The sequence below is a fragment of the Bufo bufo genome, chromosome 9, assembly GCF_905171765.1.
Source record: "Bufo bufo chromosome 9, aBufBuf1.1, whole genome shotgun sequence".
NCBI classification, from domain to species: domain Eukaryota; kingdom Metazoa; phylum Chordata; class Amphibia; order Anura; family Bufonidae; genus Bufo; species Bufo bufo.
Genome location: NC_053397.1, coordinates 229,076,833 through 229,146,915, shown reverse-complemented (window position 1 = coordinate 229,146,915; position 70,083 = coordinate 229,076,833). Strand labels below are relative to the sequence as shown.

Below are 70,083 nucleotides of genomic sequence, written 5' to 3'. Positions count from 1 at the left end.
TCCCAGCAGACCTACTCCTATCATCCCAGCGGCTGCCCCCTCCCAGCCGACCTACTCCTATCATCCCAGCGCCTTCCCCCTCCCAGCCGACCTACTCCTATCATCCCAGCTCCTGCCCCCTCCAGCCGACCTACTCCTATCATCCCAGCGCCTGCCCCCTCCCAGCAGACCTACTCCTATCATCCCAGCGCCTGCCCCCTCCCAGCCGACCTACTCCTATCATCCCAGCGCCTGCCCCCTCCCAGCCGACCTACTCCTATCATCCCAGCGCCTGCCCCTTCCCAGCCGACCTACTCCTATCATCCCAGCGGCTGCCCCCTCCCAGCCGACCTACTCCTATCATCCCAGCGCCTTCCCCCTCCCAGCCGACCTACTCCTATCATCCCAGGTCCTGCCCCCTCCCAGCAGACCTACTCCTATCATCCCAGCGCCTGCCCCCTCCCAGCAGACCTACTCCTATCATCCCAGCTCCTGCCCCCTCCCAGCAGACCTATTCCTATCATCCCAGCGCCTGCCCCCTCCCAGCAGACCTACCCTATCATCCCAGCTCCTGCCCCCTCCCAGCCGACCTACTCCTATCATCCCAGTACCCAGCAGACCTACTCCTATCATCCCAGCGCCTGCCCCCCTCCCAGCCGACCTACTCCTATCATCCCAGCGCCTGCCCCTCCCAGCCGACCTACTCCTATCATCCCAGCGCCTGCCCCTTCCCAGCCGACCTACTCCTATCATCCCAGCTCCTGCCCCCTCCCAGCCGACCTACTCCTATCATCCCAGCGCCTGCCCCCTCCCAGCAGACCTACTCCTATCATCCCAGCGCCTGCCCCCTCCCAGCAGACCTACCCCTATCATCCCAGCGCCTGCCCCCTCCCAGCAGACCTACTCCTATCATCCCAGCTCCTGCCCCCTCCCAGCAGACCTACTCCTATCATCCCAGTACCCAGCAGACCTACCCCTATCATCCCAGCGCCTGCCCCCTCCCAGCAGACCTACTCCTATCATCCCAGCGCCTGCCCCCTCCCAGCAGACCTACTCCTATCATCCCAGCTCCTGCCCCCTCCCAGCCGACCTACCCCTATCATCCCAGCGCCTGCCCCCTCCCAGCCGACCTACTCCTATCATCCCAGCGCCTGCCCCCTCCCAGCCGACCTACCCCTATCATCCCAGCGCCTGCCCCCTCCCAGCCGACCTACCCCTATCATCCCAGCGCCTGCCCCCTCCCAGCCGACCTACTCCTATCATCCCAGCGCCTTCCCCCTCCCAGCAGACCTACTCCTATCATCCTAGTACCCAGCAGACCTACTCCTATCATCCCAGGTCCTGCCCCCCTCCCAGCAGACCTACTCCTATCATCCCAGTACCCAGCAGACCTACTCCTATCATCCCAGCGCCTGCCCCCTCCCAGCAGACCTACTCCTATCATCCCAGCGCCTGCCCCCTCCCAGCCGACCTACTCCTATCATCCCAGCGCCTGCCCCCTCCCAGCAGACCTACTCCTATCATCCCAGTACCCAGCAGACCTACTCCTATCATCCCAGGTCCTGCCCCCTCCCAGCAGACCTACTCCTATCATCCCAGCGCCTGCCCCCTCCCAGCAGACCTACTCCTATCATCCCAGCGCCTGCCCCCTCCCAGCCGACCTACTCCTATCATCCCAGCGCCTGCCCCCTCCCAGCAGACCTACTCCTATCATCCCAGCGCCTGCCCCCTCCCAGCCGACCTACTCCTATCATCCCAGGTCCTGCCCCCTCCCAGCAGACCTACTCCTATCATCCCAGTACCCAGCAGACCTACTCCTATCATCCCAGTACCCAGCAGACCTACCCCTATCATCCCAGCGCCTGCCCCCTCCCAGCCGACCTACCCCTATCATCCCAGCGCCTGCCCCCTCCCAGCCGACCTACTCCTATCATCCCAGTACCCAGCAGACCTACTCCTATCATCCCAGTACCCAGCAGACCTACTCCTATCATCCCAGCGCCTGCCCCCTCCCAGCAGACCTACTCCTATCATCCCAGCGCCTGCCCCCTCCCAGCCGACCTACTCCTATCATCCCAGGTCCTGCCCCCCTCCCAGCAGACCTACTCCTATCATCCCAGTACCCAGCAGACCTACTCCTATCATCCCAGGTCCTGCCCCCTCCCAGCAGACCTACTCCTATCATCCCAGCGCCTGCCCCCTCCCAGCAGACCTACCCCTATCATCCCAGCGCCTGCCCCCTCCCAGCCGACCTACCCCTATCATCCCAGCGCCTGCCCCCTCCCAGCCGACCTACTCCTATCATCCCAGTACCCAGCAGACCTACTCCTATCATCCCAGTACCCAGCAGACCTACTCCTATCATCCCAGCGCCTGCCCCCTCCCAGCAGACCTACTCCTATCATCCCAGCGCCTGCCCCCTCCCAGCAGACCTACTTCTATCATCCCAGCTCCTGCCCCCTCCCAGCAGACCTACCCCTATCATCCCAGTGCCTGCCCCCTCCCAGCCGACCTACTCCTATCATCCCAGCGCCTGCCCCCTCCCAGCCGACCTACTATCATCCCAGCGCCTGCCCCCTTCCAGCCGACCTACCTACTATCATCCCAGCGCCTGCCCCCTTCCAGCCGACCTACCCCTATCATCCCAGCGCCTGCCCCCTCCCAGCCGACCTACTATCATCCCAGCGCCTGCCCCCTCCCAGCCGACCTACCCAGTGTTACATCTTTTTATATTCTGCTCTCTTCCTGCTCTGTAGGTGGTTTGGGTCTGCGGTCGCTAGGGATTAAAAAAGCCGGAGTACGGAGAGCGCTCCATGATCCTGATGATGAGGGGGCACTGGTTTCTATAACGAACCCCCCAAGTCTGAGCGCCCATGATCAGCTGAAAATAGAGAAGTATGACATCACCGCTCTCCAGATATCAGTTATATCATACAGGAGATGACATCACCGCTCTCCAGATATCAGTTATATTATACAGGAGATGACATCACCGCTCTCCAGATATCAGTTATATCATACAGGAGGTGACATCACCTCTCTCCAGATATCAGTTATATTATACAGGAGGTGACATCACCGCTCTCCAGATATCAGTTATATTATACAGGAGGTGACATCACCGCTCTCCAGATATCAGTTATATTATACAGGAGGTGACATCACCGCTCTCCAGATATCAGTTATATTATACAGGAGGTGACATCAGCGCTCTCCCAGATATCAGTTATATTATACAGGAGGTGACATCACCGCTCTCCAGATATCAGTTATATTATACAGGAGGTGACATCACCGCCCTCCAGATATCAGTTATATTATACAGGAGGTGACATCACCGCTCTCCAGATATCAGTTATATTATACAGGAGGTGACATCACCGCCCTCCAGATATCAGTTATATTATACAGGAGGTGACATCACCGCTCTCCAGATATCAGTTATATTATACAGGAGGTGACATCAGCGCTCTCCAGATATCAGTTATATTATACAGGAGGTGACATCACCGCTCTCTAGATATCAGTTATATTATACAGGAGGTGACATCACCGCTCTCCGGATATCAGTTATATTATACAGGAGGTGACATCACCACCCTCCAGATATCAGTTATATTATACAGGAGGTGACATCACCGCTCTCCAGATATCAGTGATATTATACAGGAGGTGACATCACCGCTGTACAGATATCAGTTATATTATACAGGAGGTGACATCAGCGCTCTCCAGATATCAGTTATATTATACAGGAGGTGACATCACTGACATCAGTGGTCTTTTGTTTTTGTAGAGAGAAGCTTCCGGTTCATGTTGTGGTGGATCCGGTGCTGGGGAAGATCCTGCGGCCACATCAGAGGGAGGTAAGAGTCATAGTTCAGCACACGGTGTGGCGGCAGTTCTGTGATGTCACCGCTCTGTACTTTGTATCCATGTGACCTTATTATGCGTCATTGGTTTTTTCAGGGAGTAAAGTTCTTGTGGGAATGTGTGACCGGCCGGCGTCTTCCCGGGAGTCACGGCTGCATCATGGCGGATGAGATGGGGCTGGGGAAGACCCTGCAGTGTATTGCTCTGATGTGGACCCTTCTCAGACAGAGCCCGGACTGTAAGCCAGAAATCGACAAGTCGGTGGTGGTGTGCCCGTCCAGCCTGGTCAAGAACTGGTTTAACGAGGTGGGGAAATGGCTGCAGGGCAGGATTCAGCCTCTGGCCATCGATGGCGGCTCCAAGCACGAGATTGACCAGAAACTGAGTAAGAACTTCTTATTCTGGAACCGAATGTCATGTAACAGGTGTACGCGTACTGGCTGCACCCGAGGCACGGGTCCCATGACTATGGGGGGCACTCTAGATACACTGCTATCTTGGTGACACTGTCCTCACTTCTGTTTAGCTGGATTCATGCATCAGCGGGGGCTGCGGGTCCCGTCCCCGATCCTCATCATTTCCTATGAGACGTTCCGCCTACATGCTGATGTTCTTCACAAGGGAAGTGTTGGGCTGGTCATCTGTGATGAGGTGAGCTCCGGTTTCATTGTGATTAAAGGCACGTGTTCAGTAATGGGAGGGGGGGGGCGCCTGCGGTCTGTAGGCTGTGGGGGGGGGGGGGGGGGGGTGTCCTGCGGTCTGGTAGGCTGTGGGGGGAGAAGGCGCCTGCGGTCTGGTAGGCTGTGTGGGGGGAGAAGGCGCCTGCGGTCTGGTAGGCTGTGTGGGGGGAGAAGGCGCCTGCGGTCTGGTAGGCTGTGTGGGGGGAGAAGGCGCCTGCGGTCTGGTAGGCGGTGGGGGGGGGGTGCATCTGCGGTCTGGTAGGATGTGGGGGGGGGCGGGGCGCCTGCCGGTCTGGTAGGTGGTGGTGGGGGGGGGTGCTCTGGTTGGTGATGATCTCGTGGATCAGACAGTGACCATCAGCAATGTCCAGTCTTAGCTCGTCCTATACGCTTGTCACTGAGTCTATAAGTGAGGGGGGGGGTGGGCGCCTGCGGTCTGGTAGGCTGTGGGGGGGGGTGGGCGCCTGCGGTCTGGTAGGCTGTGGGGGGGGGGGGTGGGCGCCTGCGGTCTGGTAGGCTGTGGGTGGGGGGGGGGGGGGGGGGGGGGCGCCTGCGGTCTGGTAAGCTGTGGGGGGCGTCTGCGGTCTGGTAGGCTGTGTGGGGGGGTGGCGCCTGCGGTCTGGTAGGCTGTGGGGGAGAAGGCGCCTGCGGTCTGGCAGGCTGTGGTGGGGGGGGGGCGTCTGCGGTCTGGCAGGCTGTGGTGGGGGGGGGCGTCTGCGGTCTGGTAGGCTGTGGGGGGGGGGGGGGGGGGGGGGGCGTCTGCGGTCTGGTAGGCTGTGTGGGGGGGGGGGCGCCTGCGGTCTGGTAGGCTGTGTGGGGGGGGGCGGCGCCTGCGGTCTGGTAGGCTGTGTGGGGGGGGGCGGCGCCTGCGGTCTGGTAGGCTGTGTGGGGAGAAGGCGCCTGCGGTCTGGTAGGCTGTGTGGGGGGGGCGGCGCCTGCGGTCTGGTAGGCTGTGGGGGGAGAAGGCGCCTGCGGTCTGGTAGGCTGTGGTGGGGGGGGGGGCGCCTGCGGTCTTGTAGGCTGTGGTGGTGGGGGGGCGCCTGCGGTCTGGTAGGCTGTGGGGGGGGGGGCGCCTGCGGTCTGGTAGGCTGTGGGGGGGGGGGGGGCGCCTGCGGTCTGGTAGGCTGTGGCGGGGGGGGGGGGGGGGGCTGCGGTCTGGTAGGCTGTGGGGGGGGGGGGGGGCGCCAGCGGTCTGGTAGGCTGTGGGGGGGGCTCTGGTTGGTGATGATCTCGTGGATCAGACAGTGACCATCAGCAATGTCCAGTCTTAGCTCGTCCTATACGCTTGTCACTCTGCTGGATGTAGAAATGGGGACAGGGGAGAACCGGGGGCCCCCGTATTCCACCATATGGGCCTGTGGCAGCTCAGTCTTTTAGTATTTTGCACGCCCGCTGTCCCACGGCTGCCTGGACTGTCCCTGCAGCGATCAGGCGCTGAGTCTATAAGTGACTTCATTCCAGGGCCACAGACTGAAGAACTCTGAGAACCAGACCTACCAGGCGCTGAACCAGCTGAAGACCCCTCGACGTGTCCTCATCTCTGGGACCCCCATTCAGAACGACCTTCTGGTATACTCAGTTTGGTCCACTTTGTCAATGCCGGCATCCTGGGGTGAGTGACCCCGTCATGTCTACGTGAGACCACAGAGTCACAGGTTAAGGGCTGTTTCACACCAACGGTAAAACCGACCCGCGCGCAGCTGTTTCCGTATGGCCGCTCCTCTGCATATTTGCCGGGTTGTGCCGGATCTCCACCGGTCCCCATTATGGTCAGTGGGGCCGGACAGATTGCCAGCAGCGCTGGCAAAGAGGATCCGACGGACTGTTCCCGGCCCACAACGATCCTCGCCGATCTGTTTTACGGTGGATGGCGCGGATGCTTCATCTTCCGTCACTTTAATGTCTGGACTCTCGTCACCTCACAGGAACAGCCCAAGAGTTTAAGAAAAGGTTTGAAGTTCCCATCTTAAAGGGGAGAGATGCAGACGCCAGCCCTGCGGACCGCGAGAAAGGGGAGGAGAAGCTGAAGGAGCTCATCAGTGTGGTAAACCGGTGGGTGCTCCTATGGGGCCTACGAGGAGGGGACCTCACACCAGTCCGCGATGGACTGTGTCCTGTATGGTCCAGTCACTTGTTGGGTGGCCGTGTCCTCTGGTCAGGTTGATGTTTGCTCCATATTTCAGGTGTCTCATTAGAAGGACTTCCGACATCCTCTCCAAGTATCTTCCTGTGAAGATTGAACAGGTGGTTTGCTGCAGGTAAGTATTTTCACGTGGCGGCTGTGGTAGTTTTTGCAGGTAGGTTCCACTTTTAATATTCCACTGTTTCCCTGCAGACTGACTCCTCTGCAGTCTGAACTCTACAAACTGTTCTTGAAGCAAGCGAAACCTGTGGAGGAGCTGACGTCCGGCAAGATGAGCGTGTCCTCGCTGTCGTCCATCACCTCGCTGAAGAAGCTGTGTAACCGTGAGTAGTCCTGACTGAGACGGCAGGGAAGTGTCCCAGTCCACCATGTAACCTGATGGGTCATCTGTGCAGATCCCGCTTTGGTCTATGACAAGTGTGTGGAGGAAGAGGAAGGCTTCCAGGGGGCCCTCAGCCTCTTCCCCTCGGGGTACAGCACCAAGTCCGTGGAGCCTCAGTTATCAGGTGAGTGCAGCGCCATGTGCCTCATGTCGCCTCATACCGAGTGACTGAAGCCACTGCCGTTTCCAGGTAAAATGCTGGTGCTGGATTATATACTGGCCGTAACCCGGAGCACGAGCAGCGACAAAGTCGTCCTGGTCTCTAACTACACTCAGACGCTCGACTTGTTTGAGAAACTCTGCAGAGCAAGAAGGTAACAGACCCCGATTGTTCCTCTTGGTATGAGCCGCCCAATGTGTGGGCGATGCGTGTGCGAGCTTTCCCAGGCAGATCCAGCTGCAGATTGTCCACAGTAGAGACCTGCTGTCTGTGCAGGGACCATTCTCCTTAGTCCTTTCCTAATAGCATATGGCCTACGGTGCGGTGAGCGGGGCCCGTCCTGGGGTTAGTCTCCTGCATGGTGGGGTGGGCACAGTTCTCCTGTCCATGGCTGATACAGGGATTGTTTGCACCTCCATGATTCCTGCCGAGGCTGCTGTTGTCTCCGTCAGCGTGACTGTAGGTTTCTGGTTAATTCCGCGTTGTGTCGTCTTCTCCAACAGGTATTTATACGTCCGTCTCGATGGAACGATGTCCATTAAGAAGCGAGCAAAGATTGTAGAGAGATTTAACAGTCCCTCGGTACGTTGTGGAGAGAGTGGTGGGCTGTGGGCTTGTCCTGTGTGCAGCCCTCCTGCCGGTTTCATGTCCTGTCTGGTTTCCACCCCAGAGCCCCGAGTTTGTCTTCATGCTGAGCAGCAAAGCTGGAGGCTGTGGTCTCAATCTCATTGGAGCAAATAGGCTGGTGATGTTTGACCCCGACTGGAACCCTGCCAACGACGAGCAAGCCATGGCACGAGTGTGGAGGGACGGCCAGAGGAAGACTTGTTTCATCTACCGGCTGCTCTCGGTACGTCCCCATCACATGCGCTTCTGCAGGGCTGCCCTCGCACCGTCATTGATGGTTGTCCTCTCTCCAGACCGGCACTATCGAGGAGAAGATCTTCCAGCGTCAGGCACATAAGAAGGCTCTGAGCAGCTGTGTGGTGGACGAGGAGCAGGACGTGGAGAGACATTTCTCTGTTGGAGAACTGAAGGAGCTCTTCACCCTTAATGAGGACACTGCCAGCGACACTCATGAGAGGTAGGTGATTACCGCTGCTCCCACTAAGTCTCCCCAGATTTGCTGCTTCTCCTGATTTATTTTTTTCCTCTTTAGGTTCAGATGCCGTCGGTGTGTGAATGGACGGCAGGTGCGGCCTCCCCCGGACGGTACTGACTGCACCTCGGACTTGTCGCAGTGGAATCACTGTGCAGATAAGCGCGGGCTGCAGGACCCGGTGCTCGTGGCGGCCTGGGATGCTGCAGTCACATTCACATTTCACCAGCGGTCACATGAAGAGCAGCGTGGACTCTTATAGCAGTACTGTCTACTCTCTGGAGATGTGTGGGGGATGGAGCTGCCTCCGTTTCACACTTGGCTGTTGCTGGAACCTCAATGTGCTGGTCGCAGGGTTTGGTGGAACATTTGCATTGTGTACACAAATATAAATATTTTTTTTCTCCTTGAAGTGGATAAAATGGGTATAAAAGGCAGACGTCTCATCCATAGTATGCAGCAGGGCTCCGCTGGCCCTCACACCCTGGGGATGGTAGAGCCGATAGTGGCAGGAGCACCAGAATGATGACCACGAGGTTTAGGGTCTTTCCCGATGACCCCCATCTCGTTGGTTTTCTGTACAGTACAAGCCTCACTTCACATTCTGCTGCTTCTCCCATTTATTACATGGAGTGTTGGGGATACGATGGGAAAAGCTCAGTTCACAAATTGACCCCTTCCTTCGAGGGGAATTTACGAGTCCTGTGTCTTAAAAACAAGTAAGAATTTGCAGGTTTAGCCAAGTGAGGAGTCAAACAGGAAAGCCAAACCATCTCCCCCGAGGAGGAAGTTAGGGGAAAGATGGCTGTGAGAACAAGTGAAATCATCGAGGCCGGTGAGGTGTTTCATGAACCATGGCTGAAAGCAAGGGCCGGGGCCCCTGTGCTGCCCATGGTGGATACTCAATGGTGTCTCCTCTCAGCTATTCCGCAGTCTGGTCGGAGTTCCTCTGGAGATGTCTCTGTTGTGGATTGCTGCCGGAATGATCTGTTGCTTATTTGTATCAGAGAACGGACACGGACGCCCTGCTGAATCAGATCCTCTCCTTTATTCCACACCAGCAGACATCTTTATAACACTACAGATAATCACAGACACGTCCAGCCACCGCCAAGGGGTGGAAACGAACGTAGGATTTGGTTGGTTATTCATAAAAGGCCATATGTCTGCTAAATACTGATGACAGAGGTTCTGCAGCATCTTGTCTCAATATTCGTCAGCAGGAACCTAACGCTCTTGTCTGTCAGACTCTGATGAGGGGCCACCACCTTGGCCTTGTAGCGAGGACCTTCTGATCCACACACAGACTCCCTACGTCCTGCCCGCTGCATCACTAATTACACCTGCACAAGATGGATTCTCATCCCTCACAATGCCTGCTGTCGCTTTGGAATGTAGTGTCCTTGCTTGTGCTTGTATCATGGGGTCCACAGGCCGCTGGAATAAAAGTGGGTGCTGGTGGAGAGATTGGGGGTGTCCTGGAGGGTCTGCGTCTCATAAGTTGTGGAGGGGGTAGCGTACTCTGCCCCACTTTCACATGCTGTATCTAGCAGGATGCCGTAGCTTACCCTCCTGGATGGGAGATCTTGTCGTAAGGTAATTGTGTGTGGGTGGTCCTTGGATTATCACTGAAATCGTCTGGACCTCACTGCAGGGCTCATCCAGTACGATCTGACTCGGGGTGTCCGTATAATTCCCATATGTAATCTGCCCCCCAAGGTGTGGATAAATGGCGCGGCGTCCACCTCCTCAGTGCTGTATTCCCTCCTCTATAAGACTATGCTGAATACGACCTGACATACAAGTGGATGAGGAAACAATGGGGCAGATTTACTAATCCTATAGATGGCGGTGGTCTAGACCTACAACAGCTCCGGCTGGTGAGATCCTCCATTGTGTGGACAGGAGGAAGGAGGAGGAGACGAGAGAAGGGGCCAGGAGGAAGGAGGAGGAGACGAGAGAAGGGGCCAGGAGGAAGGAGGAGGAGACGAGAGAAGGGGCCAGGAGGAAGGAGGAGGAGACGAGAGAAGGGGCCAGGAGGAAGGAGGAGGAGACGAGAGAAGGGGCCAGGAGGAAGGAGGAGGAGACGAGAGAAGGGGCCAGGAGGAAGGAGGAGGAGACGAGAGAAGGGGCCAGGAGGAAGGAGGAGACGAGAGAAGGGGCCAGGAGGAAGGAGGAGACGAGAGAAGGGGCCAGGAGGAAGGAGGAGACGAGAGAAGGGGCCAGGAGGAAGGAGGAGACGAGAGAAGGGGCCAGGAGGAAGGAGGAGACGAGAGAAGGGGCCAGGAGGAAGGAGGAGACGAGAGAAGGGGCCAGGAGGAAGGAGGAGACGAGAGAAGGGGCCAGGAGGAAGGAGGAGACGAGAGAAGGGGCCAGGAGGAAGGAGGAGACGAGAGAAGGGGCCAGGAGGAAGGAGGAGACGAGAGAAGGGGCCAGGAGGAGACGAGAGAAGGGGCCAGGAGGAAGGAGGAGACGAGAGAAGGGGCCAGGAGGAAGGAGGAGACGAGAGAAGGGGCCAGGAGGAAGGAGGAGACGAGAGAAGGGGCCAGGAGGAAGGAGGAGACGAGAGAAGGGGCCAGGAGGAAAGAGGAGACGAGAGAAGGGGCCAGGAGGAAGGAGGAGACGAGAGAAGGGGCCAGGAGGAAGGAGGAGACGAGAGAAGGGGCAGGAGGAAGGAGGAGACGAGAGAAGGGGCCAGGAGGAAGGAGGAGACGAGAGAAGGGGCCAGGAGGAAGGAGGAGACGAGAGAAGGGGCCAGGAGGAAGGAGGAGACTAGAGAAGGGGCCAGGAGGAAGGAGACTAGAGAAGGGGCCAGGAGGAAGGAGACGAGAGAAGGGGCCAGGAGGAGGAGGAGGAGAAGACGAGAGAAGGGGCCAGGAGGAGAAGACGAGAGAAGGAGGAGGAGATGAGAGAAGGGGCCAGGAGGAAGGAGGAGAAGACGAGAGGAGAGGGCCAGGAGGAGAAGACAAGAGAGGGGGAAGGAGGAGAAGACGAGAGAAGGAGGAGGAGATGAGAGAAGGGGCCAGGTGGAAGGAGGAGAAGACGAGAGGAGAGGGCCAGGAGGAGAAGACAAGAGAGGGGGAAGGAGGAGAAGACAAGAGAAGGAAGAGATGAGAGAGAGGCAAGAGTGGAAGACTAACACTGCTGTGATTTGTTCTCACGTGATCGGGCACCACACAGATTGGGCCCCCATCTCTGCCCCGGGCGGTGTGTGGTCCTGAACCAGACAAAGGACCCATGACTGAGCCCCCTCACTTCCATTTTGCTACAAGCTACTTCTCCCAGCAGGTGGAGTGTTATAATTGCAGCAGGATCTGTAATCATCTTTATTAGTGGAGTCTGATTATTACCATGTAAGCAAATCAGGTACAGAAAATATGTAATTACAGTGCATAGAGTGGGGGAGGGGCAGGATCAGCGGCACGTGCTATGCTGTGATTACAGGGGTGTAGGCCAATGGACTCCAAACAATGAGTACTCGGATTCTGCAGACAGGTGTTACTCCCTCCACCGCCTCTTTGATGACTTACAGCCACATGGAGTAACACCTGAAAACATGCTCAGACGACACAAGCCTGGTTGTAGTCTGTTGCCATGGAGACAGGTTTGCATAGGAGCTGTAGACACTTTTGTTACTTGTCATCTCCGTTCCATTTGCTTTGGGCGGAGGCCTTGTTTTCTGTGACAGGGATTGCCTTGGCACATGCTGATCATTAAAGACTGAGTGAGAGGAACCCCGCTGCTGGAGGCACGGCTGAAGCCCTATCCGAGTGTCCATGATGTAGCTCGGGGCTCAGACCTCAGGTTCTGCTGTACATGCAAGTAAAAAGATGAGACAGAAGGCACAAATCTACAGCGAGCGAGCGAGCCCCCCCCCCCCCACAATATGGCTGCCTAGAACAGAAGCCATGGCTTCCAGCAGGAGGCAGTAGAGCCCCCCCATTATACTGGGTGGTAATTGTGAATACTCTGGGATGGCGCCACACACTGGATTGTACTAAGCTGTCAGCGCTCTCTAGTGGCCACTGCCTGAACTGCACCCTCTCCTCTGAGCGTTAGGTGCACATCGGGGGGTTTCTGCCTCAGCTTCTCATTCACCCCAATCCCCGGGGTGAGCAGCCTGACGTCACATGACACTGACATGGTCAGAGAAGGCCTGGCTGGAGTCCCAGCTATCACGGACCACCCGACAGACACCCTCCAGAGCCTGCAGGGCCTCCCTGGCGAGTACAGGGTCCCGGTCCAGTAGGTTCTGCGAGATGTCCAGCTGCCGCAGCGGGAGTTTCCCGAACCCCTCCAGCTTCTTAGTGAAGCGCAGCAGGCCGTCCGGCTTAATGCAGTTGGAGCTGAAAAGATGAAAAGTGCAGGTCAGTAAAGCTCTATTTCCTGTAGTCCTATGGCAGCACAGCCCCAAAGGGGTTAAAGCCCCCCAGGTACAACGAGGCGGGGTAATAAGCAGTCAGTAGGAAACAACCAGTTACCTCGGCCCCTAAGAACCTGAACCACCAGGGCCGGTGCATGTTTATAGAGCAATATTACAGGGAACCGGTCGTCAACTTTATACTGACCTCACTGAGGGCGGTATACAATAGTGACATCACTGAGGGCGGTATACAATAGTGACAGACATGCTGACATCACTGAAGGCGGTATACAATAGTGACATCACTGAGGGCGGTATACAATAGTGACAGACATGCTGACATCACTGAGGGCGGTATACAATAGTGACAGACATGCTGACATCACTGAGGGCGGTATACAATAGTGACAGACATGCTGACATCACTGAGGGCGGTATACAATAGTGACATCACTGAGGGCGGTATACAATAGTGACATCACTGAGGGCGGTATACAATAGTGACAGACATGCTGACATCACTGAGGGCGGTATACAATAGTGACATCACTGAGGGCGGTATACAATAGTGACAGACACGCTGACATCACTGAGGGCGGTATACAATAGTGACAGACACGGTGACATCACTGAGGGCGGTATACAATAGTGACAGACACGCTGACATCACTGAGGGCGGTATACAATAGTGACAGACATGGTGACATCACTGAGGGCGGTATACAATAGTGACAGACATGGTGACCTCACTGAGGGCGGTATACAATAGTGACAGACATGCTGACCTCACTGAGGGCGGTATACAATAGTGACAGACATGCTGACATCACTGAGGGCGGTATACAATAGTGACAGACATGGTGACATCACTGAGGGCGGTATACAATAGTGACAGACATGGTGACCTCACTGAGGGCGGTATACAATAGTGACAGACATGGTGACCTCACTGAGGGCGGTATACAATAGTGACAGACATGGTGACATCACTGAGGGCGGTATACAATAGTGACAGATATGGTGAGGGCGGTATACAATAGTGACAGACATGGTGACATCACTGAGGGCGGTATACAATAGTGACAGACATGCTGACATCACTGAGGGCAGTATACAATAGTGACAGACATGGTGACCTCACTGAGGGCGGTATACAATAGTGACAGACATGCTGACATCACTGAGGGCGGTATACAATAGTGACAGACATGGTGACATCACTGAGGGCAGTATACAATAGTGACAGACATGGTGACCTCACTGAGGGCGGTATACAATAGTGACAGACATGGTGACCTCACTGAGGGCGGTATACAATAGTGACAGACATGGTGACATCACTGAGGGCGGTATACAATAGTGACAGACATGGTGACATCACTGAGGGCGGTATACAATAGTGACAGACATGCTGACCTCACTGAGGGCGGTATACAATAGTGACAGACATGCTGACATCACTGAGGGCGGTATACAATAGTGACAGACATGGTGACCTCACTGAGGGCGGTATACAATAGTGACAGACATGCTGACATCACTGAGGGCGGTATACAATAGTGACAGACATGGTGACATCACTGAGGGCGGTATACAATAGTGACAGACATGGTGACATCACTGAGGGCGGTATACAATAGTGACAGACATGGTGACCTCACTGAGGGCGGTATACAATAGTGACAGACATGCTGACATCACTGAGGGCGGTATACAATAGTGACAGACATGGTGACATCACTGAGGGCGGTATACAATAGTGACAGACATGGTGACATCACTGAGGGCGGTATACAATAGTGACAGACATGCTGACATCACTGAGGGCGGTATACAATAGTGACAGACATGCTGACATCACTGAGGGCGGTATACAATAGTGACAGACATGCTGACATCACTGAGGGCGGTATACAATAGTGACAGACATGCTGACATCACTGAGGGCGGTATACAATAGTGACAGACATGGTGACATCACTGAGGGCGGTATACAATAGTGACAGACATGCTGACCTCACTGAGGGCGGTATACAATAGTGACAGACATGGTGACATCACTGAGGGCGGTATACAATAGTGACAGACATGGTGACATCACTGAGGGCGGTATACAATAGTGACAGACATGCTGACATCACTGAGGGCGGTATACAATAGTGACAGACATGCTGACATCACTGAGGGCGGTATACAATAGTGACAGACGTGGTGACATCACTGAGGGCGGTATACAATAGTGACAGACATGCTGACCTCACTGAGGGCGGTATACAATAGTGACAGACGTGCTGACATCACTGAGGGCGGTATACAATAGTGACAGACGTGCTGACATCACTGAGGGCGGTATACAATAGTGACAGACGTGGTGACATCACTGAGGGCGGTATACAATAGTGACAGACGTGGTGACATCACTGAGGGCGGTATACAATAGTGACAGACATGCTGACCTCACTGAGGGCGGTATACAATAGTGACAGACATGCTGACATCACTGAGGGCGGTATACAATAGTGACATCACTGAGGGCGGTATACAATAGTGACAGACATGGTGACCTCACTGAGGGCGGTATACAATAGTGACAGACATGCTGACCTCACTGAGGGCGGTATACAATAGTGACAGACATGCTGACATCACTGAGGGCGGTATACAATAGTGACAGACATGCTGACATCACTGAGGGCGGTATACAATAGTGACAGACATGCTGACATCACTGAGGGCGGTATACAATAGTGACAGACATGCTGAGGGCGGTATACAATAGTGACAGACACGCTGACATCACTGAGGGCGGTATACAATAGTGACAGACACGCTGACATCACTGAGGGCGGTATACAATAGTGACAGACGTGCTGACATCACTGAGGGCGGTATACAATAGTGACAGACGTGCTGACATCACTGAGGGCGGTATACAATAGTGACAGACGTGCTGACATCACTGAGGGCGGTATACAATAGTGACAGACACGCTGACATCACTGAGGGCGGTATACAATAGTGACAGACGTGCTGACATCACTGAGGGCGGTATACAATAGTGACAGACGTGCTGACATCACTGAGGGCAGTATACAATAGTGACAGACGTGCTGACCTCACTGAGGGCGGTATACAATAGTGACAGACATGGTGACCTCACTGAGGGCGGTATACAATAGTGACAGACGTGCTGACATCACTGAGGGCGGTATACAATAGTGACAGACGTGCTGACATCACTGAGGGCGGTATACAATAGTGACAGACGTGCTGACCTCACTGAGGGCGGTATACAATAGTGACAGACATGCTGACCTCACTGAGGGCGGTATACAATAGTGACAGACACACTGACATCACTGAGGGCGGTATACAATAGTGACAGACATGGTGACCTCACTGAGGGCGGTATACAATAGTGACAGACATGGTGAGGGCGGTATACAATAGTGACAGACATGCTGACCTCACTGAGGGCGGTATACAATAGTGACAGACGTGCTGACCTCACTGAGGGCGGTATACAATAGTGACAGACATGCTGACATCACTGAGGGCGGTATACAATAGTGACAGACATGCTGACCTCACTGAGGGTGGTATACAATAGTGACAGACATGCTGAGGGCGGTATACAATAGTGACAGACATGCTGAGGGCGGTATACAATAGTGACAGACATGCTGAGGGCGGTATACAATAGTGACAGACATGGTGACCTCACTGAGGGCGGTATACAATAGTGACAGACATGGTGACCTCACTGAGGGCGGTATACAATAGTGACAGAAGTGCTGACCTCACTGAGGGCGGTATACAATAGTGACAGACATGCTGACATCACTGAGGGCGGTATACAATAGTGACAGACATGCTGACATCACTGAGGGCGGTATACAATAGTGACAGACATGCTGAGGGCGGTATACAATAGTGACAGACATGCTGACCTCACTGAGGGCGGTATACAATAGTGACAGACATGCTGACCTCACTGAGGGCAGTATACAATAGTGACAGACATGCTGACCTCACTGAGGGCGGTATACAATAGTGACAGACGTGCTGACATCACTGAGGGCGGTATACAATAGTGACAGACATGCTGACCTCACTGAGGGCAGTATACAATAGTGACAGACATGCTGACCTCACTGAGGGCAGTATACAATAGTGACAGACATGGTGACCTCACTGAGGGCGGTATACAATAGTGACAGACATGCTGACATCACTGAGGGCGGTATACAATAGTGACAGACATGCCTCACTGAGGGCGGTATACAATAGTGACAGACACGGTGACATCACTGAGGGCGGTATACAATAGTGACAGACACGCTGACATCACTGAGGGCGGTATACAATAGTGACAGACATGCCTCGCTGAGGGCGGTATACAATAGTGACAGACATGCTGACCTCACTGAGGGCGGTATACAATAGTGACAGACGTGGTGACATCACTGAGGGCGGTATACAATAGTGACAGACATGCTGACATCACTGAGGGCGGTATACAATAGTGACAGACACGCTGACATCACTGAGGGCGGTATACAATAGTGACAGACATGCTGACATCACTGAGGGCGGTATACAATAGTGACAGACGTGCTGAGGGCGGTATACAATAGTGACATCACTGAGGGCGGTATACAATAGTGACAGACGTGCTGAGGGCGGTATACAATAGTGAGAGACGTGCTGAGGAGGGCGGTATACAATAGTGACAGACATGGTGATGTCATCGGTGTGTCACTCATCAGCTAATAGTAAGTGGTGGCCGAGAACCGCCATCAATCACTGCAGCCCGGGCCTGGAAGAGTCACATCTGCCTGAGAAGAGTCCTGGTCATTATAATCTCCCGCTGATGACAGATCTCTCCTAGAGAAAACTAGGTAGAAGCCGGTCAGTCATCAGCGGGAATAACCAGGACTCTTCTCAGGAGGCCGGGACTCTTATCCAGTCTGCACCGATTGTGATGTCGGTTCTCGGCAACCACTTACTTATATCTTATAAATGACCGACCGCTGAAATCCACTCACCTCTCTACTTTATACTGCAGTTACTATGGGCAGCATAAAGGCGAGGACAGGTTCCCTTTAAAGGGAGGGAAAGCCGCGCTGCCTGCAGACCGCAGGAAATGAAAGTTTCAGGTAAATCCGTTTTCCTGGACATCCTACTGCAGCACAGTCACAAATAAGACAACGTGGTGTCCAAGTGGTGGGACAGAAGACCCCATTCCAATATTCTATGGAAGATAGAGGCCTACATCATAAGAATGCCCGCCCTGGAATCCTTCCTCAATGGCGAAGACACTGACCATGTGGCAGCATTGCAAACTTGTGCCCAGTTCAGCCCAGGACATTGCAGCAGAGCAGGTAAGTGACTGGTGACACTTCCAATAGCCCCTGCTCCACCCAGGGAATGGCCCTTGATGCCGAAGAAACAGGGTCTCAGAGTTCCTGAAGATATCTGACCTTTCAATATATATTTTTATTTTATACACTAAAATTTTTCCCTTTGAGAGCTGATTTTCTCCTCCCTTCTTCAGAAGGTTCTTGTGTTGAGGCTCCTCCAGTCCTCACTGGAGCGCCCCCTCGACTGGTGGTAATTATCTCGACTGGTGGTTGAGGGTAAGGTTGGAGGTGAGCCAAGACCAGTCCGACCACCACGGATATTTCAGGTTGGAGGACGGTCCCTTCTTGGGTCACAATCTGTCTACATGTGAACCAGTCAGAGGAGTCCTTAGTGAGGACTTTTCTGAGGCCGGGGAATCAGGAATTTGCCACAAAGCAGATGCCTGAGTTTCAGCCTCCACTTCAGCCCTTGGTGATAGAACATCCAAGTGTTTCTCATCTGGGCTCTAGATCCATCCGTTCCAAGGAGTGGATATTGTCTTGGGGAAAATGTGGAATATGGCGCCTAGTATTACCTCTGATGAAGATAGGAGATGCAACACTTATGACATATGAAATGGACACTGGGGGTGAGGAAAGGCGACTTGTCCCCTTGATAAATTGCATCTCCTCTCTGAAGACAACTTTATCGTCAGCTGAAGAGAATTTGGGATGGAACCCGGAAGTTCAGCTCCTGAGTTGGGACTCGCTGTGCCTTCTTGTAATTGATCAGGAGCCATTATCTTGTACCAGATCCATCAGAAGACGCCTTTACCTGCCAAGTATGGGATGTAGTCACAGCTTGCATCCTCAGGGAGCCGGTCAGAAACACGGAAGGGCAGCCAAGGGACCTGCAGATGAAGAATGCGGGCGTCTGTGCACTGTGACCACCGGAATATCCTGTGGCTGGGAAGGTGCAGGTAGACATCTGTGCGATGTATCGTGGCCAGAGAAACGTGAAACACGTGACCAATCAAACAGGTCTCGGCTTGAATTTTCTGTTTCTGCCACTTCTTCAAAGGGTCCATTCACACGTCCGTAAGCGTTTTGCCGATCCGCAAAACACGGACACCGACACTGTGCGTTCAGCATTTTGCGGACTGCACATCGCTGGCACTTTACAGAAAATGCCTATTCTTGTCCACAATTGCGGACAAAAATAGGACATGTTCTATTTTTTTCGGTAACGGAATTGCAGACTCGGAAGAGCTCCAGTGAGGTGTAGACACTCTCTGTGGATACACCGGCCATCCAGCCTCCTCAGCCGGGCAGTAAGGAGGGGGCGCTGCAGTGAGGTGTAGACACTCTCCGCGGATGCACCGTCCATCCAGCCTCCTCAGCCGGGCACTAAGGAGGGGGCGCTCCAGTGAGGTGTAGACACTCTCCGCGGATGCACCGGCCATCCAGCCTCCTCAGCCGGGCAGTAAGGAGGGGGCGCTGCAGTGAGGTGTAGACACTCTCCGCGGATACACCGGCCATCCAGCCTCCTCAGCCGGGCAGTAAGGAGGGGGCGCTCCTGTGAGGTGTAGACACTCTCCGCGGATGCACCGGCCATCCAGCCTCCTCAGCCGGGCAGTAAGGAGGGGGCGCTCCTGTGAGGTGTAGACACTCTCCGCGGATGCACCGGCCATCCAGCCTCCTCAGCCGGGCAGTAAGGAGGGGGCGCTCCTGTGAGGTGTAGATACTCTCCGCGGATGCACCGGCCATCCAGCCTCCTCAGCCGGGCAGTAAGGAGGGGGCGCTCCAGTGAGGTGTAGACACTCCGCGGATGCACCGTCCATCCAGCCTCCTCAGCCGGGCAGTAAGGAGGGGGCGCTGCAGTGAGGTGTAGACACTCTCCGCGGATGCACTGTTCATCCAGCCTCATCAGCCGGGCAGTAAGGAGGGGGCGCTCCTGTGAGGTGTAGACACTCTCCGTGGATGCACCGTCCATCCAGCTTCCTCAGCCGGGCAGTAAGGAGCGGGCGCTCCTGTGAGGTGTAGACACTCTCCGCGGATGCACCGTCCATCCAGCCTCCTCAGCCGGGCAGTAAGGAGGGGGCGCTCCAGTGAGGTGTAGACACTCTCCGCGGATGCACCGGCCATCCAGCCTCCTCAGCCGGGCAGTAAGGAGGGGGCGCTCCAGTGAGGTGTAGACACTCTCCGCGGATGCACCGTCCATCCAGCCTCCTCAGCCGGGCAGTAAGGAGGGGGCGCTCCTGTGAGGTATAGACACTCTCTGTGGATACACCGGCCATCCAGCCTCCTCAGCCGGGCAGTAAGGAGGGGGCGCTCCTGTGAGGTGTAGACACTCTCCGCGGATGCACCGTCCATCCAGCCTCCTCAGCCGGGCAGTAAGGAGGGGGCGCTCCAGTGAGGTGTAGACACTCTCCGCGGATGCACCGTCCATCCAGCCTCCTCAGCCGGGCAGTAAGGAGGGGGCGCTCCTGTGAGGTGTAGACACTCTCCGCGGATGCACCGGCCATCCAGCCTCCTCAGCCGGGCAGTAAGGAGGGGGCGCTCCAGTGAGGTGTAGACACTCTCCGCGGATGCACCGTCCATCCAGCCTCCTCAGCCGGGCAGTAAGGAGGGGGCGCTCCTTTGAGGTGTAGATACTCTCCGCGGATACACCGGCCATCCAGCCTCCTCAGCCGGGCAGTAAGGAGGGGGCGCTCCAGTGAGGTGTAGACACTCTCCGCGGATGCACCGGCCATCCAGCCTCCTCAGCCGGGCAGTAAGGAGGGGGCGCTCCTGTGAGGTGTAGACACTCTCCGCGGATGCACCGGCCATCCAGCTTCCTCAGCCGGGCAGTAAGGAGGGGGCGCTCCTGTGAGGTGTAGACACTCTCTGTGGATACACCGGCCATCCAGCCTCCTCAGCCGGGCAGTAAGGAGGGGGCGCTGCAGTGAGGTGTAGACACTCTCTGTGGATACACCGGCCATCCAGCCTCCTCAGCCGGGCAGTAAGGAGGGGGCGCTGCAGTGAGGTGTAGACACTCTCCGCGGATGCACCGTTCATCCAGCCTCCTCAGCCGGGCAGTAAGGAGGGGGCGCTCCTGTGAGGTGTAGACACTCTCCGCGGATGCACCGTCCATCCAGCCGGGCAGTAAGGAGGGGGCGCTCCTGTGAGGTGTAGACACTCTCCGCGGATGCACTGTCCATCCAGCCTCCTCAGCCGGGCAGTAAGGAGGGGGCGCTGCAGTGAGGTGTAGACACTCTCCGCGGATGCACCGTTCATCTAGCCTCCTCAGCCGGGCAGTAAGGAGGGGGCGCTCCAGTGAGGTGTAGACACTCTCCGCGGTTGCACCGGCCATCCAGCCTCCTCAGCCGGGCAGTAAGGAGGGGGCGCTCCAGTGAGGTGTAGACACTCTCCGCGGATGCACCGTCCATCCAGCCTCCTCAGCCGGGTAGTAAGGAGGGGGCGCTGCAGTGAGGTGTAGACACTCTCCGCGGATGCACTGTCCATCCAGCCTCCTCAGCCGGGCAGTAAGGAGGGGGCGCTCCAGTGAGGTGTAGACACTCTCCGCGGATACACCGGCCATCCAGCCTCCTCAGCCGGGCAGTAAGGAGGGGGCGCTCCTGTGAGGTGTAGACACTCTCCGCGGATGCACTGTCCATCCAGCCTCCTCAGCCGGGCAGTAAGGAGGGGGCGCTCCAGTGAGGTGTAGACACTCTCCGCGGATACACCGGCCATCCAGCCTCCTCAGCCGGGCAGTAAGGAGGGGGCGCTCCTGTGAGGTATAGACACTCTCTGTGGATACACCGGCCATCCAGCCTCCTCAGCCGGGCAGTAAGGAGGGGGCGCTCCTGTGAGGTGTAGACACTCTCCGCGGATGCACAGTCCATCCAGCCTCCTCAGCCGGGCAGTAAGGAGGGGGCGCTCCAGTGAGGTGTAGACACTCTCCGCGGATGCACCGTTCATCCAGCCTCCTCAGCCGGGCAGTAAGGAGGGGGCGCTCCTGTGAGGTGTAGACACTCTCCGCGGATGCACCGTCCATCCAGCCTCCTCAGCCGGGCAGTAAGGAGGGGGCGCTGCAGTGAGGTGTAGACACTCTCCGCGGATGCACCGTCCATCCAGCCTCCTCAGCCGGGCAGTAAGGAGGGGGCGCTCCAGTGAGGTGTAGACACTCTCCGCGGATGCACCGGCCATCCAGCCTCCTCAGCCGGGCAGTAAGGAGGGGGCGCTCCTGTGAGGTGTAGACACTCTCCGTGGATACACCGGCCATCCAGCCTCCTCAGCCGGGCAGTAAGGAGGGGGCGCTCCTGTGAGGTGTAGACACTCTCCGCGGATGCACCGGCCATCCAGCCTCCTCAGCCGGGCAGTAAGGAGGGGGCGCTCCAGTGAGGTGTAGACACTCTCCGCGGATGCACCGGCCATCCAGCCTCCTCAGCCGGGCAGTAAGGAGGGGGCGCTCCTGTGAGGTGTAGACACTCTCCGCGGATGCACCGTCCATCCAGCCTCCTCAGCCGGGCAGTAAGGAGGGGGCGCTGCAGTGAGGTGTAGACACTCTCCGCGGATACACCGGCCATCCAGCCTCCTCAGCCGGGCAGTAAGGAGGGGGCGCTCCTGTGAGGTGTAGACACTCTCCGTGGATACACCGGCCATCCAGCCTCCTCAGCCGGGCAGTAAGGAGGGGGCGCTCCTGTGAGGTGTAGACACTCTCCGCGGATGCACCGTCCATCCAGCCTCCTCAGCCGGGCAGTAAGGAGGGGGCGCTGCAGTGAGGTGTAGACACTCTCCGCGGATACACCGGCCATCCAGCCTCCTCAGCCGGGCAGTAAGGAGGGGGCGCTCCTGTGAGGTGTAGACACTCTCTGTGGATACACCGGCCATCCAGCCTCCTCAGCCGGGCAGTAAGGAGGGGGCGCTCCTGTGAGGTGTAGACACTCTCCGTGGATACACCGTCCATCCAGCCTCCTCAGCCGGGCAGTAAGGAGGGGGCGCTCCTGTGAGGTGTAGACACTCTCCGCGGATGCACCGTCCATCCAGCCTCCTCAGCCGGGCAGTAAGGAGGGGGCGCTCCTGTGAGGTGTAGACACTCTCCGCGGATGCACCGTCCATCCAGCCTCCTCAGCCGGGCAGTAAGGAGGGGGCGCTCCAGTGAGGTGTAGACACTCTCCGCGGATGCACCGTCCATCCAGCCTCCTCAGCCGGGCAGTAAGGAGGGGGCGCTGCAGTGAGGTGTAGACACTCTCCGCGGATGCACCGTCCATCCAGCCTCCTCAGCCGGGCAGTAAGGAGGGGGCGCTCCTGTGAGGTGTAGACACTCTCCGCAGATGCACCGTCCATCCAGCCTCCTCAGCCGGGCAGTAAGGAGGGGGCGCTCCAGTGAGGTGTAGACACTCTCCGCGGATGCACCGTCCATCCAGCCTCCTCAGCCGGGCAGTAAGGAGGGGGCGCTCCTGTGAGGTGTAGACACTCTCCGCGGATGCTTCGTCCATCCAGCCTCCTCAGCCGGGCAGTAAGGAGGGGGCGCTCCAGTGAGGTGTAGATACTCTCCGCGGATGCACCGGCCATCCAGCCTCCTCAGCCGGGCAGTAAGGAGGGGGCGCTCCTGTGAGGTGTAGACACTCTCCGCGGATGCACCGTCCATCCAGCCTCCTCAGCCGGGCAGTGCACTCATGAGAGAGGTGGGAAGGGGGAAGGCACCATCTTGAATTGCCTTCAGACAGACCCATTGCAGTATTCCGCGGGACACCTGTGAGTAACTCCATGCATGCACAGTATTACGGACCTCGCTCTTACCGCAGGGAGGCGGTATACAGACAGGAAAAGGCTTGGACAGCGCAGGAGAAGTGTCCCCATCATGACCTAGAGAGAAATAACATCCAGCGGCTCCGCCTCTTAGGGGCCACGGTGACTGGTACCGCTCACTAACCTGTCTCTGACTAGTTGTACCTGGGGGGCTTTAACCCATTCCTGCCTGTACTGATGGGGGAAACGTCATACATGAAACATACGGCGCCCCAGGAGACATGGGCTGGTGTTAACTCATCTCCTCCAGAGGGCCAGTGTGCCCAGCCGAGGGGCCCCGTATACACGGGTCTACGTACAGGCGGAGGAGCGTTACCTGACATCCAAGTAGATGATTCCAGAGCGGGAGTCGGGGGAGTAGAGCTCAGCCAGTGCACACAGCCCATCATTACCTGAGGAAAAAACATTGCTTTGTAAGAACTGTGGCCCCAGAGCCAAGGGCCCATGTGTGACCTCAAACGTGCGCTCAATACAGAAGCCGTCTGATTCCGAAATCAAAAAGCTGAGCAACCCCCCTCCCTGGACATGTATGACTCAGCGCCATTACTGCGCCACTCACCCAGGCGGTTCCCGTTAAGCGTCAGGATCCTCACAGACGGGTTTCTTCTGACAGCGGCGACAAACTCTGCGACAAAATCAGCCGACGACGTCTCGAAGAGGCGGCAGAACGAGAACTTAATTTCTACAGAAGAGAAGAAAAGTGAAGCGGGGCAGACACCGGGGAGGTTATTGGGGGAGGGGGGGATGACACCAGGGAGGTTATTGGGGGGGGGGGGGGGGGGCAACACCAGGGAGGTTATTGGGAGACGACGACACCAGGGAGGTTATTGGGGACGGGACGATGACGACGCCAGGGAGGTTATTTGGGGGGGGGGAAAGACGACAGACACAACACCAGGAAGGTGATGGGGGGTGGGAGGGGGAGGAGACGACACCAGGCAGGTGATGGGGGGGGGGGGGTGACGATGACACCAGGCAGGTGATGGGGATGGGGAAGACGACACCAGGCAGGTGATGGGGGTGGGGAAGACGACACCAGGCAGGTTGGGATACGCTACCTTCAAGTCTGGAAAGACTAAGTAAGTGCAAAATCTCACGGGGAGCGTCCGACATCTTCATATCATGGAAACCCAGCCTCCGAAGTAGAACGTTACAGTCTAAAAAGTGACAGAAGACTCATTAGCCTCGGACAGGGAGTGCAGCTCTGGAGTATAATACAGGATGTAAGGTGGCACTGTGTAGTCAGTACAATGCTGCCGGTGCCGTCCCTCTTGCCATTTGTTTTGCAGACTGGACCTTCACCTGGCGACATTGCAATGTGGTTGAAGAAATCCAGCTCCACTTCGGTAAAGGAAAAATGTATTTTGCTTGCGGTGTCTACGTGTTTCGAGCTACTGAAGACAACTCGCGCCCTCACTCATGACACAATACGACATTAGAAAGTGGCAGTGTTTATAGAGGGACTGCGCCTGGTCTCACGGACTGCGGTCACATGACTGCAGACACGCCACGCCTGTGGAACACCATGAACAGAAAAAGCCGATACAGAAACGCACAACACGTGCACCGGCTGTGGGAAACAAGGTAAAGGAGAGAGTTTGAGGGACGGCTGTGAAGTGCAGGAACAATGACAGGACGGGTTTATTGTCTAGACGTAATCTTAAAGGATTCTCTATTTAATCGTTTTCTTTTGTAATCCCCTCCTCTTTTTGGGCAATAGGACCCTTTCTACACCCTGCACCACTAGATGCGATGTGTCCCCGCCTTGGCAGACAGCACAATGCGGCTGCCATGGAGGCGCACATTGGAAATGTGCCGCGTGTTCTGGTTTTTAGGGCTTTGGTGGTGCAGCCGACATATTGCAGTTTGCATTTTCTGCATGTGATTAAATAAACTGCAAAGGTCGTGTTGCAATTAAGGTTTGTTTCCATTTGAAGTTCCTGCCAGTTGAAGCGGAAACAAAGGTGTTGGATACGGACATGTGGGTGCAGCATCTGTAGCTTCCTTTGGTCGTGAGCCGGACGGGCCGCGGTTTCTTCCTGTCCGGATACAGGCTCGGACTGACCTAGTTAGCGATGGTGGGCGCTCTTCTGGCTGCACATTTAACCCCATCTGCAACAAGGGCCTCTGTACAATCAACAAAAAAATGAATAAAACTAACTTACATATGTATGAAGATCCAAAAAACTTTATTGTAAGTATATATAAACAGATAAACAATACATACAAATATAATAAAACAGGCAGCACAAGGCGGGACACACAGATGAGGAGCAGGTATCCCCGGAAGAAGCCAGATCTACTGGCGAAACGGCGTTGGGTCAGGAGTCGGCCGAGAGATCTCTGCACCAGTCAGGGTATGTTTATACTTTGTCCTTTTCATTCCAACCTCAATCTCTACAATCGCCTCCTCTGCACTTTGTTTGGGGCGTTGCTGCTGAGGTTTTGAGGTTTGCTCTTTCAGCTAGCATTCTCTTTTTCCCTGTTATTTCGTGCACTGATCTCCCGGCCTCTCCTCGGGTCCTGCTCCTCATCTGTGTGTCCCGCCTTGTGCTGCCTGTTTTATTATATATGTATGTATTGTTTATATATACTTACAATAAAGTTTTTTGGATCTTCATACATATGCAAGTTAGTTTTATTCATTTTTTTGGTGATTATCATGACTCCTTGGGGGTCCGATGTTTTTGATATTATTCTGTCCGGTGAATATTGGTTGACAAGAGCCTCTGTACAATGCAGCAGATCGGGGTGACCTCCAGGCTGTGTAACAGATTGCTTTTGTTGTCTTTATTACTTGTGGGTTTCACCTGGCGGCAGATCCAGGTGTGTGGTGGACCTGTACATCTACTACCTCTGTTATCTCGCTCAAGTACGCTCTATTCGGAGCCGCCGTCCCTCTTCTGGGATCTGCTATCACGTAAGCCGTGACCTGTAAAAGCTTCACTGATCCAGGAATGACAACCCCGACAACAGGCCGGGCCCTCATCACACAAGGTGCTGCGTCATATAGACAGGACACGAGGGAGCAGATGCGGCACCATTACCTGCAATCACCCGCAGAACGCGCCTCAGATCGTCCTGGTCTGAAAAGGTGGCATTGTCCAGAGAGAGCTCCACCAGGGAGGAGGACGCCTTCAGCACGGGCACCAGATGCTCCACCCGCACAGGGTCATGAGGAAAGCGGAGCTCCAGCTGCTGTAAGCCATTGTCTGCAGAGACCAGAAGAAGACGTAAGAATCAGGGACAACGGGGAGGAGCGAGCCCCGAGCACCAGACTCACCTGCGCACTGCGCGGCTCCAGCACCAGGACTCTCCCAGTCACTCTGACTCTCCAGGTCGTAGCTGAGGGACAACAGATGAAGGTTCGGGAGGTTCCTGAGCAACGTCTGCACCAGCTCCAGCATGGGGACGTAGGTGGTGATGTCACTCAGAGAGAAGACCCTGAGGCAGCAGCCAGGAGACCGCGACAGGGCAGACAACGCCTCCAAAACCAGAGCGATATTGGCCCCTAGATCTGAACAGAACACAGCATGACACAAGGGCCACATAGCGAAGTGTAGAGAACACGCCCCGCAAGCCATCACCCAATGTCCTCAGCTTCATGCGTGAAAAGTCATGAACTGTACTCAGAGCACCAGTCACCCCTGAACCCCAAAACTAGACATCACTTACAGTCAGGTCCATAAATACTGGGACATGGACACAATTCTAACATTTTTGCCTCTATACACCACCACAATGGATGTGAGATGAAACGGACAAGATGTGCTTTACCTGCAGACTGTCAGCTGTAATCTGAGGGGATTTACATCCAAATCAGGTGAACGGTGCAGGAATTACAGCAGTTAACAAGTGGGAGGCACAGATGTAAAGGGACCAGAAGTAATGGGACATAATAATAATCATAAATCAAACTGTCACTTTTTAATACTTGGTTACAAATCCTTTGCAGTCAATTACAGCCTGAAGTCTGGAACGCATAGACATCACCAGACGCTGGTCTCATCCCTGGTGATGCTCTGCCAGGCCTCTACTGCAACTGTCTTCAGTTCCTGCTTGTTCTTGGGGCATTTTCCCTTCAGTTTTGTCTTCAGACAGTGAAATGCAGCTCAATCGGATTCAGGTCCGGTGATTGACTCGGCCATTGCAGAACATTCCACTTCTTTCCCTTAGAAAACTCTTTGGTTTCTTTTGCAGTATGCTTTGGGTCATTGTCCATCTGCACTGTGAAGCGGAGTCCAAGCGGAGTTCTGAAGCATTGGGCTGAATATGAGCAGATAATATTGCCCGAAACCCTTCAGAATTCATCCTGCTGCTTCTGTCAGCAGTCACATCATCAATAAATACAAGAGAAGCAGTTCCATTGGCAGCCATACATGCCCACGCCATGACACTACCACCACCACCATGCTTCACTGATGAGGTGGTATGCTTAGGATCATGAGCAGCTCCTTTCCTTCTCCATACTCTTCTCTTCCCATCGCTCTGGTACAAGTTGATCTTGGTCTCATCTGTCCATAGGATGTTGTTCCAGAACTGTGGAGGCTTTTTTAGATGTCGTTTGGCAAACTCTAATCTGGCCTTCCTGTTTTTGAGGCTCACCAATGGTTTCCATCTTGAACCCTCTGTATTCACTCTGGTGAAGTCTTCTCCTGATTGTTGACTCTGGCACACATAGACCTACCTCCTGGAGAGTGTTCTTGGTCTGGCCAACTGTTGTGAAGGGTGTTTTCTTCACCAGGGAAAGAATTCCTCGCTCATCCACCACAGTTGTTTTCCGTGGTCTTCCGGGTCTTTTGGTGTTGCTGAGCTCACCGGTGCGTTCCTTCTTTATAAGAATGTTCCAGGCAGTTGTTTTGGCCGCGCCTAATGTTTTTGCTATCTCTCTGATGGGTTTGTTGTGTTTTTCAGCCTAATGATGGCTTCACTGATAGTGACCGCTCTTTGGATCTCATCTTGAGAGTTGACAGCAACAGATTCCAAATGCAGATATCAGACTGGAAATGACCTCTGGACCTTTTATCTGCTCATTGTAATTGGGATAATGAGGGAATAACACACACCGGCCATGGAACAGCTGAGAAGCCAATTGTCCCATTACTTCTGGACCCTTAACAAGTGGGAGGCACATATGTAACTGCTGTAATTCCTGCACCGTTCACCTGATTTGGATGTAAATCCCCTCAGATTACAGCTGACAGTCTGCAGGTAAAGCACATCTTGTCCGTTTCATTTCAGATCTATTGTGGTGGTGAATAGAGCCAAAAATGTTACAATTGTGTCCGTGTCCCAATATTTATGGACCTGACTGTACATCCTGTATTACACTCCAGAGCTGTACTCACTATTCTGCTGGTGCAGTCACTGTGTACATACATTACTGATCCGGAGTTACATCCTGTATTATACTCCAGAGCTGCACTCACTATTCTGCTGGTGCAGTCACTGTGCACATACATTACTTAGCCTGTACTGATCCTGAGTTACATCCTGTATTATACTCCAGAGCTGCACTCACTATTCTGCTGGTGCAGTCACTGTGTATATACATTACTTATCCTGTACTGATCCTCAGTTACATCCTGTATTATACTCCAGAGCTGCACTCACTATTCTGCTGGTGCAGTCACTGTGTACATACATTACTTATCCTGTACTGATCCTGAGTTACATCCTGTATTATACTCCAGAGCTACACTCACTATTCTGCTGGTGCAGTCACTGTGTACAGACATTACTTATCCTGTACTGATCCTGAGTTACATCCTGTATTATACTCCAGAGCTGCACTCACTATTCTGCTGGTGCAATCACTGTGTACATACATTACTTATCCTGTACTGATCCTGAGTTACATCCTGTATTATACTCCAGAGCTGCACTCACTATTCTGCTGGTGCAGTCACTGTGTACATACATTACTTATCCTGTACTGATCCTGAGTTACATCCTGTATTATACTCCAGAGCTGCACTCACTATTCTGCTGGTGCAGTCACTGTGTACATACATTACTTATCCTGTACTGATCCTCAGTTACATCCTGTATTATACTCCAGAGCTGCACTCACTATTCTGCTGGTGCAGTCACTGTGTACATACATTACTTATCCTGTACTGATCCTGAGTTACATCCTGTATTATACCCCAGAGCTGCACTCACTATTCTGCTGGTGCAGTCACTGTGTACATACATTACTTATCCTGTACTGATCCTGAGTTACATCCTGTATTATACTCCAGAGCTGCACTCACTATTCTGCTGGTGCAGTCACTGTGTACATACATTACTTATCCTGTACAGATCCTGAGTTACATCCTGTATTATACTCCAGAGCTGCACTCACTATTCTGCTGGTGCAGTCACTGTGTACATACATTACTTATCCTGTACTGATCCTGAGTTACATCCTGTATTATACTCCAGAGCTGCACTCACTATTCTGCTGGTGCAGTCACTGTGTACATACATTACTTATCCTGTACTGATCCTGAGTTACATCCTGTATTATACTCCAGAGCTGCGCTCACTATTCTGCTGGTGCAGTCACTGTGTACATACATTACTTATCCTGTACGGATCCCGAGTTACATCCTGTATTATACTCCAGAGCTGCACTCACTATTCTGCTGGTGCAGTCACTGTGTACATACATTACTTATCCTGTACTGATCCTGAGTTACATCCTGTATTATACTCCAGAGCTGCACTCACTATTCTGCTGGTGCAGTCACTGTGTACATACATTACTTATCCTGTACTGATCCTGAGTTACATCCTGTATTATACTCCAGAGCTACACTCACTATTCTGCTGGTGCAGTCACTGTGTACAGACATTACTTATCCTGTACTGATCCTGAGTTACATCCTGTATTATACTCCAGAGCTGCACTCACTATTCTGCTGGTGCAATCACTGTGTACATACATTACTTATCCTGTACTGATCCTGAGTTACATCCTGTATTATACTCCAGAGCTGCACTCACTATTCTGCTGGTGCAGTCACTGTGTACATACATTACTTATCCTGTACTGATCCTGAGTTACATCCTGTATTATACCCCAGAGCTGCACTCACTATTCTGCTGGTGCAGTCACTGTGTACATACATTACTTATCCTGTACTGATCCTGAGTTACATCCTGTATTATACTCCAGAGCTGCACTCACTATTCTGCTGGTGCAGTCACTGTGTACATACATTACTAATCCTGTACTGATCCTGAGTTACATCCTGTATTATACTCCAGAGCTGCACTCACTATTCTTCTGGTGCAATCACTGTGTACATACATTACTTATCCTGTACTGATCCTGAGTTACATCCTGTATTATACTCCAGAGCTGCACTCACTATTCTGCTGGTGCAGTCACTGTGTACATACATTACTTATCCTGTACTGATCCTGCGTTACATCCTGTGTTATACTCCAGAGCTGCACTCACTATTCTGCTGGTGCAGTCACTGTGTACATACATTACTTATCCTGTACTGATCCTGAGTTACATCCTGTATTATACTCCAGAGCTGCACTCACTATTCTGCTGGTGCAGTCACTGTGTACATACATTACTTATCCTGTACTGATCCTGAGTTACATCCTGTATTATACTCCAGAGCTGCACTCACTATTCTGCTGGTGCAGTCACTGTGTACATACATTACTTATCCTGTACTGATCCTGAGTTACATCCTGTATTATACTCCAGAGCTGCACTCACTATTCTGCTGGAGTCATTGGGTAGAAGTTCAGTGCTCTCGTCACATTCCACCTCCATAAGCCTCTCTGGTCTCCCAGTCATAGGCATGAATATGGATCTGGTTCCTCCTATGCTCCTCTGGGAAGGTCCCTCTTTTGCTCTTCCTGGAAAACCTTCTAGGAGGGTCAGTTGCTCCTCAGAGCTCTGTCACCTTACATGGACCCCCCCATGGTCAGCAGAGGGTCAGTTGCTCCTCAGAGCTCTGTCACCTTACATGGACCCCCCCATGGTCAGCAGAGGGTCAGTTGCTCCTCAGCGCTCTGTCACCTTACATGGACCCCCCCATGGTCAGCAGAGGGTCAGTTGCTCCTCAGAGCTCTGTCACCTTACATGGACCCCCCCCCATGGTCAGCAGAGGGTCAGTTGCTCCTTAGGGCTGTCACCTTACATGGACCTCCCCATGGTCAGCAGAGGGTCAGTTGCTCCTCAGAGCTCTGTCACCTTACATGGACCTCCCCATGGTCAGCAGAGGGTCAGTTGCTCCTCAGAGCTCTGTCACCTTACATGGACCCCCCCATGGTCAGCAGAGGGTCAGTTGCTCCTCAGCGCTCTGTCACCTTACATGGACCCCCCCATGGTTAGCAGAGGGTCAGTTGCTCCTCAGAGCTCTGTCACCTTACATGGACTCCCCATAGTCAGCAGAGGTTCAGTTGCTCCTCAGAGCTGTCACCTTGGTCCCCCCCATGGTCAGCAGAGGGTCAGTTGCTCCTCAGCGCTCTGTCACCTTACATGGACTCCCCATAGTCAGCAGAGGTTCAGTTGCTCCTCAGAGATGTCACCTTACATGGACCCCCCCCCCTTGGTCAGCAGAGGGTCAGTTGCTCCTCAGCGCTGTCACCTTGGACCCCCCCATGGTCAGCAGAGGGTCAGTTGCTCCTCAGCGCTCTGTCACCTTACATGGACCCTCCCATGGTCAGCAGAGGGTCAGTTGCTCCTCAGAGCCGTCACCTTACATGGACTCCCCATAGTCAGCAGAGGGTCAGTTGCTCCTCAGCGCTCTGTCACCTTACATGGACCCTCCCATGGTCAGCAGAGGGTCAGTTGCTCCTCAGAGCCGTCACCTTACATGGACCCCCCCCATGGTCAGCACAGGGTCAGTTGCTCCTCAGCGCTCTGTCACCTTACATGGACCCTCCCATGGTCAGCAGAGGGTCAGTTGCTCCTCAGAGCTCTGTCACCTTACATGGACCCCCCCCCCCCCATGGTCAGCACAGGGTCAGTTGCTCCTCAGCGCTCTGTCACCTTACATGGACCCCTCCCATGGTCAGCAGAGGGTCAGTTGCTCCTCAGAGCTGTCACCTTGGTCCCCCCCATGGTCAGCAGAGGGTCAGTTGCTCCTCAGCGCTCTGTCACCTTACATGGACCCTCCCATGGTCAGCAGAGGGTCAGTTGCTCCTCAGAGCTGTCACCTTGGACCCCCCCCCCCATGGTCAGCAGAGGGTCAGTTGCTCTTCAGCGCTCTGTCACCTTACATGGACCCCCCCATGGTCAGCAGAGGGTCAGTTGCTCCTCAGCGCTGTCACCTTGGACCCCCCCATGGTCAGCAGAGGGTCAGTTGCTCCTCAGAGCTGTCACCTTGGACCCCCCCATGGTCAGCAGAGGGTCAGTTGCTCCTCAGAGCTGTCACCTTGGACCCCCCCCCCCATGGTCAGCAGAGGGTCAGTTGCTCATCAGCGCTCTGTCACCTTACATGGACCCCCCCATGGTCAGCACACACTACACCAGTGCTGGTCTACACAATGATGAAGCAGAGCTCAGGGTGCATTACTCACCGTTGTACGCCATAGTCAGCCGTTCCAGGGACGTCCACGAGCGCAGCAGGCGGCACAGAGAGCGACAGGAGGGTAAAGTAAGGGGGATGTTATGTAGGTTGAGTGCTTTGACACTCTTGAAAAGCACGGCCCCAGATAACGGTGACGCCCCCACACTTCTCACCCCTTCCACACAGGAGGCCTCGGGGGCGCTCTCTTCCACTGCTGAAACACTAAAAATGAAGTCATACAAGTCACTGGGCTCAGAGGAGTGGCCCCCGCCCGGGCCCCCACATGAGGTAGATGAGGCAGGGACATTCTGGCTGATATTAAGGGGCTGCAGGCTTAACATGGCGCCGCTCCGCTCCTCGCTGCTGCCGGGGGCGCTGTCAGCCGGGAGGCAGGAGCTGCAGGGGCAGTCTGGGGCAGGCTGCCAGTAGCCGGCGCTCATTGTCAGGATCAGGTCCAGCAGCTGGTTGTCAGGACAGGGCCAGGACAGCACCGACACCTTGTTGACGTGGCCGTGGTGGATGAGGTGGTGCAGCAGCAGGCGCAGGCACTTCTGGGTGTCGGGGTCAGACGAGCGCAGGTGCAGGAACTTCAGCGCCTCCGCAGACTGGGCCAGGCTCTGCAGCAGGGCGGGGGTCAGCTCCGTCACCTCCTGCTGCTTGTTACAGATGGTCAGCTCCGAGACATGGCGCGCGCTGTGCACCAGCGGGGAGAAGCGGCGGTCGTGCAGCCGCCGGTCAGAGGACACGTCAAGGATCCCGCGAAGGACATTGTGGAAAAACGCTTCAAGGAACTTCTTCCTCCAGCACATCACTGTCTGGAATCAAAGATGGAGGGTGTGAATACTAACGCAGCGCCAGGACGGGTGCACGCCCCCGCTCAGCGCACTCACCACCAGTCGGGACGGTTTACTCTTCATGATGTCCTTCCACAACTTACACCAGACGGACTGTGTGGAGAGCCCTGGAGGGAGAAGAGCAGGGGGAGGAGCCATGAGGTGGGCGGGACCACAGGTCAAGAGGCGGATAGCTAGGTGGGCGGGACCAGAGGTCATGATGAGGATAGCTAGGTGGGCGGGACCAGAGGTCATGATGAGGATAGCTAGGTGGGCGGGACTAGAGGTCATGAGGAAGAAAGCTAGGTGGGCGGGACCAGAGGTCAAGAGGCAGATAGCTAGGTGGGCGGGACCAGAGGTCATGATGAGGATAGCTAGGTGGGCGGGACTAGAGGTCATGAGGAAGAAAGCTAGGTGGGCGGGACCACAGGTCAAGAGGCAGATAGCTAGGTGGGCGGGACCAGAGGTCATGATGAGGATAGCTAGGTGGGCGGGACTAGAGGTCAAGAGGCAGATAGCTAGGTGGGCGGGACCAGAGGTCATGATGAGGATAGCTAGGTGGGCGGGACTAGAGGTCATGAGGAAGAAAGCTAGGTGGGCAGGACCAGAGGTCATGATGAGGATAGCTAGGTGGGCGGGACCACAGGTCAAGAGAAGGATAGCTAGGTGGGCGGGACCAGAGGTCAAGAGGCAGATAGCTAGGTGGGCGGGACCACAGGTCAAGAGGCGGATAGCTAGGTGGGCGGGACCAGAGGTCATGAGGAAGATAGCTAGGTGGGCGGGACCAGAGGTCATGAGGAAGATAGCTAGGTGGGCGGGACCAGAGGTCATGAGGAAGATAGCTAGGTGGGCGGGACCAGAGGTCATGAGGAAGATAGCTAGGTGGGCGGGACCAGAGGTCATGATGAGGATAGCTAGGTGGGCGGGACCAGAGGTCATGATGAGGATAGCTAGGTGGGCGGGACCAAAGGTCAAGAGGCGGATAGCTAGGTGGGTGGGACCAGAGGTCATAAGGAAGATAGCTAGGTGGGTGGGACCAGAGGACATGAGAGATAGCTAGGTGGGCGGGACCAGAGGTCATGAGAAAGATAGATAGGTGGGCGGAACCAAAGGTCAAAAGGCGGATAGCTAGGTGGGCGGGACCAGAGGTCATGAGGAGGATAGATAGGTGGGCGGAACCAAAGGTCAAAAGGCGGATAGCTAGGTGGGCGGGACCAGAGGTCATGATGAGGATAGCTAGGTGGGCGGGACCAAAGGTCAAGAGGCGGATAGCTAGGTGGGCGGGACCAGAGGTCATGAGGAAGATAGCTAGGTGGGTGGGACCAGAGGTCATGAGAAAGATAGCTAGGTGGGCGGGACCAGAGGTCATGAGAAAGATAGATAGGTGGGCGGAACCAAAGGTCAAAAGGCGGATAGCTAGGTGGGCGGGACCAGAGGTCATGAGGAGGATAGATAGGTGGGCGGAACCAAAGGTCAAGAGGTGGATAACTAGGTGGGCGGGACCAGAGGTCATGAGGAAGAAAGCTAGGTGGGCGGGACCAAAGGTCAAGAGGCGGATAGCTAGGTGGGCAGGACCAGAGGTCATGAGGAAGATAGCTAGGTGGGTGGGACCAGAGGTCAAGAGGCGGATAGCTAGGTGGGCGGGACCAAAGGTCAAGAGGCGGATAGCTAGGTGGGCGGGACCAAAGGTCAAGAGGCGGATAGCTAGGTGGGCAGGACCAAAGGTCAAGAGGCGGATAGCTAGGTGGGTGGGACCAGAGGTCATGAGGAAGATGGCTAGGTGGCGGGACCAGAGGTCATGAGGAGGATAGATAGGTGGGCGGAACCAAAGGTCAAGAGGTGGATAACTAGGTGGGTGGGACCAGAGGTCATGATGAGGATAGCTAGGTGGGTGGAACCAAAGGTCAAGAGGCGGATAGCTAGGTGGGCGGGACCAGAGGTCATGAGGAAGAAAGCTAGGTGGGCGGGACCAGAGGTCATGATGAGGATAGCTAGGTGGGTGGGACCAGAGGTCATGATGAGGATAGCTAGGTGGGCGGGACCAAAGGTCAAGAGGTGGATAACTAGGTGGGCGGGACCAGAGGTCATGAGGAAGAAAGCTAGGTGGGCGGGACCAAAGGTCAAGAGGCGGATAGCTAGGTGGGCGGGACCAAAGGTCAAGAGGCGGATAGCTAGGTGGGCGGGACCAGAGGTCATGAGGAAGATGGCTAGGTGGCGGGACCAGAGGTCATGAGGAAGATAGCTTGGTGGGTGGGACCAGAGGTCATGATGAGGATAGCTAGGTGGGTGGAACCAAAGGTCAAGAGGCGGATAGCTAGGTGGGCGGGACCAGAGGTCATGAGGAAGAAAGCTAGGTGGGCGGGACCAGAGGTCATGATGAGGATAGCTAGGTGGGTGGGACCAGAGGTCATGATGAGGATAGCTAGGTGGGCGGGACCAGAGGTCATGATGAGGATAGCTAGGTGGGCGGGGCCAGAGGTCATGATGAGGATAGCTAGGTGGGCGGGAACAGAGGTCATGAGGAAGAAAGCTAGGTGGGCGGGACCAGAGGTCATGAGGAAGAAAGCTAGGTGGGCGGGACCAGAGGTCATGATGAGGATAGCTAGGTGGGCGGGACCAGAGGTCAAGAGGCGGATAGCTAGGTGGGCCGGACCAGAGGTCATGATAAGGATAGCTAGGTGGGCGGGACCAGAGGTCATGATGAGGATAGCTAGGTGGGCGGGACCAAAGGTCAAGAGGCGGATAGCTAGGTGGGTGGGACCAGAGGTCATGAGGAAGATAGCTAGGTGGGTGGGACCAGAGGTCAAGAGGCGGATAGCTAGGTGGGCGGGACCAGAGGTCATGATGAGGATAGCTAGGTGGGCGGGACCAAAGGTCAAGAGGCGGATAGCTAGGTGGGTGGGACCAGAGGTCATAAGGAAGATAGCTAGGTGGGTGGGACCAGAGGTCATGAGAAAGATAGCTAGGTGGGCGGGACCAGAGGTCATGAGAAAGATAGATAGGTGGGCGGAACCAAAGGTCAAAAGGCGGATAGCTAGGTGGGCGGGACCAGAGGTCATGAGGAGGATAGATAGGTGGGCGGAACCAAAGGTCAAAAGGCGGATAGCTAGGTGGGCGGGACCAGAGGTCATGATGAGGATAGCTAGGTGGGCGGGACCAAAGGTCAAGAGGTGGATAACTAGGTGGGCGGGACCAGAGGTCATGAGGAAGAAAGCTAGGTGGGCGGGACCAGAGGTCATGATGAGGATAGCTAGGTGGGTGGAACCAGAGGTCATGATGAGGATAGCTAGGTGGGCGGGACCAAAGGTCAAGAGGTGGATAACTAGGTGGGCGGGACCAGAGGTCATGAGGAAGAAAGCTAGGTGGGCGGGACCAAAGGTCAAGAGGCGGATAGCTAGGTGGGCGGGACCAAAGGTCAAGAGGCGGATAGCTAGGTGGGCGGGACCAGAGGTCATGAGGAAGATAGCTAGGTGGGTGGGACCAGGGGTCAAGAGGCGGATAGCTAGGTGGGCGGGACCAAAGGTCAAGAGGCGGATAGCTAGGTGGGTGGGACCAGAGGTCATGAGGAAGATGGCTAGGTGGCGGGACCAGAGGTCAAGAGGCGGATAGCTAGGTGGGCGGGACCAGAGGTCATGATGAGGATAGCTAGGTGGGCGGGACCAGAGGTCATGATGAGGATAGCTAGGTGGGTGGGAACAGAGGTCATGAGGAAGAAAGCTAGGTGGGCGGGACCAGAGGTCATGAGGAAGAAAGCTAGGTGGGCGGGACCAGAGGTCATGATGAGGATAGCTAGGTGGGCGGGACCAGAGGTCAAGAGGCGGATAGCTAGGTGGGCAGGACCAGAGGTCATGATGAAGATAGCTAGGTGGGCCGGACCAGAGGTCATGATGAGGATAGCTAGGTGGGCGGGACCAGAGGTCATGATGAGGATAGCCAAGTGGGCCGGACCAGAGGTCATGAGGAAGACCGCTAGGTGGGCGGGACTGGAGGTCATGATGAGGATAGCTAGGTGGGCGGGAACAGAGGTCATGAGGAGCATAGCTAGGTGGGCGGGACCAGAGGTCATGATGAGGATAGCTAGGTGGGCGGGACCAGAGGTCATGATGAGGATAGCTAGGTGGGCGGGACCAGAGGTCATAATGAAATGGAAAGGTGGGCGGGACCAGGGGGTCATGATGATGATAGCTAAATGGGCGGGACCAGAGGGCTGTGGCCTGGAGGGGGGTGCACTGACCTTTCCGCACGGCTGCCGCCTCGATCCTCTCCAGGTAATAGATATTAAGCATCGGGAGGAGGCCCTGAAGGACGACAGACGGGAGCCCTGAAAAGACACGTCACATGACCACGACGCCCAAAGACACCCCCTGCCCTCATCACATGACCCCGGCCTCAACAGACACCCCCCTCCCCATCACATGACCCTGGCCCCCACAGACATCCCTGGGTCACATGACCCCGGCCCCCACAGACACCCTCCTCCCCGTCACATGACCCCGGCCCCCACAGACACCCTCCTCTCCGTCACATGACCCCGGCCCCCACAGACATCCCTGGGTCACATGACCCCGGCCCCCACAGACACCCTCCTCCCCGTCACATGACCCCGGCCCCCACAGACACCCTCCTCTCCGTCACATGACCCCGGCCCCCACAGACACCCTCCTCTCCGTCACATGACCCCGGCCCCCACAGACAACCCTGGGTCACATGACCCCGGCCCCCACAGACACCCTCCTCTCCATCACATGACCCCGGCCCCCACAGACACCCTCCTCTCCATCACATGACCTCGGCCCCCACAGACAACCCTGGGTCACTTGACCCCGGCCCCCACAGACACCCGGTCACATGACCCCGGCCCCCACAGACAACCCTGGGTCACTTGACCCCGGCCCCCACAGACACCCGGTCACATGACCCCGGCCCCCACAGACACCCGGTCACATGACCCCGGCCCCCACAGACACCCGGTCACATGACCCCGGCCCCCACAGACACCCGGTCACATGACCCCGGCCCCCACAGACACCCGGTCACATGACCCCGGCCCCCACAGACACCCGGTCACATGACCCCGGCCCCCACAGACACCCGGTCACATGACCCCGGCCCCCACAGACACCCGGTCACATGACCCCGGCCCCCACAGACACCCGGTCACATGACCCCGGCCCCCACAGACACCCGGTCACATGACCCCGGCCCCCACAGACACCCGGTCACATGACCCCGGCCCCCACAGACACCCGGTCACATGACCCCGGCCCCCACAGACACCCAGTCACATGACCCCGGCCCCCACAGACACCCAGTCACATGACCCCGGCCCCCACAGACACCCAGTCACATGACCCCGGCCCCCACAGACACCCAGTCACATGACCCCGGCCCCCACAGACACCCAGTCACATGACCCCGGCCCCCACAGACACCCAGTCACATGACCCCGGCCCCCACAGACACCTCCCCCTCCCCGTCACATGACCCCGGCCCCCACAGACACCTCCTCCCCCTCGTCACATGACCCCGGCCCCCACAGACACCTCCTCCCCCTAACATGACCCCGGCCCACACAGACACCCCCTTCCCCGTCACATGACCCCGGCCCCCACAGACACCTCCCCCTCCCCGTCACATGACCCCGGCCCCCACAGACACCTCCCCCTCCCCGTCACATGACCCCGGCCCCCACAGACACCTCCTCCCCCTCACATGACCCCGGCCCCCACAGACACCCCCCTCCCCGTCACATGACCCCGGCCCCCACAGACACCCCTCCCCCTCTCACCCCACACGTCTTCCTCCAGCCGCTCCATGTCTGCGGTCACCGCCTGGGCGGACAGCTGGAACAGGGTGGCCGGGCTCCCTCCCGCATCTTCCGGCGATCTCTCCATGGCCTAAGGTCCCCGCTCTGCGGCTCATATCACGTGGACCAAAACCTGGAGCCTCGGACAAGTCAGGAAGGAGCAAAGGGACTGCCCGTCACAGCGCCGCCATCTTACAGGGATGTTTGCATCACGTGACGTCGCAAGGAGGCGTGTCCTCCAGCTTGGGACCGTCACTCAGGCTCCCCCCCCTTACACCGGTGTCCTGGTGGTCTCCGGGAATATGGCGGCCACTGCCTCTGGCGATGAGCGGGAGCACTGCGCTGGGAGAGTAGGACTTCCGGGTCGGGGCGGAGCGGAGCTAAGTGACGAAGTTCCGGCCGCTGACCCCGCTTGTCCTTCTGTTAGCGGCTGCCGGTGACATCATGGTGCTGGAGATGGAGAAGGTGTTTGCTGGGGAACCCGAGGAGGTGAGGAGCCGCCCAGTGTGGCTGGACCGGAGGCGGGAGCGCGGCCCCGGGTAACGCTGTGTCCTTGTGTTTACAGGAGGAAGAAGAGGAGGAGGAAGAAGTGGAGCTGGTGGTGAGGACGAGCCCCCACTCATTGGCTACAGCTGCGGGGTCTCTGGGGCCCCTCGTGCGTCCCCCCCACTCTGAGGCTGAGCGCGACCCCTCGTGCGTCCCCCCCACATTGAGGCTGAGCGCGACCCCTCGTGCGTCCCCCCCACTCTGAGGCTGAGCGCGACCCCTCGTGCGTCCCCCCCACTCTGAGGCTGAGCGCGACCCCTCGTGCGTCCCCCCCACTCTGAGGCTGAGCGCGCCCCCTCGTGCGTCCCCCCCACTCTGAGGCTGAGCGCGACCCCTCGTGCGTCCCCCCCACTCTGAGGCTGAGCGCGACCCCTCGTGCGTCCCCCCCACTCTGAGGCTGAGCGCGACCCCTCGTGCGTCCCCCCCACTCGGAGGCTGAGCGCGACCCCTCGTGCGTCCCCCCCACTCGGAGGCTGAGCGCGACCCCTCGTGCGTCCCCCCCCCCCCCTCGGAGGCTGAGCGCGACCCCGTGTGCGTCCCCCCCACTCGGAGGCTGAGCGCGACCCCTCGTGCGTCCCCCCCACTCTGAGGCTGAGCGCGACCCCTCGTGCGTCCCCCCCACTCTGAGGCTGAGCGCGACCCCTCGTGCGTCCCCCCCACTCTGAGGCTGAGCGCGACCCCTCGTGCGCCCCCCCCCCCCCACTCTGAGGCTGAGCGCGACCCCTCGTGCGCCCCCCCCCCCCCCCCACTCTGAGGCTGAGCGCGACCCCTCGTGCGCCCCCCCCCCACTCTGAGGCTGAGCGCGACCCCTCGTGCGCCCCCCCCACTCTGAGGCTGAGCGCGACCCCTCGTGCGCCCCCCCCCCCACTCTGAGGCTGAGCGCGACCCCTCGTGCGCCCCCCCCCCCACTCTGAGGCTGAGCGCGACCCCTCGTGCGCCCCCCCCCCCACTCTGAGGCTGAGCGCGACCCCTCGTGCGCCCCCCCCCCCACTCTGAGGCTGAGCGCGCCCCCTCGTGCGCCCCCCCCCCCACTCTGAGGCTGAGCGCGACCCCTCGTGCATCCCCCCCACTCTGGGGCTGAGCGTGACTCCTCGTGCGTCTCATCCCCCCCACTCTGAGGCTGAGCGTGACCCCTCGTGCGTCCCCCACTCGGAGGCTGAGCGCGACCCCTCGTGCGCCCCCCCCCCCCCTCTGAGGCTGAGCGCGACCCCTCGTGCATCCCCCCCCACTCTGGGGCTGAGCGTGACTCCTCGTGCGTCGCATCCCCCCCACTCTGAGGCTGAGCGTGACCCCTCGTGCGTCCCCCCCACTCGGAGGCTGAGCGCGACCCCTCGTGCGTCCCCCCCACTCGGAGGCTGAGCGCGACCCCTCGTGCGTCCCCCCCACTCGGAGGCTGAGCGCGACCCCTCGTGCGTCCCCCCCACTCGGAGGCTGAGCGCGACCCCTCGTGCGTCCCCCCCACTCGGAGGCTGAGCGCGACCCCTCGTGCGTCCCCCCCACTCGGAGGCTGAGCGCGACCCCTCGTGCGTCCCCCCCACTCGGAGGCTGAGCGCGACCCCTCGTGCGTCCCCCCCACTCGGAGGCTGAGCGCGACCCCTCGTGCGTCCCCCCCACTCGGAGGCTGAGCGCGACCCCTCGTGCGTCCCCCCCCCCCACTCGGAGGCTGAGCGCAACGGGGGGGGGGGGGGGGTTCTTTTGCCGGTTGACATTTGATATGATGCCCCTTTTATGACAGTAGCACCGTGTAACCGTCTCTCTCTTCAGGACCCACTGACGGCGGTCAGAGAACACTGTGAGCAGGCCGAGAAGTGTGTGAAGGCGCGGGAGCAGCTGGAGATATGCGAGACCCGGGTCAACTCCAGATCACAAACTGAGGAACAGTGCACAGAGGAGCTGTTTGACTTCCTGCATGCCCGCGATCATTGTGTGAGTGTCTGGGCGGGGCCATCGCGATGGCGTCTGTCTGGGCGGGGCCATTGCTGATGATCTCATTGTTCTGTGCACAGGTCTCTCATAAACTCTTCAAGCACCTGAAGTAAAGGACGTTGGCTGCTGTCTGCTCCTCATGCTGCTGTCTGCACCCCCGGAATGTGCTGTTGCTGTGCTGCTCGTCCGATACCTGGAGTCCAGGCTCCCAGAGGTGACCATTGACTGATCCGGAGAGCCTGTCCTCTTTATCAATAAACATGATGTGAAAGTGTTCCTGGTCTGCGCTCTGTCATTCTCCCGCTCCACGCCCCGATACTGCGCGCCTTGAAGTCATCTCCTTCCACGAGGAACACCGCAGTCAGAAATGTCAGGACAGGGTCCTAATTACTGGGGTGCCATTGTCCTGTGGCCCCCGGACATGGAGTAGCCTCTGCTATCTAGCTGAGCTTCCCAAAGCGTCCACCTTTCACTTTCCAAAGGAGCACTGAAAGAAAAAGGCAGAACCTGATTGGTTCCATTCTGATAGATCTCCCCCATTGTGTCTGGAGAAAGACAGCCGATCCCCCAAAATAGAGCGTCCAATGGAGCTGCTAATGCTCTGAAGGGAATCGGGATGCAGTGCTGTGCAAAAGTCTTAGATGTGGAGAAATGTGCAGTAAGAAGCCTTCACTGGTAGAAGATCAGGGAACTGTGAGGGCCATGGTGAAACCTTCAGCAGATCAGGGGACTGTGAGGACCATGGTAAAACCTTCAGATCAGAGGACTGTGAGGGCCATGGTAAAACCTTCAGCAGATCTGAGGGCCATGGTAAAACCTTCAGCAGATCAGGTGACTGAGGGCCATGGTAAAACCTTCAGCAGATCAGAGGACTGTGAGGACCATGGTAAAACCTTCAGCAGATCAGGGGACTATGAGGGCCATGGTAAAACCTTCAGCAGATCAGAGGACTGTGAGGGCCATGGTAAAACCTTCAGCAGATCAGAGGACTGTGAGGGCCACGGTAAAACCTTCAGCAGATCAGGGGATTGTGAGGGCCATGGTAAAACCTTCAGCAGATCAGAGGACTATGGTAAAACCTTTAGCAGATCAGGGGATTGTGAGGGACATGGTAAAACCTTCAGCAGATCAGAGGACTGTGAGGGCCATGGTAAAACCTTCAGCAGATCAGAGGACTGTGAGGGCCACGGTAAAACCTTCAGTAGATCAGGGGGTCTCTCTGAGGGCCACGGTAAAACCTTCAGCAGATCAGAGGACTGTGAGGACCATGGTAAAACCTTCAGCAGATCAGAGGACTGTGAGGACCATGGTAAAACCTTCAGCAGATCAGGGGACTGAGGGCCATGGTAAAACCTTCAGCAGATCAGAGGACTATGGTAAAACCTTTAGCAGATCAGGGGATTGTGAGGGACATGGTAAAACCTTCAGCAGATCTGAGGGCCACGGTAAAACCTTCAGTAGATCAGGGGACTGTGAGGGCCACGGTAAAACCTTCAGTAGATCAGGGGGTCTCTCTGAGGGCCACGGTAAAACCTTCAGCAGATCAGAGGATTGTGAGGGCCATGGTGAAACCTTCAGCAGATCAGGGGGACTGTGAGGGTCATTGTGAAACCTTCAGCTTTAGCCTTGTGAGGTCGCCTATGGTGGATTTTGAGGTGTGTTTTAGGATCATTATACATTTGAAGAAGCCATCCTCTTCAGCTTTGGCTTTTTTACACTTGGCGTTATGGAATTTCATTGAATCCATTCTTCCGTCTACCTGTGAAATGTTCCCTGTGCCATTGGCTGCAGCAATGCTTCATGGTTGGAGAGGTGTTCTTCGGATGACTCTTCTATGAAGGCCACATTTGTGTAGGTTCAGAATTCGGTTATTCGGGCGTGCCTGAATTATGGGCTAGTATGTTCTACACAGTTTGTATGATCAATAGAGCAAACGTGGAGGCTCACCTTAGGGGGTTTAGCTAAAGATAAGCACAACCCTATTGTAAAAAAGCGTTGGTCGCCAGGTATGCTGCCGCAGGAACCGTTCCTTCAGGATGAGATGCCGAATGTCTCAAGGAGATGTAGTATTTAAAATGAGTCCCTGCTTGGGTGCAAGAACACCGGCATATACAGTTTGTGAAGTTTCAGGAAATCTTCTAGATTTCAAAGTAATTTGTGCATCAGGAGTAAAACGCGTTGTAGGGAATCTCAAGTCCCTTTCATCAGGTTAAAAATGTTTTAACCTGATGAAGAGGACTTGAGATTCCCTAAAACGCTCTGTTTTACTCCTGATGCACAAATTAGTATTACTTTTAAATCTAGAAGAATTCCTGAAACTTCACAAATTGTATACCGCCCTCAGTGATGTCACTATTGTATACCGCCCTCAGTGATGTCACTATTGTATACCGCCCTCAGTGATGTCACTATTGTATACCGCCCTCAGTGAGGTCACTATTGTATACCGCCCTCAGTGAGGTCACTATTGTATACCGCCCTCAGTGAGGTCACTATTGTATACCGCCCTCAGTGAGGTCACTATTGTATACCGCCCTCAGTGAGGTCACTATTGTATACCGCCCTCAGTGATGTCACTATTGTATACCGCCCTCAGTGATGTCACTATTGTATACCGCCCTCAGTGATGTCACTATTGTATACCGCCCTCAGTGATGTCACTATTGTATACCGCCCTCAGTGATGTCACTATTGTATACCGCCCTCAGTGATGTCACTATTGTATACCGCCCTCAGTGATGTCACTATTGTATACCGCCCTCAGTGAGGTCACTATTGTATACCGCCCTCAGTGATGTCACTATTGTATACCGCCCTCAGTGAGGTCTGAGTGCTCACATCTCCTGAGATCATTTCCTCTTCAGCTTGCTGCACTCTTCACGGTAACGGTCACTGTGTGTATATATATATATTTACACTACTCACAAAAAGGGAGGCTTGGTTATCGGATAAAATTTCTGGAAAATATAAGAGGCTCCAGAGATATAAGATCAGGAAAGTTGGGTGTTAAAGGGCACCTGTCACCGGGATTTTGGGTATAGAGCTGAGGACATAGGCTGTAGATGGCCGCCAGCACATCCGCAATACCCTGTCCCCATAGCTCTGTGTGCTTTTATTGTGTAAAAAAGCCGATTTGATCCATATGCAAATTACCCTGAGAGGAGTCCAGCGTGAAGGAGTCCAGCACCGCCCGCATCCTCAGAATCTCCCCCTTGCTCCCCGACATCAGAAAGCTAGAGCACCGTAATCTTGCGATTTGCGAGCTAGCGCATGCGCAGTTACTTCCGTGAGGCTGATGCCAGCACAGGAACACTATCCCAACACTGCACATGCGCTAGCTCGCGCATCGCAAGATTACGGTGCTCTAGCTTTGTGACGTCGGGGAGCAAGGAGGAGATTGGAGCATTGTCCTCCATGAAGATGACATTAGGCAGAGTAATGATGGTCTTCAGGTGGTCTGGGCTGTCACTGGACCAGTCACACAGTGTAGGGCCGTCCTGTACTGACTAGACACACTGGCCCACACTGTGACAGCAGTGGCTGATGCAGAGCGCTCTACATGACGTCTCCAACAGGCGGCCATCATTTCTGCTCAGCGTGACTCGCCTTTCATCAGTGAACAGCACTGAGGCCACTGCTCCCTCGTCCAGGGTAGATGCTCCCTGGTCCATACAAGACGCTGATGCCTGTGCCTGGTGGTACGGTCAGGTACCTTGCAGGTCGCCTATCACGCAGACCACGCTGATGTACACGGTTTCCAATGGTCTGACGTGACGCTTGGGTGCCTCTCCCCTCCCTCACATGTGCCTGGAGTTGTGTGGCATTCATCATCTGGATCCGCAGGGCAGTGTTAACAATGAAGTGGTCATCAGTGTGGGATGTGGCCAGAGGACGTCCACTTCTCTGCCTTTCTGTGACTCTTCCAGTCTCTGTCTCTCTGATACAACCTGCTGATGACACTCGGTGACACTCTAAGCTCAGGGGCCACTTCCATCTGAGAACATCCTGCTTGAAGCCTCGCAATTACAAGGTACTGTTCATCAATTGTTAGGTGTCGTCTTGGTCTCATGATGTCACAATGTGAGCAGCATGATGAGGAGGACTGTTTAATACCAATTCTAACTGAACCAAGAAATATATTGGGCGATTAATGAATCAAACACCTAGTGTGCAAAAAGTCCTGAAACACTGAGCAGCGGGACATTCAGAAGGTCAGAGGAGGCGACGGTAAGGTCTCCTGTAAAGGTCAGAGGAGGCGACGGTAAGGTCTCCTGTAAAGGTCAGAGGAGGCGACGGTAAGGTCTCCTGTAAAGGTCAGAGGAGGCGACGGTAAGGTCTCCTGTAAAGGTCAGAGGAGGCGACGGTAAGGTCTCCTGTAAAGGTCAGGGGAGGCGACGGTAAGGTCTCCTGTAAAGGTCAGGGGAGGCGACGGTAAGGTCTACGGTAAAGGTCAGAGGAGGCGACGGTAAGGTCTCCTGTAAAGGTCAGAGGAGGTGACTGTAAAGGTCAGAGGAGGCGACGGTAAGGTCTCCTGTAAAGGTCAGAGGAGGCGACGGTAAGGGCTCCTGTAAAGGTCAGAGGAGGCGACGGTAAAGTCTCCTGTAAAGGTCAAAGGAGGCGACGGTAAGGTCTCCTGTAAAGGTCAAAGGAGGCGACGGTAAGGGCTCCTGTAAAGGTCAGAGGAGGCGACGGTAAGGTCTCCTGTAAAGGTCAGAGGAGGCGACGGTAAGGTCTCCTGTAAAGGTCAGAGGAGGCGACGGTAAGGTCTCCTGTAAAGGTCAGAGAAGGACATCCACAGAACATGCCTGATACCCCTGGGGGCGGCTCCCTCCTGATTCATTATATTAGTGTAGAAAGTAAGATAAGCGCTTCTAGACCCCTCCCAAGGTACCTCTCTGCCCCCCTTCACAGACTCCCCCCCCCCCCCCACAGACTCCCCCTGTGTGTGTGTCCCCCCCCCCACAGACTCCCCCTGTGTTCCCCTCCACAGACTCCCCGTGTCCCCCTCCACAGACTCCCCCTGTCCCCCTCCACAGACTCCCCGTGTCCCCCTCCACAGACTCCCCCTGTGTGTGTCCCCCTCCACAGACTCCCCCTGTGTGTGTCCCCCTCCACAGACTCCCCCTGTGTGTGTCCCCCTCCACAGACTCCCCCTGTGTGTGTCCCCCTCCACAGACTCCCCCTGTGTGTGTCCCCCTCCACAGACTCCCCCTGTGTGTGTCCCCCTCCACAGACTCCCCCTGTGTGTGTGTCCCCCTCCACAGACTCCCCCTGTGTGTGTCCCCCTCCACAGACTCCCCCTGTGTGTGTCCCCCTCCACAGACTCCCCCTGTGTGTGTGTCCCCCTCCACAGACTCCCCCTGTGTGTGTCCCCCTCCACAGACTCCCCCTGTGTGTGTGTCCCCCTCCACAGACTCCCCCTGTGTGTGTCCCCCTCCACAGACTCCCCCTGTGTGTGTGTCCCCCCCCCCCACAGACTCCCCCTGTGTGTGTGTCCCCCTCCACAGACTCCCCCTGTGTGTGTGTCCCCCCCCCACAGACTCCCCCTGTGTTCCCCTCCACAGACTCCCCGTGTCCCCCTCCACAGACTCCCCCTGTGTGTGTCCCCCTCCACAGACTCCCCCTGTGTGTGTCCCCCTCCACAGACTCCCCCTGTGTGTGTCCCCCTCCACAGACTCCCCCTGTGTGTGTCCCCCTCCACAGACTCCCCCTGTGTGTGTCCCCCTCCACAGACTCCCCCTGTGTGTGTCCCCCTCCACAGACTCCCCCTGTGTGTGTCCCCCTCCACAGACTCCCCGTGTGTGTGTCCCCCTCCACAGACTCCCCCTGTGTGTGTCCCCCTCCACAGACTCCCCGTGTGTGTGTCCCCCTCCACAGACTCCCCCTGTGTGTGTCCCCCTCCACAGACTCCCCCTGTGTGTGTCCCCCTTCACAGACTCCCCCTGTGTGTGTCCCCCTCCACAGACTCCCCCTGTGTGTGTGTCCCCCTCCACAGGCTCGGAGACGCCTCATAGACAAGCGGAGGAGGCGGGGCTTTGTGTGTGCGGCTCAATTTCCGGGCGGAAGGATTTCTCGGCTGCACAGGAACATGGCGGCCTCCACGGGAGCAACACTTCTACAGCGGAGAACGCGTGCAGCAGTCCGGATATTCTGCCGATACCGCTACAAAAAGAAATGGGTGAGGCTCCGCCCCCAGCAGGTCCCATATATCCCATGGCCCTGAGTAATAAGCAGACCCCCATATATCCCATGACCCTGGGTAATAAGCAGACCCCCATATATCACATGACCCGGGGTAATAAGCAGACCCCCATACATCCCATGACCCGGGGTAATAAGCAGACTGCCATATATCCCATGACCCTGGGTAATAAGCAGACCCCATATATCCCATGACCCGGGGTAATAAGCAGACCGCCATATATCCCATGGCCCTGAGTAATAAGCAGACCCCATATATCCCATGACCCGGAGTAATAAGCAGACCCCATATATCCCATGGCCCTGAGTAATAAGCAGACCCCATATATCCCATGGCCCTGAGTAATAAGCAGACCTTCATATATCCCATGACCCTGGGTAATAAGCAGACCCCATATATCCCATGACCCGGGGTAATAAGCAGACCCCCATATATCACATGACCCGGGGTAATAAGCAGACCCCCATATATCCCATGACCCGGGGTAATAAGCAGACCCCATATATCCCATGACCCGGGGTAATAAGCAGACCCCCATATATCCCATGGCCCTGAGTAATAAGCAGACCCCATATATCCCATGGCCCTGAGTAATAAGCAGACCCCATATATCCCATGACCCGGAGTAATAAGCAGACCCCCATATATCCCATGACCCGGGGTAATAAGCAGACCCCATATATCCCATGACCCGGGGTAATAAGCAGACCCCCATATATCACATGACCCGGGGTAATAAGCAGACCCCCATATATCCCATGACCCGGGGTAATAAGCAGACCCCATATATCCCATGACCCGGGGTAATAAGCAGACCCCCATATATCCCATGGCCCTGAGTAATAAGCAGACCCCATATATCCCATGGCCCTGAGTAATAAGCAGACCCCATATATCCCATGACCCGGAGTAATAAGCAGACCCCCATATATCCCATGACCCGGGGTAATAAGCAGACCCCATATATCCCATGACCCGGGGTAATAAGCAGACCCCATATATCCCATGACCCGGGGTAATAAGCAGACCGCCATATATCCCATGGCCCTGAGTAATAAGCAGACCCCATATATCCCATGACCCGGAGTAATAAGCAGACCCCATATATCCCATGGCCCTGAGTAATAAGCAGACCTTCATATATCCCATGACCCTGGGTAATAAGCAGACCCCATATATCCCATGACCCGGGGTAATAAGCAGACCCCCATATATCACATGACCCGGGGTAATAAGCAGACCCCCATATATCCCATGACCCGGGGTAATAAGCAGACCCCATATATCCCATGACCCGGGGTAATAAGCAGACCCCCATATATCCCATGGCCCTGAGTAATAAGCAGACCCCATATATCCCATGGCCCTGAGTAATAAGCAGACCCCATATATCCCATGACCCGGAGTAATAAGCAGACCCCCATATATCCCATGACCCGGGGTAATAAGCAGACCCCATATATCCCATGACCCCGGGTAATAAGCAGACCCCATATATCACATGACCCGGGGTGATAAGCAGACCCCCCCCCCATATATCCCATGACCCTGGGTAATAAGCAGACCCCCATATATCACATGACCCCGGGTAATAAGCAGACCCCCCCATATATCCCATGACCCTGAGTAATAAGCAGACCCCCATATATCACATGACCCGGGGTAATAAGCAGACCCCCATATATCACATGACCCGGGGTAATAAGCAGACCCCCATATATCCCATGACCCGGGGTAATAAGCAGACCCCATATATCCCATGACCCGGGGTAATAAGCAGACCCCCATATATCCCATGGCCCTGAGTAATAAGCAGACCCCATATATCCCATGACCCGGAGTAATAAGCAGACCCCATATATCCCATGGCCCTGAGTAATAAGCAGACCCCATATATCCCATGACCCGGAGTAATAAGCAGACCCCCATATATCCCATGACCCCGGGTAATAAGCAGACCCCATATATCCCATGACCCCGGGTAATAAGCAGACCCCATATATCACATGACCCCGGGTAATAAGCAGACCCCATATATCACATGACCCGGGGTAATAAGCAGACCCCATATATCACATGACCCGGGGTAATAAGCAGACCCCCATATATCACATGACCCGGGGTGATAAGCAGACCCCCCCATATATCCCATGACCCTGGGTAATAAGCAGACCCCCATATATCACATGACCCGGGGTGATAAGCAGACCCCCCCATATATTCCATGACCCTGGGTAATAAGCAGACCCCCATATATCACATGACCCGGGGTGATAAGCAGACCCCCCCATATATCCCATGACCCTGGGTAATAAGCAGACCCCCATATATCACATGACCCCGGGTAATAAGCAGACCCCCCCATATATCCCATGACCCTGAGTAATAAGCAGACCCCATATATCACATGACCCCGGGTAATAAGGATCATGTGACTGTCTTCTTCTGCAGGCCACTAGTTTTGTGGGCCCCTCGCCCCCGCGCCTCGCTCTGCAGTATTTCGATATGACGTACAGTGCGCAGTTTGGTGACCTGTGGCCCTCGGTGCGGATCGGCCTCCTGTCGGAGCAGAAATATGGCGCCCTCATCAATAACTTCTCCAGCGAGGAGCGTGTGACCCGCGACCTGCGCTCTATGGGCACCAGCGACTTCCTGCACGAGACGCCGCACACCTCAGACCTCTCATGTTACACCTTCCCCCGCGGGGACATCACCCGCTTCCCACCAGCCAGGTACTGAGCCTACACTGATCCCAGGGCCCCTGAGGGCCACATCCTATCTGTTCTGGGGGCAGCTGCCACTGTGCTGTAATACGCTTATTACGCTCTCGCCCTTATGTGACAGATCCGGCGCCCGGGGCCTCCTGGAGTATTACCTGCTGGATGCCGCCTCGCTCCTCCCTGTGCTCGCCCTCAGCGTCCGACCGGAACACCGCGTCCTGGACCTGTGCGCCGCCCCAGGGGGCAAGACCCTGGCGCTGCTGATGGAGAGCTGCAGTAAGAGGGGTGTGAATAGGAGCTTGGGGTCGTCCGGGGGATGTGAATACTTTCATTCTCTCTCTGCTGCAGGATACCTGGCAGCCAATGACGCCTCGCTCTCCCGCTGCAGACGCCTGCGCCGTGTCCTGCTGTCCTACATTCCTCAGGAGCTGCGCTCAGAGGAGCGGCTGCGAGTCACATCGGAGGACGGCACAGAGTGGCCGGAGGACGGCGTGTACGACAGGGTCAGTACCGACTGGGGGGCGGGGGCGCACACTGGGGGTCAGGAGGGGGGGGGGGGTGTCGCTCGCAGGGTCAGGAGGGTTGAGGCGCACACTGGGGGTCAGGAGGGTTGAGGCGCACACTGGGGGTCGGGGAGGAGGGGCGCACACTGGGGGTGGTCATCCTGTCAGACACTGGCTGTGACATGTGATCACACAGGTTCTGGTGGACGCTCCCTGCACTGCAGACCGTCACTCCCTCCTGGAGGAGGAGAACAACATCTTCAATCGCATGAGGATGAAGGAACGCCAGGTGTTACCCCTGCTGCAGACCCAGCTCCTGCTGTAAGTATGTGAACCCCCCATAAGGTCCCTTATAACCCTGTCCAACCCCTGCAGAACATTGCATGACCCTATCTTAATGCAGAGCATCTCCTGACTCTGTGTTGCTCTCTGCAGAGCATCTCATGACCCTGTGTACCTACCTGCAGAGCATCTCTCAATGACCTTTTCCACCCCTGCAGAGCATTTCTCCTGCGTTTAGCTTTTCTTTTGTATTGAAGAGTGATTTCTCATTTCCCCCCAGTTCTGGGCTACGGGCGGTGGTGCCAGGAGGCGACGTGGTCTACTCCACCTGCACCTTGTCGACTCTGCAGAACGAGTGTGTAGTGGAGAGAGCGCTGGGACTGGCTGCGTCTGAGTACGGCGTCCATACTGAGGTCCAGGAGCTGTGCAGCTTCCGGGAGATTTTCAAGAAAACATTTGACTTTCAGACGGACTGTCGCCTAGGAGAACTGGTGCTGCCGAACCTCACTGCCAACTACGGCCCCCTGTATCTGTGCAAGCTGCGGCGACTGCGCTGACAACCCCATATTATGTATCTCACCCATTATAATAGAGATCATGTGACCACAGATGTGTGATATCAAGTAGTTGTCATGTGAACAACAGGAGGTCTATATGTGAAAGATAACAGGGGGCAATAGACTGTATTCCCCTGTCCTACAGTCATCCTCCCCCCTGAAATGGCTGATAACAGGGGGCAATAGATTGTATTCTCCTGTCCTACAGTCATCCTCTCCTCTGAAATGGCTGATAACAGGGGCAATAGACTGTATTCCCCTGTCCTACAGTCATCCTCTCCCCTGAAATGGCTGATAACAGGGGGCAATAGACTGTATTCTCCTGTCCTACAGTCATCCTCTCCCCTGAAATGGCTGATAACAGGGGCAATAGACTGTATTCTCCTGTCCTACAGTCATCCTCTCCCCTGAAATGGCTGATAACAGGGGCAATAGACTGTATTCCCCTGTCCTACAGTCATCCTCTCCCCTGAAATGGCTGATAACAGGGGGCAATAGACTGTATTCTCCTGTCCTACAGTCATCCTCTCCCCTGAAATGGCTGATAACAGGGGGCAATAGACTGTATTCCCCTGTCCTACAGTCATCCTCCCCCCTGAAATGGCTGATAACAGGGGGCAATAGATTGTATTCTCCTGTCCTACAGTCATCCTCTCCTCTGAAATGGCTGATAACAGGGGCAATAGACTGTATTCCCCTGTCCTACAGTCATCCTCTCCCCTGAAATGGCTGATAACAGGGGGCAATAGACTGTATTCTCCTGTCCTACAGTCATCCTCTCCCCTGAAATGGCTGATAACAGGGGCAATAGACTGTATTCTCCTGTCCTACAGTCATCCTCTCCCCTGAAATGGCTGATAACAGGGGCAATAGACTGTATTCCCCTGTCCTACAGTCATCCTCTCCCCTGAAATGGCTGATAACAGGGGGCAATAGACTGTATTCTCCTGTCCTACAGTCATCCTCTCCCCTGAAATGGCTGATAACAGGGGGCAATAGACTGTATTCTCCTGTCCTACAGTCATCCTCTCCCCTGAAATGTCTGATAACAGGCAGCAATAGATTGTATTCTCCTGTCCTACAGTCATCCTCTCCCCTGAAATGGCTGATAACAGGGGGCAATAGATTGTATTCTCCTGTCCTACAGTCATCCTCCCCCCTGAAATGGCTAATAACAGGAGGCAATAGACTGTATTCTCCTGTCCTACAGTCATCCTCTCCCCTGAAATGTCTGATAACAGGGGGCAATAGACTGTATTCTCCTGTCCTACAGTCATCCTCTCCCCTGAAATGGCTGATAACAGGGGGCAATAGATTGTATTCTCCTGTCCTACAGTCATCCTCCCCCCTGAAATGGCTGATAACATGGGGCAATAGATTGTATTCTCCTGTCCTACAGTCATCCTCCCCCCTGAAATGGCTGATAACAGGAGGCAATAGACTGTATTCTCCTGTCCTACAGTCATCCTCTCCCCTGAAATGGCTGATAACAGGGGGCAATAGACTGTATTCTCCTGTCCTACAGTCATCCTCTCCCCTGAAATGGCTGATAACGAGGAGCAATAGACTGTATTCTCCTGTCCTACAGTCATCCTCTCCCCTGAAATGGCTGATAACAGGGACAATAGACTGTATTCTCCTGTCCTACAGTCATCCTCTCCCCTGAAATGGCTGATAACAGGGACAAATAGACTGTATTCTCCTGTCCTACAGTCATCCTCCCCCCTGAAATGGCTGATAACAGGGGGCAATAGACTGTATTCTCCTGTCCTACAGTCATCCTCTCCTCTGAAATGGCTGATAACAGGGGGCAATAGATTGTATTCTCCTGTCCTACAGTCATCCTCTGCCCTGAAATGGCTGATGACAGGGGGCAATAGATTGTATTCTCCTTTCCTACAGTCATCCTCTCCCCTGAAATGGCTGATAACAGGGGGCAATAGACTGTATTCTCCTGTCCTACAGTCATCCTCTCCCCTGAAATGGCTGATAACAGGGGGCAATAGACTGTATTCACCTGTCCTACAGTCATCCTCTCCCCTGAAATGGCTGATAACAGGGGGCAATAGACTGTATTCTCCTGTCCTACAGTCATCCTCTCCCCTGAAATGGCTGATAACAGGGAGTAATAGACTGTAATCTCCTGTCCTACAGTCATCCTCTCTCCTGAAATGGCTGATAACAGGGAGTAATAGACTGTAATCTCCTGTCCTACAGTCATCCTCTCTCCTGAAATGGCTGATAACAGGGAGCAATAGATTGTATTCTCCTGTCCTACAGTCATCCTCTCCCCTGAAATGGCTGATAACAGGGGGCAATAGACTGTATTCTCCTGTCCTACAGTCATCCTCTCCCCTGAAATGGCTGATAACAGGGGGCAATAGACTGTATTCTCCTGTCCTACAGTCATCCTCTCCCCTGAAATGGCTGATAACAGGGAGCAATAGACTGTATTCTCCTGTCCTACAGTCATCCTCTCCCCTGAAATGGCTGATAACAGGAGGCAATAGACTGTATTCTCCTGTCCTACAGTCATCCTCTCCCCTGAAATGGCTGATAACAGGGGGCAATAGATTGTATTCTCCTGTCCTACAGTCATCCTCTCCCTTGAAATGGCTGATAACAGGGGGCAATAGACTGTATTCTCCTGTCCTACAGTCATCCTCTCCCCTGAAATGGCTGATAACAGGGGGCAATAGATTGTATTCTCCTGTCCTACAGTCATCCTCCCCCCTGAAATGGCTGATAACATGGGGCAATAGATTGTATTCTCCTGTCCTACAGTCATCCTCCCCCCTGAAATGGCTGATAACAGGAGGCAATAGACTGTATTCTCCTGTCCTACAGTCATCCTCTCCCCTGAAATGGCTGATAACAGGGAGCAATAGACTGTATTCTCCTGTCCTACAGTCATCCTCCCCCCTGAAATGGCTGATAACGGGGAGCAATATACTGTATTCTCCTGTCCTACAGTCATCCTCTCCCCTGAAATGGCTGATAACAGGGGGCAATAGACTGTATTCTCCTGTCCTACAGTCATCCTCTCCCCTGAAATGGCTGATAACAGGGGGCAATAGACTGTATTCTCCTGTCCTACAGTCATCCTCTCCTCTGAAATGGCTGATAACAGGGGGCAATAGACTGTATTCTCCTGTCCTACAGTCATCCTCTCCCCTGAAATGGCTGATAACGGGGAGCAATAGACTGTATTCCCCTGTCCTACAGTCATCCTCTCCCCTGAAATGGCTGATAACAGGGGGAAATAGACTGTATTCTCCTGTCCTACAGTCATCCTCCCCCCTGAAATGGCTGATAACAGGAGGCAATAGACTGTATTCTCCTGTCCTACAGTCATCCTCTCCCCTGAAATGGCTGATAACAGGGAGCAATAGACTGTATTCTCCTGTCCTACAGTCATCCTCTCCTCTGAAATGTCTGATAACAGGGGGCAATAGATGGTATTCTCCTGTCCTACAGTCATCCTCTCCCCTGAAATGGCTGATAACAGGGGGTAATAGACTGTATTCTCCTGTCCTACAGTCATCCTGTCCCCTGAAATGGCTGATAACAGGGGGCAACAGATTGTATTCTCCTGTCCTACAGTCATCCTCCCCCTGAAATGGCTGATGACATGGGGCAATAGATTGTATTCTCCTGTCCTACAGTCATCCTCCCCCCTGAAATGGCTGATAACAGGAGGCAATAGACTGTATTCTCCTGTCCTACAGTCATCCTCTCCCCTGAAATGGCTGATAACAGGGAGCAATAGACTGTATTCTCCTGTCCTACAATCATCCTCCCCCTGAAATGGCTGATAACAGGGGGCAATAGACTGTATTCTCCTGTCCTACAGTCATCCTCTCCGCTGAAATGGCTGATAACAGGGAGCAATAGATTGTATTCTCCTGTCCTACAGTCATCCTCTCCCCTGAAATGGCTGATAACAGGGGGCAATAGATTGTATTCTCCTGTCCTACAGTCATCTCCCCTGAAATGGCTGATAACAGGGGACAATAGACTGTATTCTCCTGTCCTACAGTCATCCTCTCCCCTGAAATGGCTGATAACAGGGATCAATAGACTGTATTCTCCTGTCCTACAGTCATCCTCTCCCCTGAAATGGCTGATAACAGGGGGCAATAGACTGTATTCTCATGTCCTACAGTCATCCTCTCCCCTGAAATGGCTGATAACAGGGATCAATAGACTGTATTCTCCTGTCCTACAGTCATCCTCTCCCCTGAAATGGCTGATAACAGGGAGCAATAGACTGTATTCTCCTGTCCTACAGTCATCCTCTCCCATGAAATGGCTGATAACAGGGAGCAATAGACTGTATTCTCCTGTCCTACAGTCATCCTCTCCCCTGAAATGTCTGATAACAGGGGGCAATAGACTGTATTCTCCTGTCCTACAGTCATCCTCTCCCCTGAAATGGCGGATAACAGGGGGCAATAGACTGTATTCTCCAGTCCTACAGTCATCCTCTCCCCTGAAATGGCTGATAACAGGGGGCAATAGTCTGTATTCTCCTGTCCTACAGTCATCCTCTCCTCTGAAATGGCTGATAACAGGGGGCAATAGACTGTATTCTCCTGTCCTACAGTCATCCTCTCCCCTGAAATGGCTGATAACAGGGGGCAATAGACTGTATGCTCCTGTCCTACAGTCATCCTCTCTCCTGAAATGGCTGATAACAGGGGGCAATAGATTGTATTCTCCTGTCCTACAGTCATCCTCTCCCCTGAAATGGCTGATAACAGGAGGCAATAGACTGTATTCTCCTGTCCTACAGTCATCCTCTCCCCTGAAATGGCTGATAACAGGGGGCAATAGATTGTATTCTCCGGTCCTACAGTCATCCTCCCCCCTGAAATGGCTGATAACAGGAGGCAATAGACTGTATTCTCCTGTCCTACAGTCATCCTCTCCTCTGAAATGGCTGATAACAGGGGGCAATAGACTGTATTCCCCTGTCCTACAGTCATCCTCCCCCCTGAAATGGCTGATAACAGGGGGCAATAGACTGTATTCTCCTGTCCTACAGTCATCCTCCCCCCTGAAATGGCTGATAACAGGGGGCAATAGATTGTATTCTCCTGTCCTACAGTCATCCTCTCCCCTGAAATGGCTGATAACAGGGGGCAATAGATTGTATTCTCCTGTCCTACAGTCATCCTCTCCCCTGAAATGGCTGATAACAGGGAGCAATAGACTGTATTCTCCTGTCCTACAGTCATCCTCTCCCCTGAAATGGCTGATAACAGGGGGCAATAGACTGTATTCTCCTGTCCTACAGTCATCCTCTCCCCTGAAATGGTTGATAACAGGGAGCAATAGACTGTATTCTCCTGTCCTACAGTCATCCTCTCCCCTGAAATGTCTGATAACAGGGGGCAATAGACTGTATTCTCCTGTCCTACAGTCATCCTCTCCCCTGAAATGGCTGATAACAGGGAGCTATAGACTGTATTCTCCTGTCCTACAGTCATCCTCTCCCCTGAAATGTCTGATAACAGGCAGCAATAGATTGTATTCTCCTGTCCTACAGTCATCCTCCCCCCTGAAATGGCTGATAACAGGAGGCAATAGACTGTATTCTCCTGTCCTACAGTCATCCTCTCCCCTGAAATGTCTGATAACAGGGGGCAATAGACTATTCTCCTGTCCTACAGTCATCCTCTCCCCTGAAATGGCTGATAACAGGGGGCAATAGACTGTATTCTCCTGTCCTACAGTCATCCTCTCCTCTGAAATGGCTGATAACAGGGGGCAATAGATTGTATTCTCCTGTCCTACAGTCATCCTCCCCCCTGAAATGGCTGATAACAGGAGGCAATAGACTGTATTCTCCTGTCCTACAGTCATTCTCTCCCCTGAAATGGCTGATAACAGGGAGCAATAGACTGTATTCCCCTGTCCTACAGTCATCCTCTCCCCTGAAATGGCTGATAACAGGGGGAAATAGACTGTATTCTCCTGTCCTACAGTCATCCTCCCCCCTGAAATGGCTGATAACAGGAGGCAATAGACTGTATTCTCCTGTCCTACAGTCATCCTCTCCCCTGAAATGGCTGATAACAGGGAGCAATAGACTGTATTCTCCTGTCCTACAGTCATCCTCCCCCCTGAAATGGCTGATAACGGGGAGCAATAGACTGTATTCTCCTGTCCTACAGTCATCCTCTCCTCGGAAATGGCTGATAACAGGGGGCAATAGATTGTATTCTCCTGTCCTACAGTCATCCTCCCCCCTGAAATGGCTGATAACAGGAGGCAATAGACTGTATTCTCCTGTCCTACAGTCATCCTCTCCCCTGAAATGGCTGATAACAGGGGGCAATAGACTGTATTCTCCTGTCCTACAGTCATCCTCTCCCCTGAAATGGCTGATAACAGGGGGCAATAGACTGTATTCTCCTGTCCTACAGTCATCCTCTTCCCTGAAATGGCTGATAACAGGGGGCAATAGATTGTATTCTCCTGTCCTACAGTCATCCTCTCCCCTGAAATGGCTGATAACAGGGAGCAATAGACTGTATTCTCCTGTCCTACAGTCATCCTCTCCCCTGAAATGGCTGATAACAGGGGGCAATAGACTGTATTCTCCTGTCCTACAGTCATCCTCTGCCCTGAAATGGCTGATAACAGGGGGCAATAGACTGTATTCTCCTGTCCTACAGTCATCCTCCCCCCTGAAATGGCTGATAACAGGGGGCAATAGACTGTATTCTCCTGTCCTACAGTCATCCTCTCCCCTGAAATGGCTGATAACAGGGGGCAATAGACTGTATTCTCCTGTCCTACAGTCATCCTCTCCCCTGAAATGGCTGATAACAGGGGGCAATAGACTGTATTCTCCTGTCCTACAGTCATCCTCTCCCCTGAAATGGCTGATAACAGGGGGCAATAGACTGTATTCTCCTGTCCTACAGTCATCCTCTCCGCTGAAATGGCTGATAACAGGGAGCAATAGATTGTATTCTCCTGTCCTACAGTCATCCTCTCCCCTGAAATGGCTGATAACAGGGGGCAATAGATTGTATTCTCCTGTCCTACAGTCATCTCCCCTGAAATGGCTGATAACAGGGGACAATAGACTGTATTCTCCTGTCCTACAGTCATCCTCTCCCCTGAAATGGCTGATAACAGGGATCAATAGACTGTATTCTCCTGTCCTACAGTCATCCTCTCCCCTGAAATGGCTGATAACAGGGGGCAATAGACTGTATTCTCATGTCCTACAGTCATCCTCTCCCCTGAAATGGCTGATAACAGGGATCAATAGACTGTATTCTCCTGTCCTACAGTCATCCTCTCCCCTGAAATGGCTGATAACAGGGAGCAATAGACTGTATTCTCCTGTCCTACAGTCATCCTCTCCCATGAAATGGCTGATAACAGGGAGCAATAGACTGTATTCTCCTGTCCTACAGTCATCCTCTCCCCTGAAATGTCTGATAACAGGGGGCAATAGACTGTATTCTCCTGTCCTACAGTCATCCTCTCCCCTGAAATGGCGGATAACAGGGGGCAATAGACTGTATTCTCCAGTCCTACAGTCATCCTCTCCCCTGAAATGGCTGATAACAGGGGGCAATAGTCTGTATTCTCCTGTCCTACAGTCATCCTCTCCTCTGAAATGGCTGATAACAGGGGGCAATAGACTGTATTCTCCTGTCCTACAGTCATCCTCTCCCCTGAAATGGCTGATAACAGGGGGCAATAGACTGTATGCTCCTGTCCTACAGTCATCCTCTCTCCTGAAATGGCTGATAACAGGGGGCAATAGATTGTATTCTCCTGTCCTACAGTCATCCTCTCCCCTGAAATGGCTGATAACAGGAGGCAATAGACTGTATTCTCCTGTCCTACAGTCATCCTCTCCCCTGAAATGGCTGATAACAGGGGGCAATAGATTGTATTCTCCGGTCCTACAGTCATCCTCCCCCCTGAAATGGCTGATAACAGGAGGCAATAGACTGTATTCTCCTGTCCTACAGTCATCCTCTCCTCTGAAATGGCTGATAACAGGGGGCAATAGACTGTATTCCCCTGTCCTACAGTCATCCTCCCCCCTGAAATGGCTGATAACAGGGGGCAATAGACTGTATTCTCCTGTCCTACAGTCATCCTCCCCCCTGAAATGGCTGATAACAGGGGGCAATAGATTGTATTCTCCTGTCCTACAGTCATCCTCTCCCCTGAAATGGCTGATAACAGGGGGCAATAGATTGTATTCTCCTGTCCTACAGTCATCCTCTCCCCTGAAATGGCTGATAACAGGGAGCAATAGACTGTATTCTCCTGTCCTACAGTCATCCTCTCCCCTGAAATGGCTGATAACAGGGGGCAATAGACTGTATTCTCCTGTCCTACAGTCATCCTCTCCCCTGAAATGGTTGATAACAGGGAGCAATAGACTGTATTCTCCTGTCCTACAGTCATCCTCTCCCCTGAAATGTCTGATAACAGGGGGCAATAGACTGTATTCTCCTGTCCTACAGTCATCCTCTCCCCTGAAATGGCTGATAACAGGGAGCTATAGACTGTATTCTCCTGTCCTACAGTCATCCTCTCCCCTGAAATGTCTGATAACAGGCAGCAATAGATTGTATTCTCCTGTCCTACAGTCATCCTCCCCCCTGAAATGGCTGATAACAGGAGGCAATAGACTGTATTCTCCTGTCCTACAGTCATCCTCTCCCCTGAAATGTCTGATAACAGGGGGCAATAGACTATTCTCCTGTCCTACAGTCATCCTCTCCCCTGAAATGGCTGATAACAGGGGGCAATAGACTGTATTCTCCTGTCCTACAGTCATCCTCTCCTCTGAAATGGCTGATAACAGGGGGCAATAGATTGTATTCTCCTGTCCTACAGTCATCCTCCCCCCTGAAATGGCTGATAACAGGAGGCAATAGACTGTATTCTCCTGTCCTACAGTCATTCTCTCCCCTGAAATGGCTGATAACAGGGAGCAATAGACTGTATTCCCCTGTCCTACAGTCATCCTCTCCCCTGAAATGGCTGATAACAGGGGGAAATAGACTGTATTCTCCTGTCCTACAGTCATCCTCCCCCCTGAAATGGCTGATAACAGGAGGCAATAGACTGTATTCTCCTGTCCTACAGTCATCCTCTCCCCTGAAATGGCTGATAACAGGGAGCAATAGACTGTATTCTCCTGTCCTACAGTCATCCTCCCCCCTGAAATGGCTGATAACGGGGAGCAATAGACTGTATTCTCCTGTCCTACAGTCATCCTCTCCTCGGAAATGGCTGATAACAGGGGGCAATAGATTGTATTCTCCTGTCCTACAGTCATCCTCCCCCCTGAAATGGCTGATAACAGGAGGCAATAGACTGTATTCTCCTGTCCTACAGTCATCCTCTCCCCTGAAATGGCTGATAACAGGGGGCAATAGACTGTATTCTCCTGTCCTACAGTCATCCTCTCCCCTGAAATGGCTGATAACAGGGGGCAATAGACTGTATTCTCCTGTCCTACAGTCATCCTCTTCCCTGAAATGGCTGATAACAGGGGGCAATAGATTGTATTCTCCTGTCCTACAGTCATCCTCTCCCCTGAAATGGCTGATAACAGGGAGCAATAGACTGTATTCTCCTGTCCTACAGTCATCCTCTCCCCTGAAATGGCTGATAACAGGGGGCAATAGACTGTATTCTCCTGTCCTACAGTCATCCTCTGTCCTGAAATGGCTGATAACAGGGGGCAATAGACTGTATTCTCCTGTCCTACAGTCATCCTCCCCCCTGAAATGGCTGATAACAGGGGGCAATAGACTGTATTCTCCTGTCCTACAGTCATCCTCTCCCCTGAAATGGCTGATAACAGGGGGCAATAGACTGTATTCTCCTGTCCTACAGTCATCCTCTCCCCTGAAATGGCTGATAACAGGGGGCAATAGACTGTATTCTCCTGTCCTACAGTCATCCTCTCCCCTGAAATGGCTGATAACAGGGGGCAATAGACTGTATTCTCCTGTCCTACAGTCATCCTCTCCCCTGAAATGGCTGATAACAGGGGACAATAGACTGTATTCTTCTGTCCTACAGTCATCCTCCCCCCTGAAATGGCTGATAACAGGGGGCAATAGATTGTATTCTCCTGTCCTACAGTCATCCTCTCCCCTGAAATGGCTGATAACAGGGGGCAATAGATTGTATTCTCCTGTCCTACAGTCATCCTCTCCCCTGAAATGGCTGATAACATGGGGCAATAGATTGTATTCTCCTGTCCTACAGTCATCCTCCCCCCTGAAATGGCTGATAACAGGAGGCAATAGACTGTATTCTCCTGTCCTACAGTCATCCTCTCCCCTGAAATGGCTGATAACAGGGAGCAATAGACTGTATTCTCCTGTCCTACAGTCATCCTCCCCCCTGAAATGGCTGATAACGGGGAGCAATATACTGTATTCTCCTGTCCTACAGTCATCCTCTCCCCTGAAATGGCTGATAACAGGGGGCAATAGACTGTATTCTCCTGTCCTACAGTCATCCTCTCCCCTGAAATGGCTGATAACAGGGGGCAATAGACTGTATTCTCCTGTCCTACAGTCATCCTCTCCTCTGAAATGGCTGATAACAGGGGGCAATAGATTGTATTCTCCTGTCCTACAGTCATCCTCCCCCCTGAAATGGCTGATAACAGGAGGCAATAGACTGTATTCTCCTGTCCTACAGTCATCCTCTCCCCTGAAATGGCTGATAACAAGGAGCAATAGACTGTATTCTCCTGTCCTACAGTCATCCTCTCCCCTGAAATGGCTGATAACGGGGAGCAATAGACTGTATTCCCCTGTCCTACAGTCATCCTCTCCCCTGAAATGGCTGATAACAGGGGGAAATAGACTGTATTCTCCTGTCCTACAGTCATCCTCCCCCCTGAAATGGCTGATAACAGGAGGCAATAGACTGTATTCTCCTGTCCTACAGTCATCCTCTCCCCTGAAATGGCTGATAACAGGGAGCAATAGACTGTATTCTCCTGTCCTACAGTCATCCTCCCCCCTGAAATGGCTGATAACGGGGAGCAATAGACTGTATTCTCCTGTCCTACAGTCATCCTCTCCTCTGAAATGTCTGATAACAGGGGGCAATAGATTGTATTCTCCTGTCCTACAGTCATCCTCTCCCCTGAAATGGCTGATAACAGGGGGTAATAGACTGTATTCTCCTGTCCTACAGTCATCCTGTCCCCTGAAATGGCTGATAACAGGGGGCAACAGATTGTATTCTCCTGTCCTACAGTCATCCTCTGCCCTGAAATGGCTGATAACATGGGGCAATAGATTGTATTCTCCTGTCCTACAGTCATCCTCCCCCCTGAAATGGCTGATAACAGGAGGCAATAGACTGTATTCTCCTGTCCTACAGTCATCCTCTCCCCTGAAATGGCTGATAACAGGGAGCAATAGACTGTATTCTCCTGTCCTACCGTCATCCTCTCCCCTGAAATGGCTGATAACAGGAGGCAATAGACTGTATTCTCCTGTCCTACAGTCATCCTCTCCCCTGAAATGGCTGATAACAGGGGGCAATAGATTGTATTCTCCGGTCCTACAGTCATCCTCCCCCCTGAAATGGCTGATAACAGGAGGCAATAGACTGTATTCTCCTGTCCTACAGTCATCCTCTCCTCTGAAATGGCTGATAACAGGGGGCAATAGATTGTATTCTCCTGTCCTACAGTCATCCTCTCCCCTGAAATGGCTGATAACAGGGAGCAATAGACTGTATTCTCCTGTCCTACAGTCATCCTCTCCCCTGAAATGGCTGATAACAGGGGGCAATAGACTGTATTCTCCTGTCCTACAGTCATCCTCTGCCCTGAAATGGCTGATAACAGGGGGCAATAGACTGTATTCTCCTGTCCTACAGTCATCCTCTCCTCTGAAATGTCTGATAACAGGGGGCAATAGATTGTATTCTCCTGTCCTACAGTCATCCTCTCCCCTGAAATGGCTGATAACAGGGGGTAATAGACTGTATTCTCCTGTCCTACAGTCATCCTCTCCCCTGAAATGGCAGATAACAGGGGGCAATAGACTGTATTCTCCTGTCCTACAGTCATCCTGTCCCCTGAAATGGCTGATAACAGGGGGCAACAGATTGTATTCTCCTGTCCTACAGTCATCCTCCCCCTGAAATGGCTGTTAACATGGGGCAATAGATTGTATTCTCCTGTCCTACAGTCATCCTCCCCCCTGAAATGGCTGATAACAGGAGGCAATAGACTGTATTCTCCTGTCCTACAGTCATCCTCTCCCCTGAAATGGCTGATAACAGGGAGCAATAGACTGTATTCTCCTGTCCTACAGTCATCCTCCCCCTGAAATGGCTGATAACAGGGGGCAATAGACTGTATTCTCATGTCCTACAGTCATCCTCTCCCCTGAAATGGCTGATAACAGGGAGCAATAGACTGTATTCTCCTGTCCTACAGTCATCCTCCCCCTGAAATGGCTGATAACAGGGGACAATAGACTGTATTCTTCTGTCCTACAGTCATCCTCTCCCCTGAAATGGCTGATAACAGGGATCAATAGACTGTATTCTCCTGTCCTACAGTCATCCTCTCCCCTGAAATGGCTGATAACAGGGATCAATAGACTGTATTCTCCTGTCCTACAGTCATCCTCTCCCCTGAAATGGCTGATAACAGGGAGCAATAGACTGTATTCTCCTGTCCTACAGTCATCCTCTCCCCTGAAATGGCTGATAACAGGGGGCAATAGACTGTATTCTCCTGTCCTACAGTCATCCTCTCCCCTGAAATGGCTGATAACAGGGAGCAATAGACTGTATTCTCCTGTCCTACTGTCATCCTCTCCCCTGAAATGTCTGATAACAGGCAGCAATAGATTGTATTCTCCTGTCCTACAGTCATCCTCCCCCCTGAAATGGCTGATAACAGGAGGCAATAGACTGTATTCTCCTGTCCTACAGTCATCCTCTCCCCTGAAATGTCTGATAACAGGGGGCAATAGACTGTATTCTCCTGTCCTACAGTCATCCTCTCCCCTGAAATGGCTGATAACAGGGGGCAATAGACTGTATTCTCCTGTCCTACAGTCATCCTCTCCTCTGAAATGGCTGATAACAGGGGGCAATAGATTGTATTCTCCTGTCCTACAGTCATCCTCCCCCCTGAAATGGCTGATAACAGGAGGCAATAGACTGTATTCTCCTGTCCTACAGTCATTCTCTCCCCTGAAATGGCTGATAACAGGGAGCAATAGACTGTATTCCCCTGTCCTACAGTCATCCTCTCCCCTGAAATGGCTGATAACAGGGGGAAATAGACTGTATTCTCCTGTCCTACAGTCATCCTCCCCCCTGAAATGGCTGATAACAGGAGGCAATAGACTGTATTCTCCTGTCCTACAGTCATCCTCTCCCCTGAAATGGCTGATAACAGGGAGCAATAGACTGTATTCTCCTGTCCTACAGTCATCCTCCCCCCTGAAATGGCTGATAACGGGGAGCAATAGACTGTATTCTCCTGTCCTACAGTCATCCTCTCCTCTGAAATGGCTGATAACAGGGGGCAATAGATTGTATTCTCCTGTCCTACAGTCATCCTCCCCCCTGAAATGGCTGATAACAGGAGGCAATAGACTGTATTCTCCTGTCCTACAGTCATCCTCTCCCCTGAAATGGCTGATAACAGGGGGCAATAGACTGTATTCTCCTGTCCTACAGTCATCCTCTCCCCTGAAATGGCTGATAACAGGGGGCAATAGACTGTATTCTCCTGTCCTACAGTCATCCTCTCCCCTGAAATGGCTGATAACAGGGGGCAATAGATTGTATTCTCCTGTCCTACAGTCATCCTCTCCCCTGAAATGGCTGATAACAGGGAGCAATAGACTGTATTCTCCTGTCCTACAGTCATCCTCTCCCCTGAAATGGCTGATAACAGGGGGCAATAGACTGTATTCTCCTGTCCTACAGTCATCCTCTGCCCTGAAATGGCTGATAACAGGGGGCAATAGACTGTATTCTCCTGTCCTACAGTCATCCTCCCCCCTGAAATGGCTGATAACAGGGGGCAATAGACTGTATTCTCCTGTCCTACAGTCATCCTCTCCCCTGAAATGGCTGATAACAGGGGGCAATAGACTGTATTCTCCTGTCCTACAGTCATCCTCTCCCCTGAAATGGCTGATAACAGGGGGCAATAGACTGTATTCTCCTGTCCTACAGTCATCCTCTCCCCTGAAATGGCTAATAACAGGGGGCAATAGACTGTATTCTCCTGTCCTACAGTCATCCTCTCCCCTGAAATGGCTGATAACAGGGGGCAATAGACTGTATTCCCCTGTCCTTCAGTCATCCTCCCCCCTGAAATGGCTGATAACAGGGGGCAATAGACTGTATTCTCCTGTCCTACAGTCATCCTCCCCCCTGAAATGGCTGATAACAGGGGGCAATAGATTGTATTCTCCTGTCCTACAGTCATCCTCTCCCCTGAAATGGCTGATAACAGGGGGCAATAGATTGTATTCTCCTGTCCTACAGTCATCCTCTCCCCTGAAATGGCTGATAACATGGGGCAATAGATTGTATTCTCCTGTCCTACAGTCATCCTCTCCCCTGAAATGGCTGATAACAGGGGGCAATAGACTGTATTCTCCTGTCCTACAGTCATCCTCTCCCCTGAAATGGCTGATAACAGGAGGCAATAGACTGTATTCTCCTGTCCTACAGTCATCCTCCCCCCTGAAATGGCTGATAACAGGAGGCAATAGACTGTATTCTCCTGTCCTACAGTCATCCTCTCCCCTGAAATGGCTGATAACAGGGAGCAATAGACTGTATTCTCCTGTCCTACAGTCATCCTCCCCCCTGAAATGGCTGATAACGGGGAGCAATATACTGTATTCTCCTGTCCTACAGTCATCCTCTCCCCTGAAATGGCTGATAACAGGGGGCAATAGACTGTATTCTCCTGTCCTACAGTCATCCTCTCCCCTGAAATGGCTGATAACAGGGGGCAATAGACTGTATTCTCCTGTCCTACAGTCATCCTCTCCCCTGAAATGGCTGATAACAGGGAGCAATAGACTGTATTCTCCTGTCCTACAGTCATCCTCTCCCCTGAAATGGCTGATAACAGGGGGCAATAGACTGTATTCTCCTGTCCTACAGTCATCCTCTGCCCTGAAATGGCTGATAACAGGGGGCAATAGACTGTATTCTCCTGTCCTACAGTCATCCTCCCCCCTGAAATGGCTGATAACAGGGGGCAATAGACTGTATTCTCCTGTCCTACAGTCATCCTCTCCCCTGAAATGGCTGATAACAGGGGGCAATAGACTGTATTCTCCTGTCCTACAGTCATCCTCTCCCCTGAAATGGCTGATAACAGGGGGCAATAGACTGTATTCTCCTGTCCTACAGTCATCCTCTCCCCTGAAATGGCTGATAACAGGGGGCAATAGACTGTATTCTCCTGTCCTACAGTCATCCTCTCCCCTGAAATGGCTGATAACAGGGGGCAATAGACTGTATTCCCCTGTCCTTCAGTCATCCTCCCCCCTGAAATGGCTGATAACAGGGGGCAATAGACTGTATTCTCCTGTCCTACAGTCATCCTCCCCCCTGAAATGGCTGATAACAGGGGGCAATAGATTGTATTCTCCTGTCCTACAGTCATCCTCTCCCCTGAAATGGCTGATAACAGGGGGCAATAGATTGTATTCTCCTGTCCTACAGTCATCCTCTCCCCTGAAATGGCTGATAACATGGGGCAATAGATTGTATTCTCCTGTCCTACAGTCATCCTCTCCCCTGAAATGGCTGATAACAGGGGGCAATAGACTGTATTCTCCTGTCCTACAGTCATCCTCTCCCCTGAAATGGCTGATAACAGGAGGCAATAGACTGTATTCTCCTGTCCTACAGTCATCCTCCCCCCTGAAATGGCTGATAACAGGAGGCAATAGACTGTATTCTCCTGTCCTACAGTCATCCTCTCCCCTGAAATGGCTGATAACAGGGAGCAATAGACTGTATTCTCCTGTCCTACAGTCATCCTCCCCCCTGAAATGGCTGATAACGGGGAGCAATATACTGTATTCTCCTGTCCTACAGTCATCCTCTCCCCTGAAATGGCTGATAACAGGGGGCAATAGACTGTATTCTCCTGTCCTACAGTCATCCTCTCCCCTGAAATGGCTGATAACAGGGGGCAATAGACTGTATTCTCCTGTCCTACAGTCATCCTCTCCTCTGAAATGGCTGATAACAGGGGGCAATAGATTGTATTCTCCTGTCCTACAGTCATCCTCCCCCCTGAAATGGCTGATAACAGGAGGCAATAGACTGTATTCTCCTGTCCTACAGTCATCCTCTCCCCTGAAATGGCTGATAACAGGGAGCAATAGACTGTATTCTCCTGTCCTACAGTCATCCTCTCCCCTGAAATGGCTGATAACGGGGAGCAATAGACTGTATTCCCCTGTCCTACAGTCATCCTCTCCCCTGAAATGGCTGATAACAGGGGGAAATAGACTGTATTCTCCTGTCCTACAGTCATCCTCCCCCCTGAAATGGCTGATAACAGGAGGCAATAGACTGTATTCTCCTGTAATACAGTCATCCTCTCCCCTGAAATGTCTGATAACAGGCAGCAATAGATTGTATTCTCCTGTCCTACAGTCATCCTCTCCCCTGAAATGGCTGATAACAGGGGGCAATAGATTGTATTCTCCTGTCCTACAGTCATCCTCCCCCCTGAAATGGCTAATAACAGGAGGCAATAGACTGTATTCTCCTGTCCTACAGTCATCCTCTCCCCTGAAATGTCTGATAACAGGGGGCAATAGACTGTATTCTCCTGTCCTACAGTCATCCTCTCCCCTGAAATGGCTGATAACAGGGGGCAATAGATTGTATTCTCCTGTCCTACAGTCATCCTCCCCCCTGAAATGGCTGATAACATGGGGCAATAGATTGTATTCTCCTGTCCTACAGTCATCCTCCCCCCTGAAATGGCTGATAACAGGAGGCAATAGACTGTATTCTCCTGTCCTACAGTCATCCTCTCCCCTGAAATGGCTGATAACAGGGGGCAATAGACTGTATTCTCCTGTCCTACAGTCATCCTCTCCCCTGAAATGGCTGATAACGAGGAGCAATAGACTGTATTCTCCTGTCCTACAGTCATCCTCTCCCCTGAAATGGCTGATAACAGGGACAATAGACTGTATTCTCCTGTCCTACAGTCATCCTCTCCCCTGAAATGGCTGATAACAGGGACAAATAGACTGTATTCTCCTGTCCTACAGTCATCCTCCCCCCTGAAATGGCTGATAACAGGGGGCAATAGAC

The 70,083-nt window shown here is 54.0% G+C and overlaps 4 protein-coding genes across 7 annotated transcripts in view; 3 read left to right on the top strand and 1 right to left on the bottom strand.

Moving 5' to 3' along the window:
* The window catches only part of RAD54L (RAD54 like), an 11,870-nt gene extending 2,943 nt beyond the window's left edge, over positions 1–8,927 (top strand). The window contains 15 exon segments of the mRNA XM_040408838.1: positions 2,736–2,874; positions 3,776–3,845; positions 3,949–4,237; positions 4,379–4,503; positions 5,994–6,105; positions 6,108–6,161; positions 6,458–6,584; positions 6,716–6,790; positions 6,868–6,998; positions 7,071–7,181; positions 7,248–7,371; positions 7,721–7,799; positions 7,888–8,067; positions 8,138–8,301; positions 8,377–8,927. Coding sequence (XP_040264772.1) covers positions 2,736–2,874; positions 3,776–3,845; positions 3,949–4,237; positions 4,379–4,503; positions 5,994–6,105; positions 6,108–6,161; positions 6,458–6,584; positions 6,716–6,790; positions 6,868–6,998; positions 7,071–7,181; positions 7,248–7,371; positions 7,721–7,799; positions 7,888–8,067; positions 8,138–8,301; positions 8,377–8,578 — 1,982 coding nt within the window. The 3' untranslated portion in view covers positions 8,579–8,927.
* Positions 8,928–12,385: 3,458 nt separating this feature from the next.
* Positions 12,386–40,190, bottom strand: LRRC41 (leucine rich repeat containing 41). Of its 3 annotated transcripts, none has more exons than XM_040408406.1 (10): positions 39,966–40,190; positions 38,412–38,498; positions 34,235–34,305; positions 33,355–34,159; positions 27,098–27,331; positions 26,862–27,026; positions 24,873–24,971; positions 24,374–24,496; positions 24,131–24,206; positions 12,386–12,662 (listed from the first exon to the last, which is right to left on the bottom strand). In XM_040408406.1, exons 1-10 carry the CDS (start codon positions 40,069–40,071, stop codon positions 12,443–12,445), a joined length of 1,986 nt encoding a protein of 661 aa, XP_040264340.1. In that variant the 5' UTR covers positions 40,072–40,190; the 3' UTR covers positions 12,386–12,442. The 3 variants fall into 3 exon arrangements, with proteins under 3 accessions (XP_040264340.1, XP_040264342.1, XP_040264341.1); XM_040408408.1 differs by having other exon boundaries at positions 12,443–12,662; positions 38,412–38,475; XM_040408407.1 differs by lacking the exon at positions 39,966–40,190 and adding an exon at positions 38,581–38,648 and having other exon boundaries at positions 12,443–12,662; positions 38,412–38,541.
* Positions 40,191–40,303: 113 nt separating this feature from the next.
* LOC120979577 (cytochrome b-c1 complex subunit 6, mitochondrial) lies at positions 40,304–42,731 on the top strand. Its single transcript, XM_040408412.1, has 4 exons — positions 40,304–40,472; positions 40,549–40,584; positions 42,294–42,455; positions 42,536–42,731. The coding sequence occupies exons 1-4, from the start codon at positions 40,428–40,430 to the stop codon at positions 42,566–42,568; spliced, it is 276 nt and encodes a 91-aa protein (XP_040264346.1). The 5' UTR covers positions 40,304–40,427; the 3' UTR covers positions 42,569–42,731.
* A 5,788-nt stretch (positions 42,732–48,519) lies between these two features.
* On the top strand, positions 48,520–52,770 carry NSUN4 (NOP2/Sun RNA methyltransferase 4). Of its 2 annotated transcripts, none has more exons than XM_040408409.1 (6): positions 48,520–48,633; positions 51,109–51,389; positions 51,502–51,653; positions 51,726–51,880; positions 52,077–52,201; positions 52,443–52,770. In XM_040408409.1, the coding sequence occupies exons 1-6, from the start codon at positions 48,544–48,546 to the stop codon at positions 52,717–52,719; spliced, it is 1,080 nt and encodes a 359-aa protein (XP_040264343.1). In that variant the 5' UTR covers positions 48,520–48,543; the 3' UTR covers positions 52,720–52,770. The 2 variants fall into 2 exon arrangements, with proteins under 2 accessions (XP_040264343.1, XP_040264344.1); XM_040408410.1 differs by lacking the exon at positions 52,443–52,770 and adding an exon at positions 52,316–52,437.
* The last annotated feature ends 17,313 nt before the right edge of the window (positions 52,771–70,083 follow it).

What these genes read in the sequence shown, in the direction of transcription:
- NSUN4 (XM_040408409.1), top strand. Translation starts at nt 48,544, where the DNA reads ATGGCGGCCTCCACGGGAGCAACACTTCTACAGCGGAGAACGCGTGCA. An exon ending in ACCCGCTTCCCACCAGCCAG is followed by an intron (nt 51,390 to 51,501) that starts GTACTGAGCCTA and finishes CTTATGTGACAG; the next exon opens with ATCCGGCGCCCGGGGCCTCC. An exon ending in AGGACGGCGTGTACGACAGG is followed by an intron (nt 51,881 to 52,076) that starts GTCAGTACCGAC and finishes GTGATCACACAG; the next exon opens with GTTCTGGTGGACGCTCCCTG.
- LOC120979577 (XM_040408412.1), top strand. Translation starts at nt 40,428, where the DNA reads ATGGTGCTGGAGATGGAGAAGGTGTTTGCTGGGGAACCCGAGGAG. An exon ending in TTGCTGGGGAACCCGAGGAG is followed by an intron (nt 40,473 to 40,548) that starts GTGAGGAGCCGC and finishes TTGTGTTTACAG; the next exon opens with GAGGAAGAAGAGGAGGAGGA. An exon ending in AGGAAGAAGTGGAGCTGGTG is followed by an intron (nt 40,585 to 42,293) that starts GTGAGGACGAGC and finishes CTCTCTCTTCAG; the next exon opens with GACCCACTGACGGCGGTCAG.
- LRRC41 (XM_040408406.1), bottom strand. Translation starts at nt 40,071, where the DNA reads ATGGAGAGATCGCCGGAAGATGCGGGAGGGAGCCCGGCCACCCTGTTC. An exon ending in GGCGGCAGCCGTGCGGAAAG is followed by an intron (nt 34,306 to 38,411) that starts GTCAGTGCACCC and finishes TTCTCCCTCCAG; the next exon opens with GGCTCTCCACACAGTCCGTC. An exon ending in GCTTAACGGGAACCGCCTGG is followed by an intron (nt 24,207 to 24,373) that starts GTGAGTGGCGCA and finishes TTTTTTCCTCAG; the next exon opens with GTAATGATGGGCTGTGTGCA.